At 44.5% G+C, this 72089-nt stretch overlaps 2 long non-coding RNA genes across 3 annotated transcripts; one reads left to right on the top strand and one right to left on the bottom strand.

Moving 5' to 3' along the window:
- Nucleotides 1-41962: 41962 nt before the first annotated feature.
- LOC133236672 (uncharacterized) lies at nt 41963-67144 on the bottom strand. 2 transcript variants are annotated; one of them, XR_009732974.1, is made up of 3 exons: nt 65344-66170; nt 64198-64452; nt 41963-44832 (listed from the first exon to the last, which is right to left on the bottom strand). It is a non-coding gene; the product is annotated as an uncharacterized LOC133236672 (long non-coding RNA). The 2 variants fall into 2 exon arrangements; XR_009732973.1 differs by lacking the exon at nt 41963-44832 and adding an exon at nt 66888-67144 and having other exon boundaries at nt 63831-64452; nt 65344-65453.
- Nucleotides 54321-59293, top strand: LOC133236671 (uncharacterized). Its single transcript, XR_009732972.1, has 3 exons — nt 54321-54404; nt 55039-55106; nt 58890-59293. It is a non-coding gene; the product is annotated as an uncharacterized LOC133236671 (long non-coding RNA).
- Nucleotides 67145-72089: the final 4945 nt, after the last annotated feature.

Here is a 72089-nt window from a genome sequence, read left to right as displayed (position 1 = left end):
TGGGTGATACAGAAGGAAGGGAAACTTAGAAAATAATCATTTGTCATTGTTGCCTTTTCCATCATTCTGATCCCTGATCCTCCACACACTGTTCAGGACCCAGAGAGAGAGAGGCAGGGTCACCAAGGAACTTCCGTAGGGAACACCCTCAAGGCAGACTTTCCCTGTGGCAGTCCACCTCCCAAGCCAGAGGGGGTGACTTGGTGGTCTTCTATGATCACAGAGGGTAATCAATAGTCGACTGTCTACTCGTGGTTGGATCTGGGGTCACCTTCCATCTGGTTCCATGCAGACAGCATCTTGGGCCTCCAGTCACTGTGTACTCATCCATATGCCACACTGGCCTGCCTGCCGTCACCTAAAACAAAGTAAAATCTTGACCCTGACTCGCCAATGTATGCCACATAAAGGATCCCAGTACTAGTTGTTTATAGATTTGTTCCTTTATTCAGCTAAAATATGGCAGGTGGTTACTGTGAACCAGGCACTGAGCCAGACGCTTGGTATATAAAGAAACTGGACACACAGCTCTTGCTCTTGACAACTGGTGTGACAATCAGAGAAAAAGGGACAAAAGACAGAGTCAAGTTAATTTAGACCCAAATTGACAAACGCCTCTTTCCTCCTTAAGACTCAAATCAGATACCACCCTCTTCAAAAGGCTTCCTGGTGGTCTACAGGCAGCGATGTGCTTCTTCTTCTGTGCCTGTTATCAGGCACAGATATTATTATTTGGATTGTCTCTTGACACTAGAATTTCTCATATGGTTAAAATTATTTCTAGGTATATCTACTTCATTCCTTGGATTGCATGTGAAAGGCGGAGGGTGGAGGATGGAGGCAGAAAATGTCTTTTACCATCTCCAAACACCACACTATCTGGGACTTGTCAGTTGAATGAATGCATGATGGGTAAATGGATGAATGAATGAATGGGTCAAAGGATGGATGAATGAATGGGTCAATGGATGGATGAATGAATTCGTTGCCAGGCTCTCCTGTCCTCTGGATTTCCTTGACACAAATGAGTGTCCCCCAATTTAAACAAGGTTCTAATGGTTCCTTGATATTTGGAGTGTGTTGATTTCCAGTTCATTACACAAACCTGCAGAATCTGAGGAAGTGAAAGCCTCATCTTAGCCAGCAGCACCGTTTTGCCTTCTTTGTCTTTTTCCAGGCATACAACTACAGCATGTGTGAGCAAGGGTGAGTGTGGGTGTGTGTCGGTCCTGCACATAATCCGGTGGCATCCTCGATAACAGGTGTCCCTCCCGTAGGTCTCAGTGGTGATGGAGGGCATGGAGGGGTGTGCCAGGAAGATGGGGAGACGCCGCCTGCCAAAACCAATCACATTAAATCTTAATGCTCATTCAGGGCCTGTCACAGAAGGAGGAATCTGACGAACGCTCACATGTCAGGGTGGTTATAGCGTCTGTTAAATGGCTTGTTAATGTGATTGTTGAGAATTTTACACAGAAATGACACTGGCTACAATCAAAGCAAGGCAGGCCTGGCTTCAAGTCAGTTTCTACTAGGTACTGTCACCACTTCAGGCCAGGTGGATGGAGGGTTTTGCTGCTACCTGGCCTGGCTTTCTGCTGTCATTTTGAGCTTTCTCTCTCTCTCTTGTAATCTGTTTCTTTTCAAGAAAAGACTAGCAACCTCCCTCCAGAATATACACAGGGTCATAATTTTTGCCTGTTCCTGCAAGTGAAATAAAGATCTTTTACACCAGAAATAAGGACAGTTTGGAAACAATTTGTCACTCTCATCTCTTTCCATGAAATAAAGAAACAAGACGTGAATAGTTAGGCCAGGTGGTACCTGAATCGAAAGGAAGAAAGTGAAAAACACTGAAGGGCGGAACACAGTGACCCCCTAAGTAGGTTCTAGCAGCTCTTTCCCTTTGGTTTTCTGGAGAGTACGGAGCACAGATGATAGAAATCGATACCAGGTGAGTGAGTCATCAACGCTAACTGACCATCTCCTTGGGCAATGGACTGCCTTAGCAGATTTGGGGGACAAAAAAAAAAGTTACATGAGCCTCATCTACAAGGAACTCCTGACTTAAAGAGGACAGATAAATAAAATAAAATTTTGTTATTGTACAGATAAATGATGAAAATGACATTTGGGGTATTAGTAAAAATATTTTACAGCCCTCACTCATTCATTTCTTCGACATCCATTCATTGATGAGGAGGTCAAACCAGTCAATCCTAAAGGAAATCAACCCTGAATATTCATTGGAGGGATTGATGCTGAAGCTGAAGCTCCAAGACTTTGACTACCTGATGTGAAGCGCTGACTCTTTGGAAAAGACCCTGATGCTGGGAAATTTTGAAGGCAGGAAGAGGAGACGGTGACAGAGGATGAGACGGTTGGATGGCATCACCGACTCAATAGACGTGTGAGTAAACTCCGGGAGATAGTGAAGGACAGGGGAGCCTGGCGTGCTGCAGTGTCCATGGGGCCGCAAAGTCAAACATGACTTTGCGACTGAATAGCAACTATGACCATGTAGCCCTTTTTTTAGGAACAGATGTTCCATTTTCATTCTATTCTATTCTATTACATTACATTTTGGGTAGGAAGGGGGTTATATCAGAAAACATTTCATATTGGTTTGAATATCTCAGTAAGAAAAACCTTTCCACGGATGAAGGTGGTTCATTCAACATCCAGGCAGCAATCACAGACTCTAAGGATTATCGATGCTGGAGGGGATCAAGCCAGCCTCCAGGAAGTTGAGCTCCTTCTGCAGAGTACCTGCTGCCACTGGGAGGTGGACTGGAGCAACAGCCCAGGTCTGCTGAGAGTCAGTCCCGCACACTTCCCCCCTCGCCCACTCCCCAACTTCATAAAATTCAAGTGCCTCGCATTTGTCTTCAGTAACAGGGGACACAGGCTACTCTCTCTGATCTGGCCCTGGTCCCAGCACATTTTGACGTTTCCCGGCCATGTGCCACTCTGGTCTCTGAAGAAGGATGCTGGCTCTTCCAAGTGCCATGAAGGGCCCCCCACCTGTGTGCAGAGCGACCCAGGCTGGGCAGCGCAGGACACTCCTGGGAACAGATGGGCCAAGCCACACAATTACCCTCGCTTCTTTGGGATGACTAAACCCTCTCTGCCTGCGTCCTTTTCTTTCAACCCCTGGTAGTAGCAAAAGATGGTTTCTCAAAAGCCTGGCTTAGAGAAACAGCAGCCCTTCCCAGACCCACACTCTGCTTCTCACTGAGACTACTCCCTCCTTATGGGCAAAGTCTAGAAGCATTTTTCTGGTCTATTTAAGTTTGCATTACAGTGCGCGCTCTGGGTCTTAATGACAAAATCACATGTAGGTGATAAGCTCCTGCTATTCCAACTCTTTAGCCAAGGCTGAAATTTCTTTTAGTTCCTCAAGGCCTCTAGAAATTAAGATCCTCCCTCCCAGCCTCTCTTGACAATCCCGTCCCTTTGCCACGGCTTTGCCACCAGGAGTCCAGCCGTCTTCCCCTCTGCCTCTTCTTTCCAATATAAGCCCAGCATCATGTGCTGGTTTTAATGGCTTTTCTTGAAGCAGGTTACTCTCTGGGTTAGTTTCCTAGAACTTCCTTCACAAAAAATGACTGCAAACCGGACGCTTAAAAACAACAGAAATGTCCTCACTCACAGTTCCGGAAACCGGAAATCCAGAACCAAGATGTCACCCACGCTCCCCGCCAAAGGCTCCAGGATAGGATCCTTCCGCACCTCTTCCAACTCCAGGTGGTCCCAAGCGCTCCATGGCCGTGGCTGAATGATTCCAATTTTTGCCTCCTGCCTCTCATGGCCACCTCCTCTTCTCTCTGTGTCTTCTCCTCTTCTTCATCTTTAGACACTTGTCACCTGGATGATCCAGGGCAATGTCATCCTGAGACCTTTGACATAATTACCTCTGCAAAGATCCTTTTCCCAAGTCAGGCCACATTCCCAGGTTCTTAGGTTTACTATATGGACGTATTTTTCTGGAGGCCGTCGTTCAACCCACTACACCCTCTTCTAGTGATGTGGTTCACCCAAAATCAAACTTGAAACACTGTGCTTCGGAGTTGCTGAGGCTGAAGCTCCAATACTTTGGCCACCAGATGCCAAGAGCTGATTCACTGGAAAAGACCCTGATGCTGGAGAAGATTAAAGGCAGAAGGAGGAGTGCCAGAGAATGAGATGGTTGGGTAACATCACCAACTCAGTGGACATCAGTCTGAGCAAACTCCTGAAGACAGTGGAGGACAGAGGAGCCTGGCGGGCCACAGTCCACGGGGTCGCAAAGAGTCAGACGTGACTGAGCTACCGAAAGACAACAATGGCTACGACTTCGGGGTTATTGAATGATTCATCCAGGAAGTCCTGAGTGTTGCTCAGGCACTGGATGCTGGATCCCAGTTTGCCAATATAGATACAAGATGAATATCTCCTGCCCCCTAGATGTTCTTAATCTTATAAATCAGATAGAAAAACAAACAGGTCATTCTGACACAGCATGAAAAAAATCGGAAAAGTCCCATCGCTCCAGAATTCCCTGGCACGTTTGCCTGATAATTCCCATACTCCAAGCAGTGTCTCTCCCTTTGTGCTCATCTGCCACTGAATCTGCTTAACCAGAAAAATGAAAACTGATGGAAGAAGGGGAGTGTCAAGGGGAACAAGGGAGATGTCTTCTCTGGAGAAATTTCTCTCAGCCACAAATATGTCTGTCTGAATATTAAAAATAAGGGCAGACATCTGGTAAAACAGTGCACTGGGGGGCGTAACGTTTCTGAAGTCTGAGCAGAGAGCATCTCAGAGTCAGAAATGGCTCACCCGTGGACAGAAGTGATGGCTCCCTGAAAAGGCTTCTACATATTTGTGCACAAATCAACAACCTGGATGGATGCCAAGAAGCAAGCTCACTCTTTCACTGTTGAGTTGTTTAAGCATTTTAATATTTCAGTTATGCGGGGCCATATCTGAGCTCCCATGCGAAGCGCCCCACATTTAGCACTCTACATAGGAGACGTGGAAGCAAAGCAAGCACTTCCCTCCACTTGTGAACAGAGAATCCTAAAGCCTGCTCCTAAATTTCCTGAGGGGTGGCAGAGGGGGGCGGGGGAGGAGGCAGGTGGAAGATGATCTGGGATAATAAGGAGGCCAAGTGGAGATAAATCAAACACACCCCTTGTTAAGTGATTCTAGAAGATTCCTACTTCACAGCAGAGATTTTCTTCAGTAGCAAAACCTTCCACAATTTAGGACGCTAATGGTGGATAGTATTTATCCTTGAAAACTGAAACATACAGATACAAAGGAGACAGACAAGTAGGCCATGTGCAAATTAACTGGAATACTGGAATTTAGAAATAAAACTCAATTTTGTTTGTTAGAATGACTCCTTTGCTCTGTATTTCTTAAAAAAAAATGTGTAGTATCTTATAGTAAAATGATTTTTCTTCTGATTTTTTTTTAAAGTTGAGATTCAATGAATAAAAGATAGATCATCATCCTAAATCAGCCCTTATCTATGGTTCTCTGCTATTATCTTTGAAAAAAAGAATTATGTCCTGGAAGAGGGTTTCTAAGAAAATTGGCAGTGATCCACCAGCTGTCCAGAGAAAGTTGAAAGCATAACAGCAAAATTTTCTAGAAAGTTATGCTTTGGTGACTCTTCCCAGTAAAGAACTTTTTCTGCCCGAGATAAGTGGCAGTTAGAAAACACTCTATTACAGATCCCAATCTTTGCTCTAAAACACAACTCATGTTAAGTCCTGAGTATAATATTTTGACAAATAAAAATAGTTGTTATAATATCCTCGATACTACAAAGGAGAATACTTCCACACACCTGCTCATACAGCTGAGAAATATTATGAAGGGGGTTGACCTGGCTGACTCCTAGTTTCCCCAGCTTATACTTCAGCTAAAAGAAGGTGATTAATGCTGACCTTATCCAGCTCTTACAGATCAGGGTGACCTCAGCCAGATACTGGTTTCCATTATGCAAGTGAGTTTGCCACAAATATTGGTCCGAATCCATTTCTCCTTCCTAATTCAGCCTACCAGAAAATGCAAGAGATTTCATCCTTCAAAGAACCAAGAGAAAAGCAGGGGTGAATGATGTCTACAGATCCCATTGAGGAAAATGTCAGCTTGACCTCCTGTTCATTAGCCTAGGGTGACCACTGCAAGGGCTCCTTCTGCCCCAGACTGTGTCCACTGTGTCCTTCCACCTCTCAACCCTGCCCAAGGACTAGGGTTCTGAATCTCAAGACTCACCAGTGCGACTGCCACCTCTTGGACAGCAGGGCCCTAAGCAAGATGTGAGCAAAATAAGGCCAAGTGCAAGAGGATCTATCGGTTGGTCTGTTCTCACTTTATGCAGCAGGTTAAATGGAGGTCTTCATAACGGTAGGTCCGTGCCCTGAGCCCTGTGTTGTTCAGTCGCTCAGTCATGTCCAATGCTCTACAATCCCATAGACGGAAGCACGCCAGGCTCCCCTGTCCTCCTCTGTCTCCCAGAGGTTGTTCAAACTCATGAGCCCTGTGAGTGGGGCTTTATTTGAAGAAGGGGCTTTTGGAGATGTGATTAAGTTAGGAATCTGGACATGAGATCATCCTAGATTGTCCAAGTCGATACTAAATCCAAGGATGAGTGTCCTAAGAGACACAAGGAGGAGAGACGCGTGGAGAGGAACAGAAGGCCATGGGAAGATGAGGTAGAGACGAATGATGTCGCTACAGCCAAAGAATGCCTGAGGCCACCAGAAGCTGGAAGAGAGGAGGAAGGATTCTCCCTTAGGGCCTTTGGAGGGAGCTCTAGTCCCTGCCCAGAGCTGTGAGAGAACACATTTCTGTTGTTGAAGGCCACCCAAGACTGTGGTGATTTGTTATAGCACCCCAAGGAAACTCACACACCGTACTTCATTTTCATGGACAAATGACATTCTTATGATCCAGAAGGCAAAGTCATACGATTACCAAACTCACAAATTTGAAATTTCACAAATTTCTTTCACTTTACAGTTGATCATAGCTCTCAGACTGATCAATTAGTCAACAAATACACTTCAAATGTACTAATGTGTTGTAGCAAGAAAAAGACAAGTGAACCAGAAAACATTGTTAGACATGTGCCTAAGATTTTCACTACAATACTTTATATACATACATGTGATCATCTTTGAGTCTGTCTGTCCTCCGGAATTTCATCTTCTTTCTCTGAAAATCACAGCCCACCACCAGAGACTTGAGCTCCAAGACATGTCTGAATCACATGACTCCTTTCCACCCACCTTTAGACTAGTTATAAGTCACTGGTCCAGGGATGGACCTTGACTCCAGCCGTGACCAATCACACTATCTTTCCTGGCAATTTGAAACTGAGATGAAGGTGGCCAGGCTAACTAGGCTGATTGGGTGCTAGAGGAGTAATAAATTCAACAGCTACAAGAAAATCATCTTCCTGCATTTTTACAAATGGAGAAAGTCAGTCTGAAGAGGGGAAAATCAGACAGATGCCCAAGAACATAGATAAGAGATACAAAGAGGGGCCTCTCTGGGTTTCTCCTGGCTCCCCGAGACCTCATGATATTCTCTCAAGGAACCTCTCAGCCCCTGGATTCTGTGCAATGTTCAACCTCCTCCCTATAATTTCTTTTTGGCTTAAACCAGTTCAAGCTGATTTCTGATATTAATTTCCAGGAGAAACTTGATTAACATAGAAATGAGCACCAACAAATAAAATTAGTGAATAAAAATTTACATTTCACAATGGATCCATGTAGAGATAGATCGATTGATTGATCTATTTATAGATATCTATACGTGAGAAAAAGTGAAAGTGAAAGTCTCTCAGTCACGTCCAATTCTTTGAGAGTCCATGGACGGTAGCCCACCAGGCTCCTCTGTCCATGGAATTCTCCAGGCAAGAATACTGGAGTGGGTTGACATTCTCTTCTCCAGGGTATCTTCCCGACCCAGGGATAGAACCCTGGTCTCCCGCACTGCAGGCAGATTCTTTACCGTCTGAGCCACCAGGGAAGTCATATACTTTTATCTATATACAACACATACAACATCCCCTAACCAGGCACAAAGTACTTTTGGATCTAAAAATTTAAGAAGTCCTTAAGCATTGCATCCTTATCTTAAAGAAACTATTAATTCTATTCCTCCCATTACTCATTAAATTAGAATTTAATAAGTGGTTTTTGAATGCATACGAAAGAGGGTTCTGCAGAGTTTTTCTGAAAGTCCTTTCTCCCCCTTAAAGCACTTACGATCTAATTAAGAATATAAAATATACACTGTGACGTAGTGCCCATATTTCACCTTGTCGTTATTACTAGTAGTTTTCAACTTTTATAAACCGAAATGCTCTACCCCATCCATTCACATATTTTACACTGACACCTCTCCACCAGTTTTTGCATGCCAAATTCAGATCTTTATAAATCAGCGGAAAAATGAACATTTCGAGCTTACTGCACGGCAGTGCTGTCAGCCAAAAGTTGAGTTTTGGCAAGTGTTGCCATTTTTATCTGCACAGCAATGTTTCTGCAATTATTTGAAATTTTTATTGCATTTTGCCCCTATGGTTTTATAAAAATAAGTGGGGAAATGGAAAAATGAAAGCACTTAAGCGTCATTCTCGTAAATTTAACACGATCAAGAAGAAGCTGGAAATGGGGCAGTCCAATGTGACTAAACACTCGCTAGATTTAAACTGGGGAAGAAAAATAACAAAATGAAGGAGCTTTTATGAAATGCTGTAAACATGTCTTCAAAGAGTGGATCTGAAGCAGAGGGATGACTAGAGGCTTGATCCTTTTCACAGCCTCTTGGGAATGGAATCCCTTCCTCTTCTTTTGTTCGACTTTCACACATCCCTGTAGGACGGAAGTTTTCAGGAAGGCATTGCTGATAAAGATAGGAAAAAATGCCTGGGGGCCAACATAGGTCAGAAGCTGTTAAGTTGCTTTAGTCATGTCTGACTCTGTGCGACCCCATAGACAGCAGCCCACCAGGCTCCTCCGTCCCTGGGATTCTCCGGGCAAGAACACTGGAGTGGGTTGCCATTTCCTCCTCCAATGCATGAAAGTGAAAAGTGAAAGTGAAGTCACTCAGTTGTGTCTGACTCTTAGCGACCCCATGGACTGCAGCCTACCAGGCTCCTCCATCCATGGGATTTTCCAGGCAAGAGTACTGGAGTGGGGTGCCATTGCCTTCTCCATAGGTCAGTAGCGAGAGCCTTGAATCTGACTTCCACTCCTCTTGGTGGAAATTCTAAGAAGCTCTACGGGAAATAGAAGGAAGGCATTTGTTTTAGGCTAATTCAATTCTTCGTCTTCTTTGCCCAGTTCCTTCATTATGCCTTGCTGCTATAGCTCACGACTGGAATCTTGATCTAGCCAGTGATTCTCGACCAGGAAAGAGACTCTTGCCCCCAAAGAGACACTTGACAGAGCCTGGCGATATTTTTGACTGTCTTGGGGGAGGGCGGGGATGTAGCTCTACTGGTAGGTAGCAGGCGGAGCTCAGGAAGCCGCTCAGCGTGCTGCACAGGACAGGTCCCCACCACAGTGATCGTTTGGCCCAAAGTTTCAAATAGTGCGGCCAAAGTTGAGAAAATCACTAGCTCCTCAACTCTGCTTTTGATTTAAGAATTAATGTTCCTGTTTTAAAACTCCCTGAATCCAATTAACTACAGGCACATCTTAGGAGATATTGTGGCTTTGGTTCCAGACTACCACAGTAAAGCAAACACAAACTTTTTGGTTTCCTGATACATATAAAAGTTATGTTTACACTATACTGGAGTCGAAGTGTACAATCGCCTTACATCTTTAAAAAAAAACAAACCCAGTGTACCTACCTTAACTTTAAAATAATTTATTGCTAAAAAATATTAACCATCATCTGACAATGCAGAGTTGCCACAAATCTTCAATATGTAAAAACCGAAATACCTATGAAGCATAATAAAGCAGCATGAAAAAAAATGAGGTTATGCCTGCAGCCTCTCTGGATGATGGGCTTTCCTCTCTAATTTGTGTGTGAGAAGAGACTGTGTAAATGTGGGTGGAGACGGGGTTGGAACGGAACTGAATAACACCCATCGCTTACTGAGCACATGCCATGTGCTGGCCACGCTCTGTTCTAAGAGCTTTGCATCCACAATCACATTCAACCCTCATAAAAGCCCTATGAGTTAGGTCCACTATGATCCTCATTTTACAGATGAGACATCCGAGGCTAAGAAAGGTTAAGCGAGATGTTTGAAGTCACAGAGGTCTGAAGTGCTGAGCCAGGACTGGAATACAAGGAGCCTGACTCACCAGCCAGAGGAACTGGCTTGGTGGATCCAGGAAAAGCCAAAAAGGCAGAAGAGTCTTCCAGGCAGCATGGATAGGAATGAGGAGAGGGGGGTCCAGGGAGAGACGCACATGGGGAGACCTTGCAGGGCAGGAAGAGATCCATGCATGCCCACACGGTTCTCGGTGCTGACTTGGCTGCAGAAGTTGCAGTTCTTCGCCATCAGACTTGAACTTGGGGTCACACTGCAGGCCCATCATCTAATGCTCTCATACCGTGGCTCTCTCATGGCCTGTAGAGAAGAGGCATTTTCCTCCCCTCCCCACCCCTGTTCAGACTCATTGCCTTCTGTTAACTCAGGACCAGTTTTGTGCAAAAGCTGCATACTATGAAGAGGAGCAGAAAGCATGTGATATGTTTCAATATGCCGAAGTAAGATGCTGACCAGCGAGGTTTGTTTATTAAAATCTTTATGTGGGGTGAAGCCCAATTGAGCTTATGTCAGCTGGCTTCTGGAGAGGCCCTGTTTTCAAGATCAGGCCGCAGTTTGTCTTCTTTACTGAGCTGACAGAGGACATTGTGGAACATACATTATGCCAAAAACATCTGTATTACAGAAAATCAACAATGAAGGGTAACAGCTCCAAATGGGGTTGGTACTTTGAAAGGCTTTTATGTGTCAATAGATTAAACTGCTATTTTTATCCCAGGAGGAAATGAGAGGAAGTAACCAGTTTAAGAAGAGCAGAAACCCGCCTCTTCTTTCTGCCAAGTTATTTTGCACACTCAGGAGGACACAGGGTAGGTTTTTGTTTTGTATTGTGTTTTTAATCAACGTTAAAAAAAATAGTTGGCGAATCATATCCCGAGTCAGAGTACTTGGGCTGACTTTTCTCTTTTATCTTTTCATCCACTGGGATGTGCAATTCTGGATGAGACATGATGTAAAAGGGCTTGCCTCTGATGAAGAACTGAGCACTTTATATGCCTTCCTATTTAAAAACCCTCGAGTGTCACTGCATACCCAGATATGACAAAGGAACTAACTTTGTCACCAACCCCTTCATCAGGAAAACAAGAATAATAACAATAACCAACTACTAACATTCCCAGGTGGCGCTAGTGGTAAAGAACCCACCTGCCAATGCAGGAAACATAAGAGATGTGGGTCTGATTCCTAGGTCAGGAAGATCCCCTGGAATGGGAAATGGCAACCCACTCCAGTATTCTTGTCTGATGAATCCCAGGGACCGAGGAGACTGGCAGGCTGCAGTCCATGAGGTCACAAAGAGCTGGACACAACTGAAGCAACTTAGCACGCATGCACATTAAGCCCTTACTATGGCTTGGTATTTTTCATTTGTTACTTCATTTAACCTTCTTCTCTCTATGAGCTAGGTACTATTATAATCTGTCCTTTTAAGTTAACTTTTTATTAAAGTATAATATATATAGAAAATTACATGCATTTTAAAGCATAGAACTCAGTACATTTCACAAAATGAACACACCCAAGTAATCAGCACCCAGAACAAGAGACAAGACATGTCCAGCCCTGTCCTGCTCCTGTCCGGTCACACCCCCTCGAGTGTAACCACCAGCCCAACCCTGAATAGCATAAATGAGTTTCATCAAGCTTTGAACTTTATCTAAGTGGTGTCATAGCCTTTTCTTTCTGACTTCTTACCTTCAACATTCTGTTTGTGAGATTCATCCTTATTGTTTCGTGTAGCTGTATTGTGCATTGTGTGTGGTTGTAGATTTCTCATGTCCATTGTTGTTCAGTTGCAAAGTCGTGTCTGACTCTTGACCAGCACATGGACTGCAGCATGCCAGGCTCCTCTGTCCTTCACTATCTCTCGGAGTTTGCTCAGATTTTCCATAGCTTCAGAATACCCCCTTAAGTGAATCTGCCACAGTTTATTTTTTCACTTTGCAGTGGATGGGTTTTGTCTGCTTCAAGGTTGAGGTTAAAGTTGAAGGTTAAGATTGAAGACTAAGAACACTGAGACTCAGGAGGTCACTGTAAGAGGCTGTTAAATGATAAAAATTAAACTAATAAATGTCATTTCTAGCATTTAAAAAGAAAAAAAATAAATAAATAAAATGGATAACCAACAAGGACCTCCTGTATAGCACATGGAACTCTGCCCAATGTTATGTGGCAGCCTGGATGGGAGGGGAGTTGGGGGAGAATGGATACATGTATATGTATGGCTGAGTCTCTTCACTGTTCACCTGAAACCCTCACAACATTGTTAATCAGCTAAACCCCAATACAAGATAAAAAGTTCAAAAGGAAAAAAAGAGGTTGAAAATAACTTGCCTAAGTCACGAAGCTAGAAAATCAAGGATCTGGGTTCAGGGACCTCTCTCTGAAGGGTGGGAAGGTCTTTTGTGTAAACAATTTGGGAAGACCATTGAAAGTAAATATCTAAGGGACACGACAGGATGCAAAACCACCTACTTCTCCGGAGCTCATTCCTGTAGGCATGTCTCTCTACCTTTGGCTCCCATCTAACACTTTCTCCCTTTTTTATTACTTTGATTGACTGTTTCAATAGTCCTATCGGAATTTTAAACACTGCAGGACCTGATTGAGTTGCAGAGATAGGAAACGCAGCATTGCACCTGAGACCTAGAGAAAATGTTGAGTGTAAGATACATCCTTAGAGAAGCAGCCACAAAAAGGGGTGAGGGCTTTGATGAATGTGTCAGCCGAAGAGGGTATGGGGCTCATCCAAATTCAGTGTGCACCGGCCACGTTTGTGGGTCTTCTCTAACCCGTGTGCTGGCTCACTCTCCTCCCATCTCTAACATTGCTCCTACAAATAGTTTATTATGCTGTTGCCAGGTCATTCCTAGGGTGAGTGTCATTTTGGCACATCCAGTGAACCGATTCACTATTAGGATAATTGTATCCTAATCTGCATTCATGCTTTCTACATGTTTTTTAGGAGGACAGGATAAGGAAAGAAAGAAAAGCAACACTTTTAAGGAATCACAGTAACAATGAAGGAAACAGGAATGCTTGTTCTCACCCTAGTAGTTTGTTCTCTTCAGATGGAAGGGAATCCAACGAAGAGGTGTCGTTCAGCCCCATAGAGAGAGAGATCACCTCGGGCAACCTTTTTGGCGCCACACTTCATATCCTTCTCCAACCTCATAATCAGCAGTGATGATGGCTAGAGACACAGGGAGACCAGCCATAGAATGGACAGGAGCCTCAGGGAAGACTCAACAGCTCTCACTCAGAGTCTCTCAGCCTAGCTCACTGGTGATTTTCCTGCAAACAGGCGCAGAACAGACACGTGTCTGCTGGATTATTTAGTCAGTTTATAACAGATCTTGCATCAAATGCTTAATTATTATGGGCCAACAAACACTGTTAAAATGGCAGAAATCACTCAATCAGCTGATATAGGGGCCAGTTGTTTCATTGATGTAAATGCCATTGGGGTTTCCAGGTCTTAAATAGAAGAAAACCACATTGCTTCGCAGAGTCTCAAGAATCCTTCTTTTCTCTACGCTCCCCTGAAGGAAAGAAGAGGCTATTAGCGCTGGCTAGTCCATTGGTTTGCTGTGGCTGCTGCAACAAAGTGCTACCAATGGGGAGGCCTGAACGACAGAAACAGCTCTGGGGTCTGAAAGTCCTGCATCCAGGTGCTGGCAGACCTGCACGAGTTTCATGCTTCCATCTTTGGTTTGCACACGGCCATCTTTGTGTTCACACTGCATTCTCCCTGGGTGCGTGTCCCCATATCTAAATGCCCCCTTCTCACATAGACACCAGTCCTTCTGGATCTGGACCCACCCTCATGCTTTTACTCTAACTTGATTACCTCTGTAAAGACATACCTCCAAATAAGGTCACATGCTGAAATCCTAGGGGTTAGGCCTTCAATATATGAAATGTAGGGGTACCCAGCTCAACACTGACTCCTACAAAGATGTCTTTGCTTCTCCTCAGTGCACCATGGGGTCAGCACCTCCCAGCATCTCTCAGGTCCACACTCTGTATGCTCTGACCCCAACCAAGTAAGCCTGCTGAAAAGAAGGGAATGAACTCGACATGGCTCCAGCTCCAATTTCTTTGTGGTCTTCTAGCATCTAATCACCATAGGGAACGCTGTTCTGTGTGTCAGGCTCTCCTGAGGTCAAAGGAATCAGGGCGCCTGTCTGACTCCTGGCTCGGTCTTCCGCATTTCCGTCCACACACCTGCTGGTCTCACCGCCCTGCCTCACCCCTCCACGCAGGCTCTTCCCTCCCTTGCTGATGCTCCTCCAGCTCCTTTCTCCTCTTTCTCTGCCCCTGAGCAGTCTTCTCAGATTTTACTCAATTCACATCTTCTGTGACAAGTTCTTCTCACCCACATCATCGGAACAGACAAGATCTTGTTCCAGTTTGTTTCACATGGTTTGATGAAGGAAGAAGGAAAGACATTTTCTCCTTCCCTCTGCAAAGCCTCAGTAGCTCACAAGAGCTGTCACCGATACCCAGTTCCACGATTCAGTTTCCTGGAGCCACGGAGTCCTCTTCCAGATATCCTGTCTTTGAAGCTGCTTCCAGGCAAGCAGAGATTGGAAAGCTTGATTGCACAGATCTTAGACCAATAACTCCAAACATCCAGGAAATGTTAGCCATGGTTAATGAGAGGAGAGAGTTAAAGCTTGATTTTTACTTTCCTATGCTAAAAGACCACTTTTTCAGAAACCCTGTTTTGTCTCCAGTGCCATTTCTCATGAAGTCTTTTCTTTCAAATTGACTTTTAATTTCAGGAAGCTACTTCATCTCATAAAAATTCCTCCCATTCAATTTGAAAGCAGAAACAAGTTGCTGGAAATCATCACAGGGATAGAAAGGAAGAGGTTTGCTGCTGAGAGTGACTTGTAAAGGGTTTTAAAATATAACATTTGACCTTATTTCTTTAACAATGTAAAACTCGAAGTTTTCTTCTAAGTATTTTGATGCCCTCATGAGTGGATGGATGGATAACTGTATTGATTAGGAGACTTCAAAACTATTGGCAATACCTGACTTAGTCTTTCCAGGGAATGGATACCTTTCTAGTGAAAAACCAGGTGCTAAGGGAAGCAGACTCTTTCAAGCTGGAAATCCACTCTTTACAGCTCTATTTGCTAACAGACCCAATTATTATCCCCACCTAACTGATGAAAACCTGTGAGAAAGACAGAAAAAGTATAGACACACACACACACCCCTATCCCCATGCCCGAGACATGACTCTCAATATATGTTAAGCTGTTGTTCAGTTGCTAAGTCATATCCAACTCTGTGACCCCATGAACTGTAGCCCACCAGGCTCCTCTATTCAAGGGATTCTCCAGGCAAGAATGCTGGAGTGCATTACCACTTTTTTCTCCAGGGGATCTTCCTGACCCAGGGACTGAACCCTCGTTTCCTGCATTGGCAGGCAAATTCTTTGCCACTGAGCCACCAGGGAAGCCTACACGTTAGGTTAGGCAAATCTTAATCTGTGCTGAAAAGTCAAAGGTGAAGATAGAAAGAAAAGATCTATTTCCTAAGCCAATTAAGTTCAGTTCACTAAATAAGCTGGTGTTCTCATACCAAAATGTAAAAATGAGTAAACACGACTTAAAAACATACATTTTTAAAATATTTTGACCCCTACCTTTGTAGTTCCTCTGTGCAATAACAATGTAACCACCTACTTCTTATATGTGGACAATGAGAATAATGTGCAAACAGAAAAGTTTGATGCGGGAAACAAGAGTTAAGATAGCTGCAGTATAATGTAGAAGAACATACAAGTGAGTCACTTAACCCAGTCTTGGAGAGGAGAGAACTGTTGAAAGGAAGTGCTGTCTACTGGGAGGCCTGAAGTTAGCCGGAGAGATTGCAACAATGTGCAACCAAGACGAAAGTGGCCTGAGCGGTGTGTCCATCCGCAGGGGAGGTGGAGAAAAGTAGTCAGATCAGTGAGATGTTAGGAGAAAGATCTCCCAGGTTGGTGGGACTGCTGCCTCTGTGTCTTCCAGGCTGTGGCCCTGGAGACAGAAGAGGAACAGATGGGAAAGTGATTAATCTCAAAGCGACTAACTATATACTAATACATCTGCTTTGTCGATCTCTGTTTTCACACAGAGCAGGCTTGTTTGCAACTGAGTATCAGGTGCGCAGCAGATTTGACTCCACTGAGTCTTTTCATACCAATAAAAATTTCTTCCACTGTCTCACTCAGGTAGCCTCGCTGCTGGGCTGGATACCTGAATTGAGAGTGCAACTCTTCCACCTCTGGTCCTTTGAAGCAGGAATCAAAGGCTCCTTTAGTCTACACACCATGATACGGTGAAGAAGCTCGCTCAAGGTGAGCACAGAATGATGTGTTCCGTGTGGATAAGACGTCATTCACGTAGCAACTTCTGTGGGTTAGCTACTGGAGATTTTCTAAAATGGATCGTGGGTGTGCCCTTGAGTTTACAATCGAAGAGAAAAGAGAAAGTGTGGTAAGTGACATAAGAATGCTCGTACTCAGTAGGTCAGGCGTGTCCGACTCTTTGAGAGCCCATGGACTGTAGCCCGCCAGGCTCTTCTGCCCATGGGATTTCCCAGGCAAGAATACTGGAGTGGGTAGCCATCCCTTCTCCAGGGGATCTTCCCATCCTGGGGACTGTGTCTCTTGCACTGGCAGGCAGATTCTTTACCACTGCGCCAACTGGGAAGCCAAGTGTGGACAAATTCTCACAAGCGTGAAGTGGAGGCACCAGCCTTGCGCCTGGGCGTAGGGAATAACAAGGAGGGAGTTCTCAGGCAGGAGGCAGCAAGGAGGCTCGACCCACACAAATCAGTAGGAGCTGCCCAGACAGACGGGTATACGTGTGCATTCCAGGGAACCAAACCAAAGGAAGGTTGAGGAGCAATGAACAGACCCTGAGAGAAAGCCCGCGTGCCCAGGGTCACTGAGGAGAGCGAGAAACAGCCTGAAGGAAGGACAACAGGAAGGGCTGTGAATGCCAAAGAAAGGGGAGCCACAGACATGATGGGGGCATGAGCGACCATCAAGCAACACAGCGAGGTGACCAGCCCTGCTCTCAGGAGCAGTGTGTCAGCGGTAGACTGAAGTCGAGAGAGATGAGTGTCGAGCATACCAGCTAACAGACTCTGAAGCAGCCCTACTAAGATTTGAGGACGATCTGAGCCGAGGCTTTGACAACGATAGTAGAGACAAGGAGCAAGGCCCGTGACACTTCTGCAATAGTATCTGGAAAAGTTGACGACCAATAGGCTATCAGCTGGAAAAGAGAGAACAGACCCTAGAGTTTCCGTCTGAGTTCATTCGGGCAACTATAATGAAATACCATACAGGTGACTTAAAACCAACAGAAATTCATTTCTCATAGTTGTGGAAGCCAAGAAGTCCAAGGTCAAGATGCCAGCAGATTAGGTGCCTGGTGAAAACCTCCTTCCTGGTTCACAGATGTCCATCTTCTCACTATAACCTCACAGGGCAGAAGAGGGGAGGGAGCTCTCTGGGGTCCCTTTTCTAAAGGCACTAATCTCATTCATGAGGGCAGAGCATTTTACATGGAGTCCAGGTGGCTTAGTGGTAAAGAATCTGCCTGTCACGCAGGAGACCCAGGGTCAGGAAGAGGCACTGGAGAAGGAAACGGCACCCCACTCCAGTATTTTTGCCTGGAGAATTCATGGACAGAGGAGCCTAGCGGGCTACAGTCCTTGGGGTCGCAAAGAGTTGGAAGCAACTCAGTACAGCACAACACAAGATCTAGTCAGAGAGGCTGGCACCGGTCTGGATGTAGGTGCGGGAGACAGCCACTTGCCACAGGTCCACCAAGAGTCTTCACCACTGTCCATCAGGTGCCTCCCAGTCTTTTCTGCACAGACAAGGGAAGGGCAGGGAGGTCAGCCTGGTCCAGCCTGTGCCACTCAGGGCCGTGGAAGTCTCTGGACTCTGCTGAGGCCACCGGCCTGGCCTCACTCTGCGGCCAGCCCTGGAGGTAGGAGGCTGAGTGCCTCGCCATCTGATCATCACTTACCCACTGTCTTTACTTCTGTCTTACCCTCAGGGAAAACCCTGGCTAGATTTGGGGGTAATGATGGGCTCAGGGAGCCTGCCTCCTCTCCTGACATTTCTCCCTAAGGGTGTAGTCCTTTGAACTGGTGTGAGACAGCAAAAAGCAGGCAGGCCATTTGCTCTCCACTCTCCCACATCCTTCCCCCAGGGCCGGGAGCATCAGATGGCCTGGCCGCTTTTGAGTAGGGGCAGAGGGGCTGGGGGCGGTGGGGGTGGGCCGGGGCTGGCAAAGGAAGAAGGAGGATGGGCCAGGGGAGACAGGGGATGTAACAGAGTTAACTTTCCAAAACTATCATCTTAGCAGAGGCCCAACAATCTCCCTGCGCCTGCAGGCTTACAGGAAGTGCATATCCCTTATTAATTCACCTGGACATTCTTATCCTTTCTAGCCGGTATCCCCAGGTCTCTCTACTCTCTGCCATGCCAGTTTCTTCAGGCCCAAAATTGGAGCAGCTGTCATGCCCTCTCAAGCCAAGCTCAGTAGTTTGGAGATAAGGACATGCCAGTCCTGCAAAGGAATGATATATGCCCAAAAGCACTGCATTAGGCTCTTCATTAACTGGAGGGCCAATACATTTAGGAAAATTGTGAATCAGTTAATCTACTACTTAGAGCAATTAATGCCTAATTAACACGAGGATGGGCCTGACCCTTCTATTCATCTCCATTCACTCCTGAGCACCATGCAGACACCGGCTCCAGGGCAGGAAATGGAGCTCTGGCTGCCTGACCTCTGTGTATTAGCATCAGATCCTGGGAGGCACCCGGAGATGGGATAGACTGAATGTCACCTTCTCTTCATGTTGGAACTTCCCCTGAGGGCTCGTGCATTAAAAAAAAATTTTAAAAACCTTTATTATGAAGATAGTCAAACATATGAAAAGCACGATGAACATTAACTATCATCAACAGTTATCAAAAAAAAAAACAGTTATCGATATATGCTAAATTTTATTTCATGTATGCATCTTGTTTGGATTATTGTAAAGCAAATCCCAGGCTTCCTACTATTTCATCCATAATTATTCAGTACATATCACTAAAAGAGAGGGACTTTTAAAAACATATTCACAACACCATTACCACACCTAAAAAATAATATGAACGATAATTCCTCAATGTCATTAAATTTTCTCAAGAATCTTATAGTTTTTAAGTTTGTTTAAAATGGGATATAAATGTGAGCTCGACAAGGTAATTGGTTGAAATGCCTCTTATTGTAACACTCTCGATCTCTAGGTTCCTCATGTGTCACTGCTTGTTCCTTACAATTTTTTGCTGAATAAAGTATGTCATGTGCCCTTAGCGTTTGACACAGTCCAGATTTTGCTGATCGCATTCGTGTAATGCTGGTTAGTGTGTGTGTGTGTGTGAGAGAGAGAGAGAGATGTCTATGGAAATTATTGGGTTTCCATAACATCTTCTAGAAAAAACCAGAATGAATTTCTTGGTCAACCCAATAGAATAGAGACTGAGTTCAGACCAGTTTGTTTTTGTTCTGCTTTGGTAAGAATTTCCAAGGTGGTGGCGTGTGCTTCCACCAGGAGACGCATGAAGTCTGGTTATCACTCTTTTTGTGATGTCATCACAGCCACGGGTTGTTCCTGCCTATAGCGCTGTTTCTCAGCCGAGGGGCATTTTGTCCTCCCTGGGAACACCTCACGATGTCCTGTGACGTCTTTGGCCATCCCAGGTGGGGGAAGAGATGCCCCTGGAATCTAGTGGGTGCATGTCAGGGATTGACAACGCACAGTCCCCCACCACAGAGAATCTTCTGGCCCCAAATGTCAATAGTCCAAAGTTGAGACACCCTGGCCTGGATCCATTTATTCATGGGGGGCTGCAAAATGTTACATTTTTAATTTCATCATTCATTTTTTATTTATTAGCACTAATACTGGGATAAAGAAAAACTTCCTAATCAACTATTTGGTTTCCCTGAGATAGGATTCATAGAGTAAATGTAAGCTAATGTTTATTTCTTTCATTTACCAGTTTTCAAAATAATAAGGTCATTTCCTAGACTCGTCCAAAGCTGACCAGTAAGATTTTTTCCTTATAAGAATTGTGTATAACTTGAAGTATAAAGGAACTGAGTGGGTTCCAACCACTTGAGTGATTATCTTTTCTGATGCCTACATTGTCCCATCTTTGGATATGTGGAGCTTATTCAGGTGGGCTTCTGAGTCTTTTTGACACACCTCTGTAGTCTTGAAAAGTTTGCTTACATTTCAGGATGACAAGATCCTCTAGGGTCATCTTGTATATTTACTCCCCTGGACTGAAATCAGCCACTTCTAGGAGCCCCGCTTCCTTACAATGGTATTTAGCAATCACTATTTAATAATGCGTGTTAAGACATAAATAGCCCTTGTAATATTTTATTTCTCTCCAACCTGTTTTACACATAGAAACATTTCTACAGTTGACCCTTGAACACCAATCCTCTGCACAGCTGGAAATCCAAGTCTAACTCTTCAATCAGCCTTCAGTATGCGTGGTTCCACATGCACAGATTCAACCTCCCCCCAGATCATGCAGTACTGAAATGGGTATTTAGTGACAGAAATTCATGGATCAGTGACCCACATAGTTCAAACTCACCTTGTCCAAGAGTCAACTGTACACGAGAAAGAGGTTTCACCCCAACTCAAACCTAAAGCCATTAGAAACTTTTGAAAGCTGGCAACAGCCACGTGCACTTCCAGATCCTCTCTTTCAGTCATCAGGCCCAGAAGTGGAACAGACTGTCCTGAGAATCCAATATTGAGGATAAAAGAGTCTGGATTCTGGCAGCCAAGAAGGCCTAGAAATGCCAGAGTTGGTCTGAACTCCAGGCCACTGGTCTCTCCGAGGCTAAGACTTTCCCACTCCCCTTCTCCTGGGCTGCAGATGGAAAAACAAGCCTCACAGGCAGAGGTGCCAGGCAAGCCTGGCAGATCTTGGGGAGGAGTGTCAGCCCTGCCAGAAGTCTGGGCGGATGAGCAGAACCTCTGCAATATCACAAGCCAGGTACAAACTTCCTATTAAACAGACAGGCTATGGAACAGGATGCTAGAGTTATCACTCACACTTAGACTGTGTGACCTTGAAGAAACTTCTACTCACTGTAAATCCTGCTGAACTACCTTTAGACCCTGGGGTCCTTGGGCATCAAGGTGTTTTAGGAGAAAAAATGAGAAGCACTGTGAGGCCGCACAGAATGCGCTCTGCTGTAATAAAGGGCTTCTTATTTTATCATAAATTTAGGTAGGTTAAATTATATTGAAAAGTCAGAAAGTATATCATTTGTTTAAAGTCAAGAATTGTTTTACCAAGAGAATTGTTATCTCCTATTTTCTCTTTTCTTAAAGAGCTGCCTAGCTCAGGTTTAAGCTGAAGAATGTCAGGTTGAAGGGCTTCCCAGGTGGCACAGTGATAAAGAATCTGCCTGCCAATGCAGGAGATGCAGGTTCAATCTCTGGGTCAGGAAGATCCCCTGGGGGAGGGAATGGCAACCCACTCCTGTACTCTTGCCTGGGAGATCCCATGGACAGAGGAGCCTGGTGGGCTACAGTCCATGGGTCACAAAAGAGACATGGGACATGACTTGGTGACTAAACAACAATCTGTCAGGTTGAAACTGGCCATAAATCCTTTCGGGAACAAGGCAGGCAAATGATGTAGAAGGAGAGGTAGAGAGATATGTCACAGACATATATATTGTGGAAATATACCTGCTGTGTACCAAAAAAAAAAAGTGCCTGAAAGCCCTGCAGCCAGCTCTGAGTGAGCCCAGTAACAACTCCACTGCCCAGGTGATGAGCTCAGCTCAGCGTGCTCCAGCTCTCTTGTGCTGTGCTGAGGGAATTAGAAAGGGGCCGATGGTGCTGGAATGGGGCTATTTTGCATTTCTCAGTGACATCCTCTAATGAGCTGACAGCGCGGAACACCAGGCTGCTGTCTGGGAGAAATGAAAACAATCCAGTGGTCATTTCACATCCGATCATCCTCATGACGACCCATGAGCTGCCTTCTCCTTGTTTTTGATTAAAGTTCCCCGGCCGGGAATAAGAGCTCCAAGAGGGAAGGAGACCAAAGGAGGCTGTATTGGAGGGAAGGCGGAGCGCCCCCCCATCCCATAGGGAAAAACACATATGGAAAAGTCAGAAAGGTCAAGGGTAACTAGCCTTGGTATTGCTTGACCCTTGGGCTCTTGGAAATCATCACCTACGCTGCCTAATTAACTTTCTCCAGCAGAGCCAGTGAAGATTCCACCAAAGAGATCCTGTGCTATGTCGTGGCTCAAATGTGGTTCAGTCCTCACAGAAGCACAGATTACAGGGATGATGCTCCAAGGCGGGAATTCAGCCAGCACACACCAGGGCAACTGGACTCGCTGCTAAGGTGTTGAGATGCTGCATATTGGTTGACCAAGAAAATCCCTCCCCAAGCCATCTCCCAGCCACTGCCTCAAGCTGTGCCCACTCCTCTCCTAAAACCTGTGGTCTACCCCCAACAACCCCGCATCTTCATGAAACGGGCCAGGTTTCATGCAGAGAGCGCCTGCCTGCACCCGGATTTAGCATGGTAGGCGATTTCCATTCTGACTGGTCAATGTCCAGGCCAGACCCATGATTAAATAGTTTTCATATTCCATCAGACATGCCCCACGAGACTACCCAGAACGGCTGAGCCTGCTCAAGCCCAGCCGACAGCCCACAGCGGGTGGGGCAGCCTCTGTAAGGCTGCTCTGTGCCGTCTGCCCCCTGGGGCCTGCGGCCAGCACCATGCACTCCCCCCACGCCCCAACCCAGTGGAGGAACACAGGAAATGAGAGGCCTGGGATCCGCCTGGCTCTCAGAGGACTGGACCATCTTCTCCTGCCTGGCAGGCTCATCACTGGGATTTTTTTTTTTTTAACTGCCCTTTTCTTGTCGCCAACCCTCTTTAAGCTTCCTAAATTAATAATGATGAAGCTCTTTAAGCTGTATCTCCAGGCTTTGTTTTTGATGATTTCCGTTCTCTGGGGCCTTTTTCTCCCACTCCTGTAGCCCTCTACTCCTCTCTCCTTCATTTGTATCCATTCTCAGATATCCACAATGATAATCACTGATTAGGTCATTGGCGGGGGAGGGGGAGGAAAGACAAGAAAAGAAATAGCCATTTGGGTATTGCCCAGTGGAGGGTTTGGGTCAGAAACAATGTGAAATTTCAAGAGCTGTTTGCCCAGTGAAAGGACTCAGGAGGAGGAAGAGGGCAGAACATCTCTGAATGATCAGGCATAACATCCAGCACGCGGCAAAGAAGGTACAAGAGGGTGATGTCTTCTCACCCAACAACAGATCTGAGTGGGGACCTGGGACATCACCCTCAGTGATGGCCAAGTCCCACGCTCCTGTGTCCCTCTGCTTTGCCATCCTTGATCTGGGACTCTCATTTTCATGATCAAAATTCCTACTCCAGACCCTGTGCTTTTTTTTTTAATCAAAAATGCTAGAGTTCTCCCAAAGCTTCATTCAGTAGGCTTAATCTTACATCTCATAGACTCATTAGGAATTTGCAACATTCCTGCAACAAACAAAATTAGCGCTTGTCACCAAGGGAGAGGGGAGAATGGATGCTGGACAGGGAAGCCGCGTTTCGGGCTCTGAGCAGAGTCCAGCCCCTCCGGCCTCTCACACTCCATCTGCACTGGCTAGGGCCTGCTGCCTGCCACCTTCCAGTTCCCCAGGATGCGCTGGGCTAAACTACAAGGCGGGGCTTAGAGTTTCTGGAGGGAGGAGAGTAGATCGTCAGCATGATCAGCTGAGCGCTTTCCCATGGACAAGGGGTTGGTCGGTTCCTCTGGTTCAGCGGTGAAAAGTCCCCACTTTGGGAAGAGTTAGAAAGCCCTGAGTATTCACCCACCCCCACCCGCCATGTTCCAGCACTCACAGCTGCAGCAGGCTCTAATGGAAAAGGATCTGATGCTCTCATTTCCAGGCCTGCCACAAAGACCTTCTGCAGAAACTTCAGCCTCTCAAAAGGGCTCAAGAATAAATTATGCATTAATCACCATCTGAAGATGAATGGAAATGATCAGACACGTGTAATTTCTGAGCAGCATTAACCCGGAAGTTGGTGGAGGGCAAGAGGAAATATGGTGAGATGAGAAGCAAAGAAACCTCTCGGGAGCACTGACTTTTCTAGATACATCTCTCTGATCCTCCAGGTCGCTCTGGCTGGACAGGCCCAGGTGACTTACAAAGCTGGATCCTGAGATATCTTTTTTCCTCTATTTTTTTTTTATATTGGAGGATAATTGCTTTATAATACTGTGTCGGCCTCTGCCATACATCAACACGAATCAGCCACAGGTATACATATTCCCCTCCCTCCTGAACCCTCCTGCCATCTCCCACCCCACCCTGGGATATTTTCACCCAAGAAAAGAGCCTCGCATGCACGGGTGGATGCTGAGGCCTGGTCCCCTGGAGCTTATGATGGGTTTGATCACTCCTCCCGCATCTCACACTTCTGAAGAAGGGGTGGTGTGAACCTCACCCACAGTGCCATCCCCCCAGGCCCAGACTGCTCCCTGCTCTGTGAAGAGTAAACCTCTGAGGATCCTGGCTCAGCATTAACCATCTTGGGTTTTTAGCAAACATGTTTAAAATTGAGACTCTAGGGGGAAAAGTGTTCCGTGGGAAGTACTCTGTCATGGGAGGACTGCAGACCTCAGGGGCAGTGGCCTTGGATTCCGGACCCAGATTCTAGATTCACCACGAGCCTCCCTGGTCCCTGGCCATCCGTCAGTCTTCCCATCCATAAAAGGAGGGTTGGAATTATTGGAGACTAAAGATCACTTCTGGCTCCCATTCTATGACTCTAGGGATGGACTCTGTTACACTCAAGTATGTGGTATTTCCTTTCTGTATTCATTTTCTCAGAAAATGTGAATTAATCAAGGATATTCGTGACAGTAACATTTGAGTGGTTACTATGAGCTCTGGCAAAGTACTTTAAACCTCATAATTCTTCACCCTCCCAGTAATCCTCTGGTGGAGTAGATGGGTATTATTAACAGGTCCAGTCTTCGGATGAAGTAACCAGGCTTAGGGAGATAAGTAATCAACCACTCCATTTCCACTGGGATGTCTTAGAGGCTACTCCAGTTTAGTACTTTGGAAACCGAACTCTGGCCTCCCCGACCCCAGCCCAGCTAAACGTGCTTCTCTCTCCACCTCCCCCTGCTCAGCAAGATGGCAACTCCTTCCTTTCTTATACACAGGCCAAAAGGCTTCAAGTTTCTCCTGCCTCCACTTCATCACAAATCATTTCAGCTTTGCTCTCAAAATATATCTGCTGTTTCTTACCACTCCCTGTGCAACTAGCCTAAGCCTTCATCATGTGTTGTCTGGACCTTGGCAAGAGTCTTCTCACTGGTTGCCCATTCTTAGCCTTCTGTTCCCCATCGTGTGCACACACATACATGCACACACACAAGCAGATGTGCACACATGTACATACTATGAGGGCTTTTTTTTTTTTTTTGGCTATACCACAGCCAGCATGATCCTTTGCAAACGTAAGCTGTATCACGTATGTGCTTCATGCTAAGTCGATTTAGTCGTGTCCGACTCTTTGCGACCCCATGGACTGTAGCCAGCCAGGCTCCTCTCTCCATGGGATTCTCCAGGCAAGAGTAGTGAAGTGGGTTGCCGTGCCCTCCTCCAGGGATCTTCCGGACCCAGGATCAAACCTGCGGCTCTTGTATCTCCCGCATTGGCAGGCAGGTTCTTTACCACTGGCGCCACCTGGGAAGCCCAAGCTATATCATTCCTCTGCTCAAATCTCTCAGTGATTGCCCATCTCACTCAGGGTGAAATCCAAAGTCCTTACTCTGGCCTCTAAGGTCCTCCAAGATCTCCTCCACCCACCCTCTGTCCTCTCCTCCCCGACCCTCTTCCTCCAGCCCCCAGGCATCCTCCTGGCCCGGCCACCCTTCCCCTAGATATTCCAATGGCTTGCTTCACCACCTCACTCTGTCTCTCCACTGATCCGTTTCTCGGCCTAAATAAAACAGCACCTCCCTCATCTGTCTTGTCCCCCTTGCTTGGTTCATTTTTCTCTTTAACACGCATCTCCACCTGCCATAGTTTATATTATTTGTTTATTTTTGTGTCCTTCTCGCCGCTACCAAAGCTCTATAAGGACAAAGACTGTGTGTTCACTGTTGAGCCCCCAGGGCTGAAAGAGTGCCTGGCATCTTAAACAGTCCTTCAGTGTGACCTATGGTGGTGATCATTCGCAGTGTATAAGGGCATCAAATCAACACACTGGACACCTTAAGCTGACCCAGTGTAATATGTCAATTATGCTTCAGTACAGCTGGGGAAAAAATAAACCATTCAATAGATACAGGTGGCCCCTGTTATCTGAGTCTAATCCGTACCTGAAATTCCACTGGGTAGGGAATTTGTGGGCAACAGAAGCCCATATTCTCTTACATTAAAGGGGAGAGTAACAATGTGTTCCCTGTATTACCTATATTTCTAATCACCTATGAAACAACTCACTGTGGATTTCTGCATGATATAGGGCATTTAATACACCAATTACCTAATTATTTGACTCTTAATGAACTCATTAGTGAATATGCTCGTGTGCAGAATGCTACAATACTGAAAGAATTACATTTTCCTTCTACGCAGAAAGGAACTATGTACTGTAACGTAAATAAACAAAAAAATGATTTGTTAAAGATACACAATGAATGCAAATATAATTACCAAAACAAAATAAACAGCTTTTTAAATGCTTACTGACTCAACCCAGAGCTGGCTGAGTGAGAGGTAGAAGTCACTGAATGGCATGGCTTTGGGGAGAGAAAAGTCAAAGTGAACTGGGGAAGGACCTGGTGAGACCATCCAATACCCAAAGCACAAACTACTTCCTAATTACGGAAGTCGTAATCAGTCTTCTCTTCCTGGTGTTCAGGAATCCGGAAATGGATAGATGACTGTGGAACATTGCCGCAAGTTATAAATGAGACAGCAGGATTAAAAAAAAAACACACACACTAAAAATAGGCATCTGTTTTTAACTACTATGTAACTATGTAATTTATAATCCACACTGGGGACAATTTTGAAAGTGAATGAGAGAAAAATATGCTTTAAGTATTTAAAAAATATATGTTTAAATATGCATTCATAGATTGCCAAGTTGGTTTTATCGTAACGGTAGGCCCATAAAATAATTTCAGCCAAAAATTATTTTCAAAAATAAAATCATTTCTAAAAATTAAAAAAAAAAAACCAGCATCTATTCATGCAAAATACTTAAAATTTTTTAGACCTAAAAGAGTTAAAAATAACATAAGCAGAATAATCTTATTCATAAACATTTTTTGTAATAAATTCTAGAGTCAAATCTATATATAATACTATGGAACAGGTATTTTTCTAAACAATGGATTTTTAACATTTATATTTCTATTTTTTCATAAAATTGCCTGCAATCTTTTCAAAGTTGCATTTCATATTGAGATATTTAAAATTGTTGGAATTTCCCTGGCAGTCCAACAGTTAAGATTCCGTGCTTCCACTGCAAAGGGTGTGAATTCCATCCCTGGTCAGGGAACTAAGATCCCACGTGCCACGCAGCAACCTTTTCCTCAAAAAACTTACTGACCATAGATTCGAGATGGGTTTGGGACCTGGGACCTGGGTCCCTTTGCTGTAGCGCTTGCACCTGGAAAAACCTCTCCTTGAACAATAAAATACAAAGAAATAACATGGGACTAAAAATAGCCGCCGGCATGGGCAGTTAGGGCAACTTATGGACCAAAAGACCAACTGCCGCTTCTGAAGAACAGGAAGCAAAAGCAGGGTTCTAGGCCTGCACCCTGCACTCACCACCACCAAAGGGGCAGGCAAACCACCTAAGCCATCCCTTGGCGCTGGAGCCTTGGACACACCCCTACCTTCACGCCGTATAAGGAACCACGTCACCCCTGTTCAGTGAGCGAGTGAGCAAGCAAACGAGGGAATTTGTTCCTGTTCTCCATCTGTTGGCTGCAGCAAGGGCCCCAGTAAAGCCTTGTCTGAATTTCCTGTCCTGCCTCTTATCAATTTCAATTGATTGTGGAGGCTAAGAACTCTGGTTAGTAACAAAATAACTCTTCTCAGTTGACCATGCTGTTTCCAATTAAGAAAAATATTCTTTCTACAGGTGCTGAGGTATCTGGTAAGTGAAGAAGTAATTCTGATAAATGGAAAATAGTCCCAATTCTAATTTTTTAAATTGAAATGTGTTACTATTTCAGTGCCAAACTTTTCACAGGTGTCATCTTTTTGTCATTCATGGAAACGGTGACAAATATTTTATGGGATGAAACTCATCAAGTAACTTATCTCTATTTATGATTTTTTAAAATGTTTTGCCAAATTTAGATGCTACAAAGTCACAGACTTTCACAATTTCATTCCATTCCAGTACAGAATATAAACTCATCCAGTTAAGTATAAGTGAAGTGAAAGTGAAAGTCGCTCAGTCATGTCCAACTCTTTTCAACCCCAAGGCCAGAATACTGGAGTGGGTAGCCTTTCCCTTCTCCAGGGGACCTTCCCAACCCAAGGATCGAACCCAGGTCTCCTGCATTGCAGGTGGATTCTTTACCAGCTGAGCCACAGGGGAAGCCCAAGAATACTGGAGTGGGTAGCCTATCCCTTCTCCAGGGAATCTTCCTGACCCAGGAATCGAACTGGGGTCTCCTGCATTGTAGGCAGATTCTTTACCAACTGAGCTATCAGAGAAGCCCCGTTAAATATAAGAGCTCAAGCCAAATATTCTTCCCATAAAGAAGATATCTCAAAGCATAAGTATTTACTCTCAAATTTTAAATTATTTGATTGCTTCAATTCCTTCTTTGTTTTTGTAGGTACAAATCTTGTTTTCAGTAATTAGTTTGCTAAAAGTTTCCAGAGCTGGTCTTTTGGCTCACCATTCCTTGAATACTTGATAAAAGATTACCAACTTATTTTAAGTAAGAGGCAAACAACATTTTGAGGACTCATTTGTTTAAAAAAAAAATGAAGTAGAAAGTCATTCTGTATTGTATTATTCTTGAGTTGATGTATAAAACAGCACTTCAAAGGTCCAACAGATCTAAAATCTAAGAACATGCAGAAAAGAAAAAAAAAAAAAAGCACATACTGCCAGGCTGAGGCACTTTTTAATTCTACATCAGCTCTATCACCAATATTTTGTAGTTCGGTTTCTCTGTGTATAAATAAAAATATTTACAACGTCTGTCAACCGTAGCTTCTACTTTGTTGGTAGACTCTCACAGCTTGTTTGGATGAAGTTTTGATCTCTGAATGCACTACAGCTAATTCCAAATACATTTCTGCTTCACAGATTTCTTAATTTAGTAATAACACTATTTTTTCCCATTATGCTGGGCTCCACTGAAGTTGGTATTTTTAGTACCAACACCATCTTCACTGTTGAATTATTTTTAAGTGAAGTGGTAAACTATGATAATATCAGACGCTTTAATCTTTGACAGAATGATCTTTCAAAAGCTTTGAGTCCATGAACTGCGTTAAAAAAAAAATAATAAAGCCATTATTTAAATTAACTGACTTTTTCTGGAAGAAACTGATATAAAACTACATCATTTAAATGTTTGTGACATTTTTTAGCTAGTGGGCCCATTTCACAAATTTCCCTTTACTTTTCCTATGGGCACCAGAAAAGATGATGTCAAAATTAAGCAAAACTAATTTGGAAGAATAATCATTTTACCTAACTGAAAAGCCAAACTTCTCAGAGTGATATAAAAACACTACCACACATGTGAAATCGTTTTCATCAGGCATAACTGTCTTTAAAAGTTACTAATTTTTTTAAATAGATGGTGATGCTTTTTCATGAGATTTTGTCTTCTGCGTTTACCTGTGGTCAGTGCTATTATTACAGCTCCAAGAGCATCTGACAAATGTTAACAAGTTTCACATCCATCAATATTCTTGAACAAAGCATACGCAGTACTGAATTTTTCATTCAACATGCACTTTTTTCTAAAGCCCAAGGCTGCAGGAAGAGTTTGGGTTGGGGGTTTTCTTTTCTTTTTTGTTTTGCAAAAAACTCCCCAGTGTTATCACAAGATAAAAGCACATAGATTTACACAATGTAATAGATGACAAGCCACTGACGTAGCAACCACGAGAACATTCAGACCATTCTGTCTACACTCCACAGTGGCACTGACCGCTAAACTCTGTTTCCAGCAGGTGTTTCACATCCACCCAACCCCCTATACCTCATGGGTCCTTCTGACTGCAATGACTCTATGTCCTGATGGCCCCAGGGACTCCCCAGAGCTGAAGCTCATAGCCCAAGTTGTCAGCAGGGGCAGCAGCAGTCAAATGTGGTCAGACCAATGTATCCACTATCCGTGGATCAAAATTGTTAAAAAAAAAAAAATCCAAAAAGTTCCAAAAAGCAGAACTTGAATTTATCACACTCTGATAAATATTTACATAGCAGTTGCATTGTGTTTACAGTTATTCACATAGCATTTACATTGGATTAGGTATTATAAGAAATCTAGAGATGATCTAAAGTGTGCGGGAGGACGTGCATAGGTTATATACCAACACTAAGAGTCGGACACGACTGAGCGACTGAACTGAACTGAACTGAAGACTCTAATGCTGGGAAAGACTGAAGGCAGGAGAAGAAGGGGACGACAGAGGATGTGATGGTTGGATGGCATCACTGACGCGATGGACATGAGTTTGAGTAAGCTCCGGGAGTTGATGATGGACAGGGAAGCCTGGCGTGCTGCCGTCCATGGGGTCGCAGAGTCGGACACAACTGAGTGACTTAACCTAACTGAGTCCCATTTTACGTAAGGGATTGGAGCATCTGTGGATTGGGTGTCCTTGGGGTCCTGGAACCAACCCCCGGTGGACACCGAGGGATGACTGTGATCCTCCCGTCACTGAATACTCAGAGGAATCACTAGTCCCTGCCCACTCAGGCCTGAGGGGAACAGGCTCTCCTTCGAGTCCCTCCAGAAGGAATCGCTCTTGCTGACTCCCTGCTTGGCCCCCAGAACGGTGACAGAATGAACTTCTGCTGCAGTCCCAGGAAACCAGGACGCTGCCTTCATCCCTGAAAGGACTCAGATCTGGTCTTGGCTTGCAAGCTCTCTGCTTGGCAAATGGGCCCTCACAATTTTTAAAGATTTTGGACTGTTCTGGAACTGACCTGGCACAGAAACAATCTGTATATCTTCTCTCGTGGCACATCCCACTTTAGGGTCCACTCACCCAAGGAGAGGTGAAGGGGATGTGGTAGGTCTAGGTAGTGAGGGTAACAGGATTAGTTTTGCTACGTCAAATATTCTGGGGGACATCAAGATAATTACACAAAACTATATGGTTGCTGTTGTTCAGTCGCTCAGTTGTGTCCGACTCTTTGCGACCCCATGGACTGCAGCATGCCAGGCTTCCCTGTCCATCACCATCTCCCGGAGCTTGCTCAAACTCATGTCCGTTGAGTCAATGATGCCATCCAACCTATGTAGGCCTGCCCTTAAACCCTGCAGCTCCCCCTCACCCCCGAGGTCTTACTCTCCCGGAATACTTCAATAAATCAGCTTAGTCAGACATCCATGAATTTTTAAAGCGTCCAGAGCTTACATTTTCCAGGACATGTAAAAATATTTTTATTTTATGTTGTAGCACAGTTGATTAAGACTGCTGAGTTCGTTTCAGGTGCACAGCAAAGTGATTCAGTTGTACATATACATGTATCTATTCTTTTTCTAATTCTTTTCCCGTGTAGCTTTAGTCCAAATTCCTGTCTCCGCTCTGGACGCCACCCTTCATTACTTCCTCAAGGCAGACTAATACCAAGGAGGACAGGGAGGAAGAGTTTACTGCAGGTTTGGGAAGAATGGAGAAGCTGTGTGCATAGGGTGGACTAGGAAACAACCTAAAACTGAACACCAGGCGCCGCTTAAGAGGCCCTTGGCATCTGCTGCTCCTGACTCCCGGTCTGCTCCCTCCCTGTGCTCGTTTCCCGTGCACTCCTTAGAGGCAATGCTTCTCAAGGACATGGGCTTCTCAGGTGGTCTTCTGGGTCCAGATCCTGCCTCTGCTGTCTCCTTCCTGTGCCATCCTGGATGCGTTAAATAGCCTTTATGTGCCTCAGTTTTTTCATTTGAGAAACAAGTAGGTTACTTACCCATAAGGGGAAATAAGTATTGATACAGGCGACACGTGGAGGGACTTCCGAAGCATTATGCTGTGTGAGAGAAGCCAGACACAGAAGGTCACATACCGTCTGATTTCCTTCATAAGAATGCCCAGAGTAGGTAAATCCATAGAAACAGGATGCAGACTGGGGGTTGCCCGGGGCTGGAGGACAGGGGAATGAGGAGTAACTGCTTACGAGGTATTATAGGTTGAATTGCGTGCCCTCGAAAAGATGTATCGAAGTCCTAACCCCCAGTACCTCAGAAGATGACCTGATTTGGAAAGAGAGTTTTTACAGAGGAAATCAAGTTCAAACAAATTCACTCGGGTGGCCCTGACCCAGCATACGACTGGTGTCCTTATAGAAAGGGGAAATTTGGACATAGAGACAGACACGTAGAGGAAAGACAACGTGAAGATACACAGGAAGAACACCGTGAGCAGAGGGAGGCAGAGACTGGACTGATGCAGCGGAAACCAAGGGCCACCATGGGCTTCTGGCTGCACCAGCCGCTGAGAGAGGCAAGGAGGGCTCCGTTCAGTCTCAGAGAGAGTGGAATGATTTGAGCGAATAGCATTCATCCTCACCATATGTGAGACAGCCAGGGGGAGGCTGACGTGTGGGGCAGGGCACCCACAGCCAGTGCTCTGGGACAACCTGGAAGGGTGGGACGGGGCGGGGGGGAGGGGGCGTTCAGGAGGGAGGGGACACGCCTATGCCTGTAGCCGGTTCCTACTGCTATATGGCAAAAACCATCAGAGTACTGAAAAGTAATTATCTTCTAATCAAAAACAAACAAACAAAGTCTTAGAGGGAGCCCAGTCGCGAAGACACATTGATTTAGGAGCCCCAAACTGTTGTTTTAAGCCATCCCGGTTTGTGCTACCTTGCACCGCAGGCCTCAGAAGCGAACACAGTGGGTACAGGGTTTCCTTTCCAGGTGGTGAAAGTGTTCTAGAACTAGATAGAGGGGGTGGCTGCATAACGTGGTGAATGTCACTGTACTGTTCACTTTCAAATGCTTTGTGTTCTGTGAATTTGACCTCAACACACAGATATACATACAAGTATAATAACACCTATAAAGGTTGTGAACATTCAATGAGTCAACATGCAGGAAGCATTTAGAACAGGCCCTGAGACACAGTAGTTGCTCAGGAAAGGTTAGATAATATTACTATTTTCGACAGTCTCTCTCCAGACTTCCCACCTCCAACCATCAAATAATGAGCAGTAGTTAATCCCCCCAACCCTGTTTTCTCTTTATGCAGAGCATTTGTGCTGTCTCCTTCCAGAACAAGCTGAGTTGAGTCCTGAGTCTGAAATGCCTTCTCTTTACACACAGCCTGACCCTCAACTCATTTTCCGCAGAGTTATTTCTCACCCACAAGAGGAAGGGTACCTCCCATCCACCCACCACCCCAACCACCAAGTATTCAAAGCACAGCAGCAGAGAAATTTATAAAAATGGCAATTATTTCCACCCCACTAAGAGGCTGCATGTAAAAAAGGACTCATTTCTCTACTACACAAGGTTAAGCATTTTGAGTCCTGCCTCTTGGGGGCGTGGGTGGCACGTGGGGAGGCGTGACTTTAGGAGACCCAAGGCACTCTCCACCTGCCCCAACTACCATTTCTGTAGACTGTGATGGCAGGAGCCAGGAAGGTGGGTTACCCACACGAAAATCAGACACCTAACCCAGGGCTCTGGGTTCTATAATCAAGTGAGTGACTGTCCTGTAATCAGTTCATTCCACCTAGTGGGTGGGTGGTCAATGTAGTAAAATAGTGGAACACCCAGAACTAACAACTAAGGTCTTGATAAAGAATAAAGAGACCAACAAAAAATTACTTCCTGGGGAATTCCCTGGCGGTCCAGTTATTAGGAATCCACGCTTCCTTGCCAAGGGCCCAGGTTCAATTCCTGGTCAGGGAAATAAGATCCCATAAGCCACACAATGTGCCCCCCCACCAAAAAAAAAAATTAAATAAAAAAGAAAGAAAATTACTTGCTGACATTAAAGCATTCTTGCTTTTCCACCCTACCCTGTAGAATTACAGAATAGAAAGAGAAAGCTTTGCTAAGTACTGAGAAACCAGGCTTCAAAAGATTTGATGCTTTGTACGAGTAGGAAATTGATCACGGAGAAAAGGAAAAGAAAAAAACTGTGCAAGCGAACCGAACAATGAAAGAAAAAATTCAAGGAGACACGCGAGACCACAGCAGCCGATTTGAATCAAGTATGCCATAGATTTGGGGCAAGCACCTTTGATAACAGATGCCTCAAATCACATTTCACAGAATTGCTGTTAATGCCCTACAACTTGTTGTAACATGTATACTGTATTGTTTTTATACTATGCACCCTAGGACTGAGTATGTAAGAGTAAAAATGTTATCAGCCATGCATCTGGCCAGCAAAGCCCTGATTTGAGCGATTCTATTACAAGCTAGATACATATTTATAGCTTAGATGCTTTCTTCTTCGTAAATATTTCCTCTGGGGTTTCCATGGTCTTCCCTATCCTTTTAGGGATCAGTTAACCCCCAAATCAAACCCCATTGGATGAGCTATGGAAACAAGACCACTGTTTCTCAAACAATTGCAAAAGGAGGAAAAACAAATCAAAAGTGCCATTCTTATCACAGTACTAACTGGTTGCTGGGAAAGGATATCCCCTCCCTTTCATCTGTTGAGGTTATCAGAAAAATCGAGGCTACATTTAGGAAGAAAAGAAGAGTCCTTACTACAGGACAGAGCAAGTGAAAAATTTTATGAGTCAAACAAATAGTGATGGTATAGCTATCAAAATAATTGCAGTCACCATTTATGGAGCACGCAGGCCAGGCCTTGTGCAGAGTGGTCCACTCGATTTGTTTCACTTAATCTTTCCAGCCACCCTATGGTGGGTAAACGTCTTTATACCTCTTTCACAGATGAAGCAACTGAGACTCAGAAATCATTGCCAAATTCACAAGCTATTAAGTGGAGCCAGTCCTCTGATTTAGGTTTATCTGATTTTGAAACCCATAGGGTTAATTATAAAGCTCCTTGCCAAATTTAAAGTTCTCACATGCCCAAGGACAATGCCACCAGTTCTCTCCAGGTGACTCGTATTCTTTGTGTCAAAGGGTATAAATAATTTGTAGCTTCCAGGGCTGGCATTCCTACTGGGGGTAGGTCTCTTTTTCTGAAACTGAGAGAGATCATTTTCTTCTTGCTACCCAAGGTAAGCAAAGCACACTTAGTCTTTGGGATTTTAAAAAAAGCCAACAGATATAAACAGGAGAATACAGTTATTGCAAAGACAAACAATAAAAATGGAGTCCCTGAATGGAAAGATGATTGCCCTGCAGTCAAGACGTAATTGCTAGAGAGTTAAAGAGAAGAGAAAGAGGAGGGAGGGAGAAGGTGGGAAAGAGACCCACTCAGAGCACAAGATAAAGGCAGAGAAAAGTAAATGCTTTTCTCAGATAATTAAAACCGGGATCTTACAAGATACGAAGTTAGACACTGGGTAAATTATATATCTCTAATTCCTCTACTGAAGCGCCATGGGCTAGAGACAGCCTCCCAGGTATTAATGAAAAGGCCTCAGCATGGTGCTCTAAATTCGCCGCAGTGTGCCAAATCTAACAAAATAAGCTCGGAAAAACCCGCAAAAATGGCAAAGTCGAATCCTTTGATCAGTTGTTTCTCTTACTGGCAACTCTTCTTAAGCTGACCGCCCCTCCTCTCCACCACTCCACCACCATCCCACATACACACATGTACAAGCACGCACGTGTTCATGCACACACAAGACAAGAGACAATTCTAAGGATACTTTCTGGATGGCTGGCTTTGCCTGTGAAATGTGTTTCATTATTCTTCAGTGAAATTTAAGCCATGTCATCATCCTGCTGACAAACTGAGGCCTAATGACCTGCCACACTTAGCAAGAACAAGCCATTCAGTCCTTAGACAATGGAGGTGCAGCCTAAGACAATAGAATTCCACTTCCTCTTTGGGCAGCTTTTGTTTAATTCCATTTCTTCTAAGTGGGTGAAGAGCAGGAGGGTTAAAGGTCAGCCATGCTTAACACTTTGAAGTATGCAACTCCCTGTTTCCTGGGCTGTCTCCTCCTTTACTCAGAATCTTCAAGTTTCTGCACTTTTCTCTTTCAAAAACCTCTCTAATGTCTAAGGCCCACTCAGATCCTACTGGTAGGGGTATAAATTAATACCACCTTTGTAGCAAGGCATTTGGTCATGTGTATCAAAAATCTCAAGAATATCCTTTCCTAAGAATCACATAAAAATATAGTCCACACAAAAAATGTATGCACACAAAAAAAAATTGTTACAGAATCATTTAAAACAGGGGGGAAAATACAGTGCCCAATTACAGGAGACAGTGTGGCTAAACAATGATCCACCCATTTATGCAACGATGTTTTTGTCATTAAAAGGGATTATGACATATAAAAGTTACAAATAGCTACACAATTATTTATAGGATAAACTCAACTATAATATGAAATATCACCCACAGAATGCGGAGACATGTGAGGTGTAGTTACCTCTAGTTTAGATGGCAGAATTATGATTATACAGAAAATCATAAAGGAAATTATATTTTTCTTATAGCCATCTTTGCCTTTACTGTCTAGATTTCAGCAATGAGTATTAATGTCTTCAAGGCAGGAAAGCATAGCAGCAGTTAGGAGCAGTCTCAAGTGATGACTAATGACCACATGACTTTAAGCAGGTTATTTAATTCCCTGGACTTGAGTTCCCTCAATGACAAAATGAGAATTTTATTATTGGAAGGATTAAATGAATTAATATACAGACATACTTCATTTTATTACACTACACTTTGCTTTACTGTACTTCATAGACATCATTTTTTTTTTTTTTTTTTTTTTGCAAATTGAAAATTTGTCAACTCTGTGTCGAGAAGTTGACTGGTACCACTTTTCCAACAGCATTCTCTCACTTCATGTCTCTGGGTCACATTTGGTAATTCTTGCAATATTTCAAACTTTTTCATTATTATTATATTTGTGATGGTGATCTGTGATCAGTGATCTGTGATGCAGCTATTACAAAAAGATAACAACTTGCTGAAGGCTCAGGTGATGGTTAGCATTTTTTAGCAGAGTATTTTTTTAATTAAGGTGTGTGTGTACATTATTTTTTCAGACATAATGCAATTACACACTTAAGAGACTACAGAACAGTGTGAACATAAATTTTATATGCATGGGAAACCAGAAAGAATTTGTGTGCTTGGCCTTATTGCAGTCGTCTGGAACTGAACTCGCAATATTTCCTGCATACTTCTGTATGTAAGGTGCTCAAACAGTGACCTAGAAGACATCCTCAGGAAACATTACCCACACTCTTAAACATTTATTGAGTGCTTGTTGTGTGCCAAGTTGAATGTTAAGCACTGTGGCTAAAAAGATGACCACGGTTGATCCTTGTTCTAGAGTAGGGAAAGCAGACATGTAAAGAGACACAGTTCAGTGGGTATCTCCCAAGATACTGTGGGAGCAGAGAAGACAGTCCCTACCCTGCCAGGGAAAGAATTTTCACTACCACTGGGATTAGAGCTCCTCAAATAGTTTCAGATTCTTCTGTTACTTTATATATTTTGGGCAATTCGGTAGAGAATGAGTATCTGTAGGGTAGCTGGTATCTTAAATCTTTAGAGCATTTTATAGTTTCCAGACTGCTGTCGTCTACACCATTCAAAATTGCTCTCATGTGACACCTACAAGGCTGGCTATTTTTCAGCAAGGGCTTAGAGAGATGAAGTGGGCTAAGGCTCCTCGGATAACCAGGGACAGAGATGAGACACAGACTCAGGTGCTATGGGACAGAACTGGATGTCACACCAGAGATGTTGCAGAATGGACTTCTCTGTCAGTAGAGGCTCATGTTTTCATTCATTATGTTCACAGTTTCTGTTACTACCAAAAAAAAAAAAAAAAGTCATAGGAGGAAGAAGGCAGAAACGAAATATCTAAAATGGAGACTTTGAGCCAGCCAACCATATGACTGTCTACACAGTAAAGTCAGGATCTGAAACGCATGCTCCATAATTGACAAGGGAGTCTCCCATAACAAAGAGGCAGCAAAGGGGTTCGGTGCATCAGTGAGCTGGTAGAAGTTGGGGAAAGCCCAATATGAAGCCCTAGAGAGAGAAGGTTTGGACAAACTACCACCAAGAGCTCAGACTATTTATACAGATTGCTTGTTGATCCAAAGACTATGGACCCTCTACTCCCTCATGCCCGCTAATTTAATTTAGGCTTCCATTTGCTGGCTGCCTTCGAACCTATCATTCATCCATAAGATTTTCTGGTATGTACGCAGCTATTTAGAAGCAGTGTAATCTAAAGGAGATAACAATGAACTTGGAAGCCAGTGACCTGAGATCAAACTTGGTCGAGCTGTTCATCAGTTGTTGGGCTTCCCTAGTGACTCAGACAGTCAAGAATCCACCTGCAATGCAGGAGACTTGGGTTTGATCCCTGAGTCAGGAAGATCTCCTGAAGAAGGGAATGGCTACCCTCTCCAGTATTCTTGCCTGGAGAATTCCATGAACAGAGGAACCTGGCGGGCTACAGTCCATGGGGTTGCAAAGAGTCAGACACAGATGAGCGACTAACATTTTCATTTTTCATTAGTTGTATGACTTTAGCAAGAGTCTTTCACCTCTATGAACTTCAGCTTCTTCCCTTGTAATACTGAAATAATAATGTCTACCTCCTAAATTTGTTGGGAGATCAAATGAAATATATATTTCTGAAGCATTTAGCAAACTGGCATGGCTCACAAATACTACTTACTCTTCTGAATAAGGGAATAGACTCTCAGTGCTATTCAAGCACATCATTAGCATTATGGGTTAGTCATGTGTCAGGAATCACAGAGTCCTAACTGTTCAACATGCATGCCAGTCGGTTGGACTACTACCAAGTCACCAACAGAGGCCTTTTCCACCGGAACTGAAGCCTCACAGTGAAGAGTTTCCTTTTTATCCAACTCCCATGGCCTTCACCCAACTGGATGGATTAATCCACTATTTTGAACATCTAGGTCAATAGCCTTCATTGTTGTCACAGAAAATTGAGAGCTGCTCTAGGATAAAAATAAATCTCTCCCAAGACCTACATTCCTATATGGAATCTGAGATGCACTGAATTGCTCTTGATCAACACATTTTTCCATTGCCAAAACGGATCTTCTTCATACAATAACAGCCACGCAGACAATCGTTTCACCAACCATATCTCTGTGTGCGATTGTCATGAATGATGAAATATGATTAGCAAATTACAGTTCTCGTGTTTTAAGGGAATTTAAGGAAAATGAATGAACTGAGCTATTTTGCATTTTCAGTAGGCTCATTTAAAAGAGGTGGGTAACAGAGAACTCAAGACTGATGGCAAAAAAAAAAAAAAAAAGCACAAATAATGTTGCCACTTCACAACCTATCAGCATAGCTGATCTGTGCCTCCTGTCCTGAGCAGTTGCGCAAGATCGTTGTACACAGTTAAACAGCTGCTACTTGTTTCTGGCATCTTTATTTTAGTACTGGATGAACTGACCTGGAATTTGTTAAAAATTACTTTCTATCTAAAGGTGTGAAAAAGACGAGATCATTATCATATTTCCCATTGTGCTTGCTTTCTAAGTTAGGTCACTTGTAACAATATTTCTGTGACTTGAGTAATGAACTAACTCCTCTGCAAGGTACAGAGTGTCTTGTTTTAATCACATCTATTTTACAACATACTGTACTGTGGGAAAGGTTGGGGTTCTTAGAACTCTTGTTAAAAATAAAGCTGCTTTCCTACTTTCAAATATCTTTTATTGATAGCAACAGTGCTTTGCAATTGCTAACTTTTTTCTGTCTTCAAGTCCTAGGCTTATAATTCTTAAATCTCTCCCATGAAGTTGGCAGTAAAGCAAAATTCTATACAGCCTCTTTTATTTTTCCACTGATACCATTATAAAATTAGAAGAACATTTCTAAGAAAATAATTTGGCCCTGAAATGTAATCAAAAGCACATTTAAGAACGCAACACATATTTTAAGTACATGTTTTAAAAAATAAAGATAACTGTGTTAAGCAATATTCAAAATAGCCATACAACAGGGGAAAAAGCACTGGATTTGGGTTTGACTCTAAGCCCCAACACTTAGCAGCCACGTGATTTGGGGGCAAGGTTAGCAGTTTTGTTTTTTTTTAACTGGACTAAGAATACTTACTTCATGGGGTCATCATAAGGATTAAGGGACATAGGAGTATAATATCTGTTATATAATATAGTTTAATAAGTATTACTCAAACTAAATGAATGATTAAATATAAGCTACGAAAGTAGATACATGAAGTGGTAGCAATGATTAAAAAAACTGAGTTTCTGAATATTTTTAAAGTACAAGCCTAGGATTGTCCATATTTTTAAAATCTTGGTTGACTTCTTCACAAATTACACATGTAATACAAAACTGGACAAAATAAAACATTTCAGAAAAACACAATACAAATAATGAGAGTTTCTCATAATGAATCCATAATTTTTGAGCTTGCAGTCACACCCAGCCAGGTCCAACGAGGGTGACTATCCATTCTGCCTTACCTGAAGCTGTGTCAGTTTACATCTCTCAACCTGGAGTAATTATGAACGGTGTCCCTTTCACGTTCAAGCTGTCTCAGTATGGATGATACGTGTCCCTTCAACCCATATCCTACCTCCCGAAAAGAACCACCACCAGCATTTGTGTGCCACGTTCTTCATCTCTCTGCCCGTCTTCATATTAGGTACTCTTAAAAAGCATTATTTGCTTGTTTTCCACAGTTTATTTTAACTTTTTCTCTTATTCTACAGATTGACGTTTTGTAGAAACATAACTCCCATATGTGTTGATTTTCCTATTTGAAGTAAGACTGCATAATTTTGTTTTAAATGCACTTTGTATTTCCAAGAAAGCATGCTACTGAGCAAAACTGAAACATGATACTAGTTAATGCTGACTTTGTAAAAGTTCCATGAAAAAGGTAATTTTATTTGAGTTCTGCTCTGTAAATTTCATCCAAGTGAGCATAGATGCAGAAATAAACATTATTCAAATAAGTGAAGTGTAGTAAAATCTCACTAGTTTGGAATCCAACAATTTGGAATTTGAGATCACTCGTAAAAGATCTGAATTGAGGTTTATTCTTGCTTAAGAAGTCATTTCTTCATGACAATGAAAATGAATCTTTTCAAATATGATTTTAGGGCCAAATATTTAAGAGATCAAGCTGCATGTTATAAAATGGTTATAAAAGACAAATATATGGTTTAGTCTAATTTGACAACGCCTGAGCTTAAAAGTTTTTTGATTATCTATTACACAACTCTGTAATTCAGGTTATTCCTTAAATTATAAGGTCTATTGAGATGCGAGGGCAAACTTCATTGATTAGATACTCAACACCCACCTTCTCCCTTGCAGCCAGATACATTCCCAGCCTGCTTTGCAGCCAGCGATGAGCCTGTCCTAACCAAGTCCCTTGGGGGTAGAGGTGGAAGGGAAGAGCACAGGTCTTCTAGGAAGACTTGCTTTCCTGAAGCAAATGGAGCAGCTGCCTGCTCCCCACATTACCTGCCTTGTATGTTTTAGAGTTGCAACTGCATCTCACAAAAACAAAGGAAAGGCTAGGAGCAATGCAGAGATGTCAACTCTAATAACGCTGAGCAACGAAACCAATACAAGCAGCTGCTTCGCTCCAGACCGCTTACTATATGAGAAAAATAAACCCGTATTTGTTTAAGCTACTGTGAGCTGGATGTCCTGTTACTGGGGGCCAAGTGCATGCCTACTCAATGCAAGGGTTTGGGGGCCTAGGCTCCTACAACATGTCAGTGCCCATACAGGCAAAGCAAAAGCAAAACTGTGTACAAATCAGTTATGTGGTGGTTTAGTCACTAAGTCATGTCCTACTCTTGTGACCCCATGGACTGCAGCCCGCCAGGCTCCTCTGTCCATGGGATTCTCCAGGCAAGAACACTAGACTGGATTGCCATTTCCTTCTCCAGAGGATCTTCCTGACCAAGGAATCAAAACCAGTTATGAGATGCCTTCAAACTGTCAGTGCACAGATGGAAGTAATAAGGTTGACTCCAAAGTAGAGTTCAGAACTCCACAGACACAGACACACACACAGTGCAAGGGGCTGAGCACTAGCTAATTCTTAGTCAAGAATTCAATAGAGTCCTGCTGAAGTAAGCCTTTTACTTTAAATTGTGTTTTGCATCCTTCTAAAAAGTAATGTGGTTTCTTTCCAGCCATTAAAAAAAGAAAAGAATAATTCCTCTCAAATCAGTTTAGCCTTTTAACTTCAATTTGGACTCCACTATTCTATTTTGAAGTAAATATTCTCAGAACAACAGGCAAAGCTATATTCAAACATAAATGTTAAACCTGTTCCAGATGTAATTCTTTTTATTATTAACTGCCATTCCACTAAATCATGGTAATAAACACGGGTTCTAGAATTGGAATGCCCAGTTCTCAACCCTAGTTCTATCACGGATGGACTCTGTGAACTGGAATTTGAACTTTCGTGCCTTAGTTTTCTCATCTGTAAAAAAGAGAGAAATAGAGTTCCTCTTTAATGAGTAATTGTGATAAATTACTGAGATGTACCATGTTTGAAAAGCATATGGAATAATAAGCACTCAGTAATATTAGGCATTATTATGAGTATTCCAAAGTTGGTTCTATTTCTTATATACAAATACACAGACTATGCATATATGTATGTGCACATGTGTAAGTAGGCATGTGTATGTACAATCATTTTTGTTTTACTCTGTATTCTCATCTAAAGCATGGATTAACATAAAAATCAGATTATCCAACCTCCCTCACCCCAATGTAAATCTAGACTAAGCTATAATGAACAAATTTCCCTTAATCTCTTTTGCTTTTTTTTTTTTTTTAATTCTGTGTCTAAGTTCATTTGGTTAAAATTTGTGTAATGGAACTCTAAAAGCCATTTATTCTTATTTCCATGAAAAACCTGAAGAAGTATGGGTACTTCTTGAAACGTCTTCTTGGGCTAGCCCTTTTGAGCATCAGCTGTCACTATCGCCCATGAGCAAACATGTTTGGGGTTGTGTTTGATTGGATTTTGTCTTTTTATCTTTCCCCTTCTTGCAAAACTGCTGTTAACGTCTATCTGTTTCTCACTGTCTTCATCTGTGCCCTGGAATCCCTTTCCATCTTTAAGTTTAAATACATGACCTTTGTGCCTCTTAGCATCATGCTCTTCTTAATATTTATTCTCCGTCTCCTCTCCTGAACAAAGTGCCTCTGGGTGCTTCCTCCTCCCTGGGTCAGGCTTTTCTGCAGGCTGTTTCCTCCACCCGGCTTCTTCCCCACATCCCAGCGTTTATCATCCTGAATGCTCCCACTGCGAGATCACTATCTTTCAAATTGCCTCCCTGAGCCGCAGCTGCCACCACTCCTCTGCCCTGGTCAGTGTCGAGTCTAAGAGACCTGTCCCCTCGTCGGCTTCCCTATCTTCCACATTAAAAAGTTGTCATCGTCACATTTCACTTGTCAGCAACATGATGCGTGAATCAGATATTTCCTTTTACGCTTTCATCTTTGCCACACGTAAGAATTAGTGTCTAATGACACAGAGGCGAAAAGTTAATGGAAATTTAATTGAAAAAACTACCATCCCAGCAGGAATTGAACCTGGTGGCCTTAACACAGACGGCAGATATTTCATCCACTAGGCTCTGGAATTTGGTTTAGCATGCTTGGAGAAGGATGGTATCACTTTGGTAAACAGATAATTCCCACATTTTCCTAGTACTACTTTGGTCAACAGAATAAAGAAGGGAGTGGGTTCTGATTTAAATGTAAGGGCTATCCACTTTCAAGATTCCAAACAGGGGAGTTTTAATGAAAATAGGATTTAATTTCCTGTAAATGTTTGAGTTCTTCAACCCTAATATATAGAAATAATGAATATTTGTGCACATAAAACATACTTGCCTCTTAGTGAGAGCAGCACTTAGTCGCTTCTGCCCAGAAGAACTCCAGGAGAATTTTTCAAGGATTATAAATCACACCTCAGATTTTTCTAGAAGAAATGATGCTATCTGAACACTTTTGTCCCTCCTCCTTTCATATTTTTCTCCAGAAGCCTAAATCATGAAGAAATGGAGAAGGTACACAGTTTTGATGATTTAACAGTAATGGAACCCTGCAGGAATTTAGACCATCAGGCTATCATTACATATCTTTATGTAAGAATAAATTAATTAAGTTTAGCAAACATGTATTATCCAGATTAACCTAGAGCTTTCACCCAGTGTGTAATATTCAAGATTGAGTGAGGCTTCCTGAAAGATTGAGAGAGGTATCTACCCCTCAGCCTTTGGTTCGCATTCAGCATTTTAGAATATTTTGCTATTTCCCTGTGCCTGGTTAAGCAGCTGTATGCACCACAATATGTAACTTTAACTAACTTAACCTTCAAATCATTGAAAAAAATATAAAAGATTCACAGAAAAAAGCCACAGGTTGAAAGTACTGCCAATAACATCAGCCCAAGCAAACCATGAGAAAACGGCAAAGCTCGCAGCTCTCACGCTTTGACAAGCTCTACAACAGTCACATCACAAGTGAGCAACAGTGAAGCCTTCATTTCCAAAAGGTCAACCAAGAAAAGATCTCAAGGTTATTTTTTAAAACTTGTTTACAATGGGCACCAACACCCACAATCATTAACACTGAACCTTGCATTATGACTTGAGATACTAGCCAGTGATGGTATGGAATCTTGGTGATTAGCAAGACATTAAAAGAAAAACACACAGAACTAGAAAGCAAATGTCTACAGTTTTAATTAGGCTTAAAGTTATGTGAAACCCAACCAGGATTTATAAAACTTGATTAAGCTTAATGCTATTTAAAAGCCTCTCTATCGTGAAGCAAAAATGTTTTTGAGTTGCTAGCAAATAGAAATCATGTTGCTTTTCCAGTACAGTGCACACCGGTAGAGAACACAAGTTGTGTTTTCCCAAAAGGACATGGATCTCATTGGCGTACACAATATAACATCCTCATGCAAACTACTGATCTAACATTAACAGTAAACCCATATTCCAATGATAAGCTTATCCTTCCAACAAAAATCATAAAATCCATCGGCGTGATTTTCTGTTAATGAAAATTAGGAAGACGCAAGCTTTTCTTCTTTTCTTTTTCTTATATTTCACAGTGACACTCACTGACTTATAGCTGGCATTTGTGAAACCTACAGTAAAGTGACATCACACGCACGTTTAACTTGTACATATTCACTATATCCATTCAAGGGGAAAAAGCAGTGTGAGAAAGAGGAGAGGGGCACGCACAGGGCAACAGGAAGGAGAGAGAGCAGGCGAGGGGAAAATTTTCCAGTAACATGAGTGATTCTACCCACCCTTTCTCTCAGTGTGTGAATGCCCTGGAGAGCACAGGAAAGCAGAGATGTGAATCTACTCTGCCCTAAATCAATCTTTGCTCCTGCTTATCTCTCGGAGCCTCTTGCTGAAATGCTGATGTTTAAGGATCTGGCGCTGAAAAATTAAATATTTCGTACATAGTCTTTAAGTGTATACATGTTTTCGTATACACTAAACATACCAATGCTATAAACTATGTATACTGCATGAAAATGGGCAAATTATAACTGGATTTTTAAAAATATAATAGCTTCTCACCTTCTATGCCGACTTTAGAACCTAGTCCTCCCGTATGGTGTGATCCCAGTGAATGTATACTGGGATTGAAAATTCAGTTAGGTTAGCAATGGTGTGCGTGTGTGCTCAGTCATGTCTGACTTTTTGCGACCCCATGGCTTATAGACACCCGCCAGGCTCCTCTGTCCATGGAATTCTCCAGGCAAGAATACTGGAGTAGGTTGCCATTTCCTTCTCCAGGGGATCTTTCTGACCCAGGGATCGAACCCGTGTCTCCTGTGTCTCCTGCACTGGCAGGCAGATTCTTTACCACTGTACTGCCTGGTAAGCCCAGTGCTGTAACAGTGGGGAAAAGGAGTTTACCATCTGGAAAGCAAGAGTATGGCTAGCCTTAGCTTCAGAAAGTGAAGCGGGAGGGTGGAGGGTGGTGGTAAGAAGCACTGCTGGAAATGAGGACAGCTTCAGAGTTTATCCTCAGAGGGTGTCCCCGGGATGTCCTGTTCCTGTTTTGAGTTTCCTCATATGACTAAATCAGTTGCTTCCTTCTCTCTGCCTCAGCTACTCCTCCTAAGAAACAGGGCAGAATATCTACTCCTTGTTTATTGTCACAAAAGAATATAGTGGTTGGTGATTAGATCTAATTACTAGGTCATCTGTTCACTGATGCTCAAGTATTCAGCACACTGGAGAATCTAAGAAGACAGTCAATTTTCACTAGAAAAAACCCATCCTGTTTCATCCCCCAAAGAGGGCTGAACGTTGAGGCGTAGAGACAATTATGATAGAGTGTCCCTTTGCGTGACAAACATCACAGTGACGCTCTTACTTAATTCAGTGCATCAGGAGAAGGTTTTTCCCAGTGTTAAACCCAAATCCAAAAGGCTTCATCTGAATTGCTTCAGCTTCCTAATCTCAACTGAGTGATATCCAAAATACATAAACAACCAACCAAACAATCTGGGAAAATCTTACATGAGCGCCTGCAGTCTGAAAAGCTGCCATGAGTAATAAGCCCTCCTCACTCCCCCTGCCCCGAACTCTGGGCCCCTTGCTGCACTCCACAGTCCAGTGCTCACTAACATGCCAGGTTAATGCTGAGAAGGAACTCTAACCACAAAGGATCAAAAAGCAAATATTTTTGCCCAAAGCTAATGTAGCAAATTACATGCAAGATCTCAACTCCAAGAACCTTTTAAATGGTGCAAGTCCACACAAACACATAGCATCCAGTCTGCCAAGACTTAAAAACTAAATTAAATCTAAGTCAAGTCCCACTGGGGGACTTACGGAACCAGTTTAAAAGACTGGGGTTCTGGTCTTGGCAGGACCGCTAGCTTGTATTGTCCCCTAGGTAGCTGATTTCTCTCACTGGGCTTCTGTTTGACTGGCTACGAAGCCAACATTCTGCTCTGAGGGCACAGTGACTATCGGTAAGGTGAGAAGGTGGGCAGGGCACTCAGAGCTCCACTCCAGAAAGGTGTCTACGCACCGTCAGAAATTCAGCTACACGCTCTGTCGCCCTAACTGGGCTGCCACGGATGAGTGTGTAGTCTGAAATGCAAAAGGGCACAGGAGGAGCTAAAGCCAAGCCTCTTTCCACCTGGAGCAGGGCTTCATCCAACTAGAGGAAAGGGTCTTAACCTTCACATATATGGTGCTTTGTGTCTCCAGGCCCAGACAAAGGGTTGATGTTTCAAAATTCCCTTAAAGATAGCCAGGCTTTCCTGGTGACTCAGATGGTAAAAAGTCCACCTGCAACGCCGGAAATCTGGGTTCAATCCCTGGATCAGGAAGATTCTCCTGGAGTAGGAAATGGCAACCCACTCGAGTATTCTTGCCTGGAGAATTCCATGGACAGAGGAGTCTGGTGGGCTGCAGTCCATGGGGTCGCAAAGAGTCAGACATGACTGAGCAAAGGGATGAAGGTTTAAAGATACCTAACAGATAGTGGCCCAAGCCTTAACTGGGGATGGGGCAGCGGTCAGAGTTAATGTCATTTTTCAGAAAGCAGAAGAAGGAGTCATTTACAAACAAAGCTGCTCTGGTGGGAGTCACGTTCGCAATGAACGTTTGTGGTCAGAAGGCTGGAAACAAGCAGAGACCTTGGATTGAGAGCCATCTTGGCACCATGGCCCCACCACCCAGCCAAGTTCTCCACATCCTGCTCCTTCGCCCACAGCTGCTGCTCCAAAAAGCAAAGCAGATGAAGCTAGGGAAGCTCAGGGAGAGAAAGTAGGTGCAGTAGGAAAGCGGGCTATGGCGACGGGGCATCGGAAAGCCTGGAGGTCAACCGGCTGCGTCTGGCTTCGCTCCGCCACACACTCGGTTGGATACTAAGCAGCAGAGTGGTGATTATTTTTTGAGCACTTAGGGGAAAATGTGTTTTTGTAAGTCAACGTGTATCATCAGTTCTGCGTCATTCTCATTCCTGACTCTCTTTATGCTTAGATTTCAAACTGTATTTCAATGAGGCATTTTCATCTTTGTCTATTAGTAGGGAAATAGACAAGCATAGATCACAGACTTCCAAGGATACAATGGCAACAAATGTGACCCTGAGAAGCAAGGCTACTAGACTATCCTCCAGTGCCCGGGCAAGAGCTTCGGTGCCGAGAGCAACAAGCAGCTGGTCACCAACAGAAGGCCCAGGGGCCTAACCTAGATTCAAGTGCAGAAGGGTAGCAACAAGGAAAATCTCACATATACTACACGCTGGTCAGATACTGCCATCCAAGCCAACATACAGATCTACCAACAAACTGTGGGATTTTTGTTTGGTTGGTTGGTTTTGATTTTCATGGATTCTGAATGTTTCTGAGCTTGGGCGGATGAGGAGAAGATGTAAGAGACAAAAGAAGGGTATTCCTCACTCCTTGATATAAACCAGTATCAGGAAATTAGTGAGAACGATTACACCTCTGACAGCGGGTTATTTTTGTTATCTCTAGTCTTTCCTGTGCTTCCCTAATTTTCTAACACAAATGAGTAGCTTCTAATAAGTGAGAAGCGGGGAGAAGACCCTTCATTATCTAAATTTATCTGATGCCCAGTGTGTCTCTGGACAATGAGTTTGGAGAGAGGGCAATCTATTTGGTTCCGAGTTTCAGAAAACAAGACTTGAGATTTCAGCAAGTGATGGATTTATCTGAATCAACTTCCTTCCAAAGTTCTGAGAGGGAAAATTTGGATGACCAGAGGTCAAGTAGCAACAGACATCTATATTGACCTTTGAATAAACAACCCTTTCCTACACCTCTCCGCACATAAGCACCAAAAGTCTACCCCGAGGGGCAATTTTGCAATGTCTGTCTCTGAAAAGTTTTAGCCCACAGTACTTGTAACAAAAATTTACACATTTTGGTTGCTTCTTAAGGTAAGGAAGTTTCTGAGGTGAGTCACAGAAACAAAGAAATGGGGGACATCGCAAGAGATGTAGGTTTCTCTGTCAGATCCACACAGTGGAAATACCTGAGAACAGTTATGGTTTAATCTGTGTTCTCTCAACTGCTTTGTCAATGATCTGAGGTCCACAGTCAAAATGTGTCAGGCAAAGATGAAGCATGATTTCTTGACCTCAGCTCATGAAGTCTCCACTTGTGCTTTAGACAAATTAAATTAGAGAGAACAAAACCCTGGCCAAACCTATGACTGTTACAGACTGTCTATGCCAAGGAAGTAGAACTCATCAAGAACATGAAGTACTGGAAGGGAGGGCTCACGGGGGTCGAATGAACACAGTATTGCTAACATCCCTCAAAAAAAAGACGTAACCAGAGAACCAAAATGGTTTCTAGAAAAGTGAAAGGGGAGATCAGACCCCTTGGAGAAGTTCTTCTCTTCCCTTAATATCTTCTAAATATATTTGAACTTTGTTTCCTGCTTGGACTCACTTAATCTCCCCTGATCTATTCCACAGATGTGAGTTATACTTGGAAACACAGCGCAGGACTGCGTGGTTCCGACCCACGTGCTGGGCTCGTGAGCACCTCGGATTCCCACGGCACTGACGTCATTCACTGTCAGCACTGCCCACCTCCCTCCCGGCAAAGAGACACGTGACTCAGCCAACAGTGACCCCTGACTCAGTCACTGTGGGAGGAGAGCGTCATCCACGTCTGTGTGAGAGAAAGATCCCAAAAGGCCTGTGCGGGCTGCTGGGACTTGCCAAACAGCTCCTCTAACAGGTTAATTCCCTCATCCTCCCTTATTGTGCTTAAACATGGCATAATTTGTAATGTGTCAAAAAAAACCCACACTGGCTGACTTATAGTTACCTGGGCTCAGCACTCCACATTCCAAATCACAAATCTAAGTAGACGTGTTTACAAGAGAGCAAGGCGTGCGGAAGGACAGAGGCAGGCGGGCGTTGCCAGGCCTGAAGAGTAACTTGCACTGAAACACACAAACGCTCTGAAATTCTGGTTTTAAAATAACAAGCGTCCCCACTTGCTGAAACCTAATGTTTATGCTCATAACAGCCCCAAGGAAACATACTGTCATTCCCATTTTAGAGATGAGAAAATCAAGAGCAGAAAATTAGGTTAAGTTGCCCCACATCTCACAGTTAGAAAATGATGGAGCTGAGTTTTCAAACTAAATTCACTCTCTGCTCTTCTAATCTCTAAAATCTAACAGAAATATTAAGCTACGAGTGTTAAATAAGTTTGGATGGAAAAAAAATGTAAAGAAATTTAGAGAATGGTGTGATCCAAGATATTCTAAGTCAGTTGTCTCATCATCATGATGTTATTCATGCTACTGCCGACAACCTAATTCAACCTAACTTCCTTCATACCGAGGAATATCAAATGCTGGGTGTGCTGCTTTCTGCTTAAATAGCTTGCTTCCAGCTTCCCTTACACTTCTTCCTCTCAGCCCACTGCTTGTGGGCCAACAAGGTCTCCCCAAGGCCGCATCAGTGCAAGATTGCCTCTGCCCCCTGCTCTCCTAACCCGGCAGGCCCTCCTCCATTCCTCAGAACCCACCCACCTGAGCCCAGGGAGCCCTGTGCTTAGCTGTGAAAATGCCACCTTCCTCAGCACCCTGGCTCGGCCCACTCCAGGCTAAAAATGGGCTCCACACAGTTTGACCCTGGCACATGCTTAGCAATCCTGCTATTTGCCCCTCATCCACACATGGCTCCTTTTCCCAATATAACTGCTATAGACCTTTTCGCCTTAAGACCCACATCCCGGCCAAATGCCCATGTCCTTCACCAAGAGTGCCCATCTCCTTCTTCACCAAGAGTCGGACATCTCCGAGAGTCAGCCTTGCCCTTGAGCTCCGCTTCACCTGCCATAATCCCTTTCTTCTGCCTGCCTCCCCTCCTCTTCCCTCTCCTAAGGCCACGGCCCTTCAGCACTCCTCCATCTACCCTCCCCTGAAGTCCTGAGGCACGTCTTGGCTGTACCTCTTATCTGACTTGCGAGGTACAGTTGCCAAGTACTTCTTATCTTTCTGCCTTTGAATCATCTTTTAATATTTTTAATTGCACAAACAACAGTCTGACTTATCTTTCTGTGTGCACATATCCTGTCTGCCCCACTGGATTGGGTGTCCTCCAACGCTCCGTCCTTTCCCATCTGCTCACCTCCCTCTCTAATGACTCCCCCGGAGAGAGCTCATCCACTTGTGAAACACTGTGTGTGTTGCACAGACGCCGTGTGTGCTGCACATGTTCATGCCACCAAGCCCCTGCTCAACCCTGGCCTGAGGGGCCTCTCCTTTTCTTATCAATCTAAACCCACACTCTTTTCTCAGGCCACTTCAAATTCCACTGAAGCTTTTTTCAGCAAACACAGATCCACGGTTATCTACTTATTCTCCGAATTCCTACGGCACTCCTGACTATACACATTGTGATGCTTATGAATAGTCTTGCTTTACTGTGTCTATGAAAAATGAAAGTGAAAGTTGCTCAGTCATATCTGACTCTTTGCCATCCCATGGATTATACAGTCCATTAATCTCCAGGCCAGAATACTGGAGTGGATAGCCTTTCCCTTGTCCAGGGAATCTTCCCAATCCAGGGATCAAACCCAGGTCTCCCACATTGCAGGTGGATTCTTTACCAGCTGAGCCACAAGGGAAGCCCAAGAATACTGGAGTGGGTAGCCTATCCCTTCTCCAGTGGATCTTCCTGACCCAGGAATCAAACCGGGGTCTCCCACATTGCAGGTGGATTCTTTACCAGCTAAACCACGAGGGAAGCCCATGTCGATGCAAGCGTAGCTTCTGTTTCCCTAAATAGGTTGGGAGCTTTCTGAGGACAGTAACCAAGTCTTTGGTTTCAGATTCCCCACGAATATCCATGACAGTGCTATGTACTCTGAGAGTACTTATCAATATCCTCCTACCCACACACATCCTATATTTCAAAAATTAAAATGTAGCTCAGATTTCTTGTTTCAAATATGGCACAGTAAACTAAGGCTGCAGTAGCCCTAAACTACTTTTCACTGGAAAAGACCTTAACGCTGGGAAACACTGAGGGCAGGAGGAGAAGAGGGTGACAGAGGACGAGATGGTGGGATGGCATTATTGACTCAATGGACATGAGTTTGAGCAAACTCCGGGAGATAGTGGAGGAAAGGGAAGCCTGGTGTGCTGCAGTCCATGTGGTCACAAAGAGTTGGACATGACTTAGCAACTGAACAACAGCAGCTCTAAACTAAGTAATATCTGGAGCCAAAACTGAGCAAAATCTTAGCCCTTGTAGTTAGAAGTTTTACGTGCTTAATGCTCTCCTTTCACAGGACACCAAGTTTGGTGACACTATAGACGGCACCCAGCTTCACAGGGTTGTCTTGCTTAGTTATTTAAGTCCCAAAATACAACACCTTGAAAGAATCTGTCTGAACCAAGAATTCAGCCCTCATTTGCTCGAGTGCAAAGTTGCATGCAGCCAAGCAAAGCTGACCTGATGAAAGCCAGTGTATTCAGCTTCCTTTTCAATCAGCAACCATAATTGCCACTGGTGTTCAACATGGCACGAACCACACCTGTGTGCTGGGGCCAGGATCAGTGGCCAGCTCAGCACCTTCTGAAGCCCGGGTGGCTGAAATCCAAGGCAAACAAGGCTGAACAGATGAACTGCGGCAGTGAGAACTGTAAAGTGCCACTGTGACCCAGGGAGCTTCCCCACGATCCGGCAGGGCAGGGTGTACCCTGTAACGTGCTAGATTTTGGGTTGATTCAGCCTCGCACCCTGGGAAGGTGGGTCTCCACTAACTGCTAAATGTGAAGAAATTCTCTTGCCTCTTCCTGGCCTGAAAATGTTGTTAGCCCTCTTGAATTAAGAAGCTAAGTGAAAGCCAAAGTGTTAATCACTCAGTTGTGTCCAACTCTGTGACCCCACAGACTGTAGCCCACCAAGCTCCCCATTAAGAACTAGGCCTCACCTTCGGGGCGAAGTGTAGCAAGCCCCTCAGCAGACCCAGACTTGAGGAGATAATTCTATACACAGATGATAACAAGCCAACAACCAACAATCTCAGGTTCTTTTGATATGAATTAGAGTCCACGGGAGCTGGAAACCACTTAGAATGTTCCATAAAATTATCAGGATAGTATTTTAGGAAGGCAGCCCCTCGACATCTATTAGTTCAAAAGCCAGAGTGGAGAGGGAAGTTAAAGAGGAGATACCATAGACTCAGCAGACCGCAGGTACTTTCTTTGGTAATGAGATACCATAACTCAAATTTTGTTAGTTGTTTCTCGCTTTGTTTTCCCCAGGTCAAGCAATAGCAATTGGTAGAAAAGAGAGAAGAAATATAACTTACTCTTCACAAGTACATACACACAAGCCCATGCACAGTGGGGCTACAGACACTGCTAGTTCCGCCCCCTCCCCCTCCCACATGGAGAAAGCACTTATTCATTTTCCTATGATGTCAGCATCCTCTTTATGATCCTCCCCGAGGCACAAGGACGGAGTCACCTGTGCCTGGGGCACCTCTGTCTAAGTCCTGAGATTCTAGAACTCCAATCACTCATCCACTGGACCAACATTTATCAAGCATTTACTCTGTGTAAGTCCTGTGCTCTGAAGTCTGGGATATGCAGGCAGTAAAGGATTGATGCTTTTGAACTGTGGTATTGGAGAAGACTCTTCAGAGTCCCTTGGACTGCAAGGAGATCCAATCAGTCCATTCTAAAGGAGATCAGTCCTGGGTGTTCTTTGGAGGGAATGATGCTAAAGCTGAAACTCCAATACTTTGGCCACCTCGTGAGAAGAGTTGACTCATTGGAAAAGACTCTGATGCTAGGAGGGATTGGGGGCAGGAGGAAAAGGGGACAACAGAGGATGAGATGGCTGGATGGCATCACTGACTCGATGGACATGAGTTTGGGTGAACTCTGGGAGTTGGTGATGGACAGGGAGGCCTGGTGTGCTGCAGTTCATAGGGTCGCAGAGAGTCGGACACGACTGAGCGACTGAACTGAACTGAACTGAGCCCCATTTTTGCATGGGACATGATTTTCACTTGAAAGAACAACTGATCAGACAAACTATGATTACTTAGACTTGGTTATTAGGCAGATATTTCCCCCAAAATGAATGAAGTGGGCCTGTTACTTCAAGGGAAATAACTGACAGTGTGTATATAGCCCATGATAAAATTTGGAGAAATTTAGAATTCTGGAAAACTTGTCATTTACCAGGTAACTGAAAGAGGAAAGGACAGCAAGTCCAGGGAGATGTCTCCACCCCGAGGGCTGGGCAAGTGAAGGTGAGCTATCAAAACCCGGAGGCTCCAGGCCCCTGCAGAGGGGGCGTGGCCACTGGCTCTGATGGCCCTGAGGAAGCACAGCCAGATGGGTTCCTGAGGGCGAGATGAGTGGCAAAGTGGACTTAGCTGCTGCTACAGGAAGGAACTGCCTCTGCCGGGTTGAAGCAATAGGACTGGGGTACTGCTCACAGGAGACGCAAGCTGACCGGAAACCTACAGACAGCTGCACAGGAGGGAGCAAGTCCCTTCGCCCTTCTCCTGGGTGCCATCTCCCTCAAGCACCTCCTGCTGACCGAGCCCGACAGGGAGCCAGCTGACCAGCAGTGCAGAAGGACGGGTTCAGGGCTGAGGGGCAGTAACTTAGTACCTGTTACTGCTAGTTGCTTATTTGTCTCCGACTCTTTGTTAACCGACAAATTCCTCTGTCCATGGGGATTCTCCAGGCACGAGTACTGGAGTGGGTAGCAATTCCCTTCTCCAAGGGATCTTCCCGACCCAGAGATCAAACCCTGGTCTTCTGCATTGCAGGCAGATTCTTTACCGTCTGAGCCACCAGGGAAGGGAATGGCTACCCACTCCAGTATTCTTGCTTGGAGAATTCCATGGACAGAGGAGCCTGGTGGGCTACAGTCCATAGGGTTGCACAGAGTCAGACACGACTGAGAAACTTTTTTTACTTACTTTTTCACTTTTACTTTCAACTTAATAACTGACAACCTGAATGGGACAGGAAGGCACCACAGGATTTGAGCAAAGGGTGACAGAGGCTGAGTCACTCTGAGGTGGGCGATGAGGACAGACAGTGGGAGGGCGGTGACAGTGCAGGGGGGCAGAGGCAGCTGGATTCGGGATATTGTTAGTCCCCATGGATTTGCCGATGACGTGCATGTGGGCTGGGAGAGAAGCAGAGGCGTCAGGGTGACTCCCGCGTTTTGGCCTGAGTCACTAAAAGGAGACACATCTATGTAGAGAGAGGAGACCGAGCAGAAGCACGCTTTGGAAAAGGGAGGGCGATATGGGGCTCTGCTTGGGGCAGGCTAGCTTTGAGGTGCGTGCTAGAAATCCAGAGATGATGTAGAGAGGCCATCAGATACCTGAGCCTGGAACTCAGGGGAGGGTCTAGGTTAGAGGTGTAGGAGTGAGAGTCACTCACTGTATGGATGGATTTCAGAGCCATGTGGCTAGACGAGGTGCTTCCCAGGTGGCGCTCGTGGTAAAGAACCTGCCTGTGAAAGCAGGAGACATAAAAGACGCAGGTTCAATCCCTGGATCGGGAAGATCCCCTAGAGGAGGGCACGGCAACCCACTCCAGTATTCTTGCCTGGAGAATCCCTTGGAGAGAGGAGCCTGGTGGGTTACAGTCCATAGGGTCACAAAGAGTCAGACATGACTGAAGCGACTTAGTATGCACACAGCGTGTAGCTAGATGAGATCACCAGAGATGTGTTAGCATGGCTCAGGATGCACACGAAGGCTAGATATAAGATTTGGAGTCAGGATACTGTAGACTTGAACCCAACTCCATCACCACTCATATTCCTGGGCAGCTCTCTATCAAAGCCTAGATTCCCTCATCTGTAACATGAGATGAGAGCGCATCAGTCCTCTGTGAGGATCCAACTCGGTAAAGTGAGGGAAACACTTACCGGTGCCTGACATGAATCCCAAGCTGGAAGAGGAGGCAGCAGTCGACTTTGTCCCCCTCAGTGAGAAAACTAAGGAGGGCAGAGGGGGACTTGAGTACCTCCTGATGTGCATGGGCACGAAGGTGGAGGAACAGCTCCTCATACTTGTGAACGACTGGCCGGGATGACCGTCGGATATGAACAGGAAGGGAAGACAGTGTCACAGAAGGATGCTCTTCAAAAAAAAAAAAAAGGCAAGACTGTAAAATGCCAAAACTGAGTTTGCAGGCCGAGAGCAACAGAGAAACAGAATTCTTGCTGCAGGATGAACTATTGAGACGTCAGCGTGTGCCTGTCGTCAGCCGGGTGAGCTGCAGTTGAGTCAGGCTGAGCTTCGCATCACGACTCTCGGCCCCCACACACCACGCACTGCACACTCCAGAACTGCCTGGGCACGGAGCCCCGACCTCTCGCTAATTGCTCACCTCTCATTAAGCATGCTCGCATGAGACAGGCATTTCTTTCCAAGAGCTCAACTGCAGGGTTATGTAAGTCTCTACTGAATTCCTGGCCCAAGAACCACGACCAGCTGCTTACACAGGGCACTCCCCTTCTAGGGGCTAGGTCAGTTCAGGAAACCGAACAGCAGATGACAAAGCTCAGAAAATGCAGCAGTGGTGGAGTGAAAGAGGCTGTCTGTCCTCAGGGGCTGCTTTCCTCAAGCACAGTGAGCACACTGCTTGTTGGACGCTTGCTGTGAAATCAGAGGTCCCCCTACCCTGTCCACTCCCCCACCCCCCTGCCAAGGTGTGACAGACCTTTTAACAAAGTCTCTCCACGGTCACCTTGTCTGATATCAACGCTCTTTACACGGTTCTGCTTATGACAGCCTTTTCCCACACAAGTTTCCAACACTTTCACAATGTAGAAAAACTCAACCGTCTAGGGATGATATTCCAAACAGCTGCTCCTGGATGCTAGGGCAGACCCATCTGGAACCGGGATTCTCGACCTCGGCTGCAAGTGGAGTCTCTAGGGGAGACTTTGAAGTGCTGATGCCTCGGCTCCACCCAGGCCGATTGTTATGGGATGCCTGCCCCACAGGTTCACATGCTGAAATCCTAAATCCCAGTCCCTCAGAGTGCAACTGGTGTGATATGGGGACTTGAAAACATGACCAAGGTAAAATGAGGTCACTAGGATGGGCCCTCATCCAGTACAACTGGTGTCATTACAAGAAGAGGAGATCAGGGCAAAGACATGGACAGACAGGGATGACCACATGGAGACACAGGGAGAAGACGGCCGTCTTGGAGTCCAGGAGAGAGGCCTCAGGAGAAACCCAAGCGGCCAGCATTTTGATCTCGGACTTCTAGCCTGCAGAACTGTGAGTCGATAAATCCCTGTTGTTTAAGGCATCCAGTCTGTGGAGCTTTGCTATGACAGCCCCAGGAAACTAACACACCAGTCAAGTCAGCATCTCTGGGACGGGGGCCCAAACATCAGTATTTCAAGTTCTTCACGTGTTTTGACTGTGCAGCTGTATTTTAGAATTTGCTGTTTTGGATTATAAATCCCCTCTGCTAAAACCAATGACCCTTAAGATCGTTTCACTAACACTGTATCATGCATGATGCTTGGTATAGTTTCCTTCCCTCCTTCCCTCCCATCAGTCCTTCCTTGACGACAATGAACAGGACAGATCACAGCCTTCACCTCAGCCTCATGCTCAGCATAAACAAAGGGCCACCTAAAATCCTTCTGTTAAAATTGGAACCACTGGGTGGCTCCTAAAGTGTCAGTTGCCCAGTTGGGTCCAACTCTGTGACCATGGAGCTCTGTCCATGGAGTTCTCCAAGCAGGAATACTGAAGTGGGTAGCCATTTCCTTCTCTAGGGGATCTTCCTGACCCAGGGATCGAACCCAGGTCTCCCTTGTTGCAGGCAGATTCTCTACCATCTGAGCCACCAGGGAAGCCCAGGCAGCTCCTTTATTTCTAATAAAGCCAAGGACCTAGAAAGTGGCTCTAACCTGGCCAGAGACTCCAAATGAGAGCAAAGGCTGCTTCAAAGGCAAACAGGGAAAGATGAGGCAGTACCATCTCTCTTTGGGGAATGCCGCTGCTGAACAGAACGTCTTTTTTCTTTTTTGTCAACAGTAACGTTGTCCGAGGAATGGTCAAATGATCACCACGAGTGCAGGCAGACACAGAGCTGGAGACAGACCTGTGTGATTGGCCAGGCCTCATTTTTCTGCCCCTGGTCACCACACTTCTGTAAATAACCATACCAAGAGGGACTGGAGAGCGTGAAAACCTCCTCGCCTGCCCTGTGCCTCTGTGTGCCTGCCTGTAACACAGACCCAGGGATCTGGACCTCAGAGCACCACTGGCGGGAAGGCAGACTGCCAGGAGTTTTAACCCTCGTCCTTTTCAACAAGGGAACCTTATCCTCATGTGTTTCCCTAGCACGTCTGTGTCATCCCCTCCCCCTCTTTTTTTTTTACTCATTCCTGAAAGCTTCTATTATTAATCACTGCATGGGGTAAATTTTCAAATCAGCAGTCAGGGTTTTTAAGCCTCATGATTTTTATTGCAGTCAAAAGGAGGCAGGTGACCAACACTGACGCTGTCTCCAAAATCTCCCAGCAGCTTACTTCCTTATGTTCATTCCTTCATTCTCATGGCCTTAGCAAGGCTGGGAATTTCCTCCCATCCAGCCATTTGGACCTTGGTGTCTGACCTCATCTCACGCCCAGACCCCGCCTTTCACATGATATCCAGAGGTTGAGGAAACCTTCCTATAACCTTGCGGCCACCCCATTTTAGGCCACTGAATGTCCAAAACCTTCCCTGCAAGTTCAGGCAGTTTAGGCGGGCAGCCTCACTGCTTGTGATCCCCACACTTACACGTACTGCTTCTGGGCTGCATCCTATTGAGCCCTCTATTCAATCCCAACTCCTACAAAACGATAAGTACCTAAGACAGGGGAGCAGAGGGAAAGTCTATTATCAGGCACAAATGAAGAATCCATGATGTGTTCTCAAATCCCTCTTGGCGACTCCACAATCTGGGTGCAGATGTCAGGGTTGGTTGTTGTTCAGTCGCTCAGTCATGTCTGACTCTTTGTGACCCCATGGACTGCAGCACACCAGGCTGCCCTGTCCATCACCAACTCCCAGAGCTTGGTCAAACTCATGTCCATTGAGTCAGCGATACCATCCAACCATTTCATCCTTTGTTGTCCCCTTCTCCTCCCGCCTTCAATCTTTCCCAGCATCAGGGTCTTTTCAAAGGAGTTGGCTCTTCACATCAGGTGGCCAAAGTATTGGAGTTTCAGCTTCAGCATCAGTCCTTCCAATGAACGTTCAGGACTGATTTCCTTTAGGACTGACTGGTTTGATCTCTTTGCTGTCCAAGGGACTGTTTGACCTGGGGCTTCAGAACCCCATGAACAGTATGAAAAGACAGAAAGATATGGCGGGGTTGGGGGTGGGGGGGTTCCTCTTTCTCTGCCCTCCTCTGGCCCAGCATCCAGCTCTCTCTAGGATTTCCCCCAGAAACTTGAATCTTCTCCCTCCACTCTGGAGAGGAGCTGAGGAAAAGCCTATAGACAAAGCCCAACACAAAGGTCTCCCTCGTACAACAGCCCGAGGCCTGTCTGTGATGAAGGAGCCCTGCCTCAGACAGTTCCTTACCCAAAGGCCGCCTCCACCGCCCAGGATCCTGTCTCCACCATCCTCCCCCGTGAAGAGCACCCCGGGGTCAAACAGAAGCTCTGCCCAGAGGGAACCAGCGCCAGGCGGTGACCCCTCTGGTCACATCGGGTCTCCCAGGAAGCTGGGTAGTGGGCTCAGTCACAGTTGAGACGGGCCGCCACTGAAGGGGTTTAGGGAGCAGCAAGCCAGCCTGGAGGCATGCCCGGGAGATGTGGCAAGCAGACGCCAAGGAAGCCTCAAGGCCCGAGGATGAGGAGTGGAAGGAGACACAGGAGGGTCTGCAGTCGGGAGCGGAGGCCAAAGCAGGAACAGAAAGAGCCGGCCTCACAAGACCAGGCCAGGCGCTGTGGAATGAAAGAGGCACCCCTTTCCCTGCTGCTGACTCCATGTCCTGGGCTTGCTTCCTTCCCCGGGTGAGCAGGCAATAAATCCTCATCTCCTTGGCACCCCAAGGATGTCTCCGCCCCCACAACCTAAACCCGGGGGTCCGGGGCCCCTGCTCCACACAAAATGAGCAGACGCTCCCCGTCTGCCCACCCCCGCCCCGCCCTGGAGGCAGGCTCTGCTTCCAGGTCAGACACACAAGCTGAATTCACGGCCTCCAGCACAGAGCTGCTTCTCAGAGTTCAGTTTTCTTCCATCCAGCCTTCTACACTACACCTGGGGGTGCGACCCTAATTTCCTACGATTCCTCATATGCCATGAGGTGAAAATAAACACTGTAAAAAAACACATGCCCCAAAATAAGACCTTCAACCTTCCTCCTCTAGGGTGACAAGCAAACTGCAAGGGGTAAACTAGAATATCAACCGGTGCCCACGGAAGGAAAGCTGTAGGAATGCAAGCTGCGATTCCTTCACCCTCACACTTGGGGAGCCATCCCATCACTGCAGCAGCAAACTGGTGACGTGGGGGACAACTGGGGTCTCCAGGGTGAGGATGAACTCTAGGATGAGCAAGCTGTCCTTACCTCAAGTACAGAAACTAGGAGTTCTCTGTGTGTGTGTGTTAGTCACTCAGTCGTGTCTGACTCTGCAACCCCATGGACTGTAGCCTGCCAGGCTCCTCAGTTCATGGAATTCTCCAGGCCATGCCCTCCTCCAGGGGATCTTCCCAACCCAGGGCTCGAACCGGGTCTCCTGTATTGCAGGCAGATTTTTTACCATTGAGCCACCAGGAAAGCCCCAGGAGTTTTTTACTTTTACCAAGGCCATTCTCCACACACACACACAAAATCTATGGAGGAGCTGATTCTGCAAAACTCAGAAAGGGAGAAAATGGGTCAACGAAAGCTATACAGGAAGATCAAGAAACCCTACGCCTACAAGGGTGACCCTTACTATGGAATGGGCTGATGCCAAAGAATCAGGGCCAGCCTTTTGCCTTCAGTCAGAAATGTATCAAAGGAACAGACTTCGGCTGTTTTTTTTCTGAAGGAGACCTTTCTTCTCTGTTTTCTTGAAAATTTATGACTCGATAGCCGATGTGTGTATATAGTTTATAGTGTATAGGTTCATGCCACATGGCATTTATATACATAATCTCAATTGAGTCTCAGCTTCAGAAATTCAGATTATGGTGGGATTGAAGTATGTAGACCCGTTCTCCACCATCAACCTCCTTCCTTCCTCCCCATTAGCTAGAGAGGTCCAGTGGCCGCTCTCCAAAGGACACCAACCCCATCCTCCCAAGGTGAGTTGTGCAGACGCAGTCTCTCACAGCAGAACTCTGCCTTTCTTCTGACCGAGCTCACAACCCAGATGATAAGGGGTATGTTATAATAACAATAAGATGATATTGTTCACACCAATAGGGCCTCACAGGCATGCCTGCAGGCCAGATGGACACCACCCCTTTCTGAATCTAAAGAGCAGTATTTTTAAGGGGACTCAGTCTAAAATGCATTGCAATTTATCAAGAGAGTAAGTTATTCAAAACTTTGCTATTTCAACAATTATCAGTTAGCATATTCCCTCCCACATCCTGTGTGGACACTGGGCTGGGGACACTGACTTCTCAGACTCCAAAGCTGCCTACTGCTAGAATTGCTGGCATCTGACAACAGAGCAAAGAGAATAAATGCTACTATTAACTGACTCATGGGAGATCCCAGCACTTTAGAGGGAATCAAGACACCTGTCCCTTTCTCAGAACATGTTCACAAAAACGATGTACTCTCCAATGATGATAGCAAATGTAGGATTTCCCAAAAAAAGTATCTATCACCCTTGAAACAAAGGAAATAAGATAAAGCATGGCAGTCTTATCATCATTAAGGACAATGTTTATTTTATCCGGTCTTGTATACTTCCTGGGCTTCCCTGGTGGCTCAGAGGTAAAGAATTCACCTGCAATGCAGGAGACATGGGTTCGATCCCTGGGTTGGGAAAATACCCTGGAGAAGGAAATGGCAACCCACTCCAGTATTCTTGCCTGAAGAATCCCATGGACAGAGGAGCCTGGCAGGCTATAGTCCATGGGGTTGCAAAGAGTCAGACTTGACCTAGCAACTAAACAACAAGAACAACAAAAACTTCCTAATCTCCTTAAAATAAACATCCATTACCTTTTTAATGGAATATTGCTTAACATGTTACATAAAAAACACAAATATTTTCAGCAGTAGGAATGGAAGCTCATGTGATTCAAGGAGATTCTACAGGGCAAGAAGAAGAGGGGCCATTTAAAAATATCTCCAAAGGAGGGGGCAAAAGATCAATCACTTTTTACAAAAAGATTTCTTGACTGCCTCCCAGTATGACGGATATTATAACAACACTCCCAGCTCTCAACAAACAAAAGACACCTCCTTCTAAGTGTCTACAACGTGAGGCATGACCTGGAGGACCCCCTATTTCAATACATGTGTACAAGTCACCTACGGCTGAGCTCCTACGAGTGAAAGGCCCAAGCTTCTAGAAAAAGCATGTCCCAGTATTGGCAATGAAAGCTAATCAAAGGTACATATGCCGCTAACCAACACCAAAATCTGTCTGGTCACTGAGAAAACAAGGGCTCAGGTTATTTCCTCCCCACTGTCTGGGCAGGCAATCAGGTGATTAAGATGCCAACAATCCTAAGGGCCACTGAATGCTTTTTCCATAGAACTCACCATTTCTTGTGCTAGAGGATGTGAGCTTTGAGGTTGGGTGGTAGCTAGGTAGAGGGAGGAGGGTAGCAGGAAATGGGGGTGCAGTTACCTGGAGGCACGTGGTCACTACAGGAAGAAGAATAAGAATCAAGAGAAAGAAAAAAGGAGGCTAGAGATAAAAATGAAGACAAGAACAGCATTCCTTGTTACCAACATTGGGAAGATGATCTAGGTCTGCACTTCAAATTCATCAAGAGCAGGAATGGTCACTCACAAAAGTCAAAGGACAGAGGAGGCCCCAGGGTGACAAAGACTTTGTAATAAAAGAAAACACACCAGGGGAACCGAGTTTACAGATATTTGTGAAACAGAGTTGGAGAGAATCTCCACAATCTCACAGTCTTAGTCCTGTCAAATGGCAAATACCTCTTTTATGTGAGTATCAAACGATATCGGAGGCAGTACCATAAGCAAGACTTCAATGACATTGATTTTGCATGTTCATAGAGTTGCTTCTAAAGAGGAACTCCCTTGACAGCCGGAGAGTTTCTTCACCTGAAAACTGCGATTGTGCCACTCACTTAGCCACCATGTACAGGCCAATGGGAACAAATTCATCCAGCCCTCCTGACAGCATCACGCTGACACTTCAATTACCTGATAACTGCAGCCATGTTTTCCTGGCTGAGCAGGAAAACTTCAAAAGATCTTCACCTTTTTTCCTCTCCAGCTTCCGCTAACCTTCCACCTCCTTCTGCTTTCACGGCTGAGTCTCCACAGTAAGGTTGTAACCGACACACAGACAGAATACAAAGAGTCCAGACCTGAATTCAAATCCTGATTCCACTGTTTACTAGTGGCACGACCTTCGTCAGGACTTGCCTAGATGCTAATGAACTTCAATTTTCTCATCTGTAAAATACAAGTTGCAGTGAGAAATCAACTAAGAACTCTTTGGAACACATAAGTACTGTGGTGATTCATTGTAATGCCAATAATAGCAAGAAAATAGGGATTCAGCTTTACTCTCAAACCTAAAAGGAAAAGTACATTTCTTCTCACCTAAAATGCTCACTACTTGAGCAGGTTATATGTAGCCAATCTATCTTTGGTTTTAAGTAAAAATAGTCTGCTCCAATTATCCTGAAAACTTCTCAAGGGAAAATTACTGTTTAATCTGATAACATCATCCTCCCAATATAAGCAAAACAAACAAACAAAAAACAAACAAATTTTCTATGTTCAAGAAATAATTATAGGTGATTAACATGGTGATAATGTTAATGATAAAGAAAAATATGGTATAGTCAACACCCCAAATTTACTTATAAGGAGCTTGGGGTTTTGTTCAGTCTAAAGATGGCAGCAGAGAATATTACAAATATCCCTGGGCTCCACTCTACTGAACACAAATTTCTTTCCACTGAAGCAACTGAAGCGCTTTCACCACATTGGTTTGTTTGCCCCTCACTGCCATGCGAGCTCCTACAGGTAAGACCTACATCTTAGTGACCTTTATATATCTGGTATTCAGCACAGAATGGGCCAGGATCGTGGATAGATGGTCAGTCCACCTGCACTGACAGGGAAAATAAGATACAATCTTAAAACAAAAGCTATTGTATAAGTTTATATTATACTTACATCAGTTAAGAGTAAGCTCAGATGCAACTATCAAAATCCTAACAAAAATGGCTTAATCAAAACAAATGTGTATTTCTCTCTTACACAGAAGTCTAGGGCTGGTCTAGCTACAGCTCCACCTTGCCAGGGACTCATGTGCCTTGAGTCTCACCTACTTACTGTTCAGCGGTGTGTGGCTTTCGTTCCCAAGTTTACATCTGGGTCCAAGATGGCTCTGAAGTTCCACTGCTACACCTGCAATCCAGGTAGCAAGAAGGTGGAAGACAGGTCTGCATGGGTATTTGGGAAACAAAATGAATAACCTATGTCAAAGAATACAGTTTTCTTCTAATATCCATTTCTTCCCTTTTAAATACTAGACTCTCAATTTTCACTCTAGCTAATTGCCATCCACAAAAAAATACTATATTCCCCAGCCTATCCTGTAACTAAGTTGGCCACACAATTAAGTTGTAGACCATAAGATATGAGCAGAAGAATTGTGTGGAGTTTCTGGAAAGTTCCTCTTCTTTAAAAGGAAGACAGATATGATGGCTGGAGTCCTAGCAGCCATCTTGAACCATAAAGGCAAAAGCTACATTCTGAAAATGGCAGGCTAATAAACTAGAAGAAAACTGAATATTTGAAATTCTCATAGAAGAACTGTACCAGCTATGGACTGCCAACTCTGAACATCTTTTCAACAAGACAGTAATAAATTTTATCTTTTCTATGCTACTATTATATTCCTGTTTCTCATTAAGCTGAATCAGGACAAATATTTTTTTTCCTCCCCATTCTTATCTACCAGTTCCCAGTATCATTCTCTCCACCAACAATGGCCATCACTGAATGTTCTTTCTCTATCTTAACCTTTCTCACAGGGAGTAGGAAGTAAAGGACACACAGCTCGTAACTTTTATTTTTGCAAACTGTGAAGATTTTATAACAAAAGGAAATAAAACATGAGCATCAACAATTCCCTGTACAACTGCTGTGAGATAAAATTAAAAGAATCACCTCCAAAACCGCAGAAGCATTTCCCATTGCTACATAATATCTATGGTCATGTTTGCAGTATGTACCTGATAAGGAAGAGAACATATCTCTAGGTAAATGGTTCTTAATTAACTAACATACTATAAACTCATCAGGAAAAAATAGTTATTATTCTATATCAAACAGGTAGATCAAGACATCTTTGCAATCTGACCTAAAACCCATTTGAGCAAGATTATTTCATTTTATTTCCTATAAATCCCTATAGTAGAAATTTAAGACATGTACATTATCAAAACAACGTTAGAAATAAGCTGCTGTACACATATCATGAATACTAAAAATATTTTCCACACTACCAGCTATCTTCCCTAAGATTCAATTGGAGTTATGCCTATTGCAATAACCTCAATTCTTATTTTATTTTATCTATATTTAAAGGAGTTCAGTGCATGGCCAAGTATAAGATAAAGACATTTCTAAATTGACACCATGGAAAGATCAACATTAGTTAAGTTTTATGAAGATAGTGAATTGGTGTATGCTCAGTCGCTTAAGTCATGTCCAACTCTTTGCAACTCCATGGACTGTAGCCCACCAGGTTCCTCTGTCCATGGGATTCTCCAGGCAAGAATGCTGGAATGGGCTGCCATGCCCTGCTCCAGGGGCTCTTCCCTTCCCAGCGATGGAACCCACATCTCCTACATTGCAAGTGGATTCTTTACCTTTGAGTCACTGGTGAATCGGTAGCTTCTTTGAATCTTTCTGCAAGGTGATCTCTGACTGCAAATGATCACTACAGATCCTGTGGTGGAGGAGAAAGACTGGTGGACCTAGAGTTTACTTCAGTGACCTGGATTCTTGTCCTAATTCCACTTCCAACACATAGTGTAAATTTGAACAAGTGTCAATCTCTTCAGCCTCTTTTCTGCTAAATGAAAATAATACCAACTTAATAATTTTGATGAGATTCAATAGCATGTTGAAGCAATTTATAATGGTAAAGAGTATTGTTTCAGAGTTTTATTGAGGTATATAATTTATATGCTATACAATAAAATGAAAAAAAAAAGAGTTGCATAATATATTATCTGTATGTCTGTATTAGATGGTAATGTTTGGGCTCTAAGTAGCAGAAACTAAATTGTGCCACCTCAAGTGTTTATATGTGTGTCTAGGCAGATAAGTGTGTGCTTCAAGTATACAGAATGTCCTGGGAGAAAAGGAAACAGCATTTATTACTACCATGATTGAGGGTTTTTTCCATGATAAAATGGGAGAGGGCCAAAGCAAAGGGATTTAGAAATAGCAAATCCCTTATTTCTGTTCTTTCAGGGATAATAATGAGTCCCCATATCTACAGTCCTGAAGGTCCCCACCCACGTGACCCACACAATGCCCACTTCAAATGCACGTTAATGGTAGGCTGGCCCCTGCAAGAGAGCAACCGGAGTTAGGAAACAGAAGCACTTAAAATCACTTGAAGAAGCCCCTGAATATTCAACATGAGGGTTTTCTGGCAGTCGGGGCCAGCAGCGCCCATGTTTCTGAGGACCACCTTTCTAGGCAGGCAGCACCTCTTTCTGTGCAGATGCTACTGGAAAGCAGTGTGTGGCCTCCACAACTGTGTCAGCGGCTTCTCCTTCCCTCTGTCTTCTTCACTGTCTGTTCTACAAATACCCCCAACACTTTTAACTAAAGCCCTGTGATATGCTGAACAGGTGTTACACCTCTGAATAATACCTAGTAATCAAGGACCCCTTTGCCCTCCATTCTCCTACAAATAATGCAAACTCATTCATCTTTGTGCAAAATAAGCTACTCCCGCTGTCTTTACCACAGTCTCCAGTGTCCACTGTGAACAACCACGGCTCCAGCTTCTGCTGCCTTATCAGCTCTAAAGCCCCGAAGACAGGCACCTAGAGAATCCAGAGCACCATCCTAACAACAGCCACCACCTCGATCCATCTCCTCTTCCCCGGGGGTCACCCAGGACGCTGCTGAGGAGGAAACAGTTCAGGTTAAATTGATGTCAGAATGGAGATACTGCTATCAAAAACTGAACGGCGGTTCCTCAGAAAATAAAAACAATACTACCAGTTGATGTAACAATTCTATTTTTGAGTATATACCCCAAATGACTGAAAACAGATCTTGAAATGATATTTGTATACCCACGCTCATAGCAACATTCTTACTATAGACAAAAGGTAGAACTCAAGTGTCCATTGACAGATGTTTGGATAATCACAACGTGGTTTATACATACAATGGATATTATTCAGCCTGAAAAAGGTAGGACACTCTGACACCTGCTGCGTGGCTGAACCGTAAGGACACAATGCCGAGTGGAAATAAACCGTCACAAGATGACGAATACTGTATGACTACTTGTATGAGGTACCTAGAGCAGTCAGCTCATAGGGACAGAAAACAGAATGGTGGTTGCGGAGTAGGGTTATTGTTTAATGGATATAGAGCTTCAGTTTGCAAGATGAAAAGAGTTCTGGAGACGTTACAAAACTATCTGAATGTATTTAACACTACTGAGCCGTAGTGTTACACTTAAAAATGACTAAGACGGGACTTCCCTGATGGTCCAGTGGTTAAAAATCCACCTTGCGATGCAGGGTACACCAGTTCAATCCCTGGTCTGGGAAGACTGCACAGCCACAGAGCAGCTAGCCTGTGTGCCACTACTACTGAAGCCCATGAGCCTAGAGCCTGAGCTCCGCAACGAGAGAAGCCACCACAATGAGAAGCGCATGTGCTGCAACAGAGGGTAGCCCCACTTGCCACGCCTAGAGAGAGCCCCCGCACAGTGATGAAGACCCAGGGCAGCCAAAAATAATAAATAAATAATAAAAATTTTAATTTTGAAAAGTGGTTAAGATGGTAAATATTATAATATGTATATTTTGCCATAGCGTTTTGTTTTGTTTAAAAAAAAAAAAAAAAGAGGCCAGAATCTTCTATATCCTCCCCTGGAGCCATGAGTTCCATAAGTCCAGCTCTGTAAAGCCCAACCTCAGAAGGCCAACCCAGCTCACACTCAGATCCTGCCATGACCCAAATCCCTTCCAGCTGATGGGAACCTTTCCATCACTGAACTTGTATAACCAGGTAATGAACGCAATCTCAGTCCCAAACTGTGTTGTAGAAGAATATTTTCAGATGTAACGAGGTCCCCACATGGGTAGGACTTTAAGAAACTGCAATGATATACTGTTTCTTGATCTGGGAACACACGAGTGTGTTCCATCTGCAATACCTCATCAAGCTGTATCCTTAGGACTGTGCATTCTTCTTTGTGTAAGTATTTTCTTTGTTTCTTTAAAGTTTTTAACAAAATTTCAGCCCTACTTTGTTACTGCTTGTTTTATTCACATGATCCTTGGTCTCTGGCAAGATGAAATGTCCTTGAAGGCCTCACAAGAGCCTAGCAGAGCACTAGGCTTCTATTAAGAGCTACATATTTGCCTACCGATTTCACTGAAATCTGGAGATCCCAGGCGTATCAGAGGGAAGAGGCAGGGCCTGAGGCAGTAGAATGGTTTTCCAAACTCTTTCAGCATTAGGGAAACAAAACCTTCCTGATCCCAAAGTTGCAGATTAATAGAACAGCCACAGCAATCCAAACAGGCTCATAGAGGGAAGTTGGCTGTGCTGATGACAACCCACACCTTGGGAAGGTAACAATTCTGATGAAGAAAAAGTTACATACATACACACATGTGTATACACACACACACACACACACAAAGTGCAGTAACAGTAGAGTCTGACTCCAGCCTTCCCACAAGAAAAATTAACATTTTGCTGTTGTTAACTGGTAGTACCTATATTGAGAAGTGGCTTAAACCAAAATAGATCTCCAAGTGTCAGGCTCTCCTGAACAATATGCTAAGTCCATGATGGCTGATTCTCAAGGAAAGTCAGCTTGAGTGAGAGTTCCTTGATTTTGAAAATGCTGATGACTACCATTTACTCCAAGAAACACAAGGGCTGGCCCCAAAGAAGAAGACAGGCTGGATGCAAAGGACCCTGAAAGGGTAAGACGGAGCCCCCAGAGCCACTGGTAAGAAGGGGTCAGTTTGAGTCTCCAGTTGGAGTCTTCCAGACTCTAAGCTGCTAAGTCTTAGTACATTCTCGTGCACTGGGAAGTGGCGGGGTTGTTTCTCTTTCCACTGTTTCTCCAGGTGCTGGAGAGCAGAGTCCTGTCCGGCAGGGCCGGACTGTCATCTAACAAGCAGACCTGACTCCAGGAGAAGCTGGGAGACGCCCCCAGGCTCTGCCCTTGCCCCTCTGTGCCTGGGCAGAGAGGAAGGAAGGGGGTGGAGGAAAGCAGGGGAGGGTTTGGTGCCAGGGGGATGACTGAAGTCTGACAAGAACACCATGCGTCTGTGGGACTCGTGAGACAGACGGGTGTTCTTGTTGTGGGGCAGGGAAGCCCCCCAAAGCTCATCAGGGGAAAGGCACATTTAGCATCTGGGTCAGTCTGAAGCGGAAGGGGACCCGAGATGCCCTCAGCTCCCCTGTTTCTCTCTTTCTGGTTTTGTCTTGTTTGACAAATCAAACCGAATCCCGAAGGACAAGCATGGGAGGGGAGAAGAGGCTCCTTCTCCCCGCAGATTTATGGCATTCTGGATGCAGCTTGCGTCTGTCAGGCCAAAATGGTGAGGGTGGGCTAATAGAGCAGAATTACAGCTTCCTATAATGGGGAAAGTTAAATAGACAAGCTCTCCTACCCCGAGGAGAACGAAGCAGAGGTCAGTGCTGCCGCCTTTGAACATGAATGGCCCCTTCCCCTCGGCTCCCTTTCACATGTGGCCCGGCAACAGTAGCAGACAGATGCGACACAAAGACAGACACACCTGATTAACCATGAATACGACAGCTGTCGCTTCCCCACCGCCGCCACTGCCCACACCCTGGCTCTTTCCGCTGAGTTTTTTCCCCTCCTTTCAGCCAGCGTGAGGAAATTAAACCTACCATTAAGACCCAAGTTAGTGGGAGGGTGTCCGCGGCAGCGGGGGCCTTTGTTTCTCTGCTCACAGACTTGTGATAGGTGCCTTCTGATTTGTCCTTTCATCTGAGCAAGCATAGGGGCCTCAGTCAGCTGGGGACCCAGAACCCAGGGAAAGGCCAGCGGTGGGTCGGGGTGGGACCGGGCTGACTCAAACAGGAGGGAGAAAGTGGACTGACTGAAAGCCGCACGTTCTGTGCATCTGAAAGTGGGTCCCCCTACTCCCCTCTACCCCATCCCACGCCCCCCCACCCTCCCCACACCTCTCCGTTTTATTCTCTTGCCTCCAGCAGCCAGAATTCCCTGTTGCTAAGAACACCCACCCTTAAAACAAGCTGGCTGTCAGGAATGGACCCATAGGAAGCAGCACTCAATGCAGCACTGTCTTTCCATTAGAACTTACTTATTTTGCCCTTCTGTGAGCTGACCTTAAAACAGAAGAACCGGGGCAGGTGTCTGGGGTTTTTATTTGTCCCCCTCTCTCAGGTAGCCAAATCCTTGAGTTCCAGTTAACTTTTAAGACCTTGAGAATCACGTACAGGAGGAAATCTAAGTGTTGAAAGGCAACTTTATTTCTAATGACATAAAGTGTAATGTGATTATAAGAGCTTCCAGAAACCTTTGCAATGGTAATTATAGCCTTGAGTGTGAACCCTGAGTGTTCCTCAGAATTTTTTTTTTTTTTTTTTAGTCAAGCTTGGGTTAATCATTTGACTCCTGTAAGCTTGCATTTCTAGACCTTCAAAGGTTCTCTCCATTGTCAGAAAGTCCCTTAAGTATTTGCAAAGAGAGACTAATAAAAATAACCAGAAATCACTCAGTGAACATCCAGCCTTATAACATAATGATGGGGCGGTAACTGGGTAATTTAACTCAATCTCACAGAAATTCAACAAGCATC

This window comes from Bos javanicus, chromosome 23 (genome assembly GCF_032452875.1).
Source record: "Bos javanicus breed banteng chromosome 23, ARS-OSU_banteng_1.0, whole genome shotgun sequence".
Lineage (NCBI taxonomy): Eukaryota > Metazoa > Chordata > Mammalia > Artiodactyla > Bovidae > Bos > Bos javanicus.
The sequence above is the reverse complement of the archived record's forward strand: the minus strand, read 5'-3'. Positions and strand labels throughout refer to the sequence as shown.